This window comes from Stomoxys calcitrans, chromosome 2 (assembly GCF_963082655.1).
Source record: "Stomoxys calcitrans chromosome 2, idStoCalc2.1, whole genome shotgun sequence".
Taxonomy (NCBI): domain Eukaryota; kingdom Metazoa; phylum Arthropoda; class Insecta; order Diptera; family Muscidae; genus Stomoxys; species Stomoxys calcitrans.
Window position 1 is genome coordinate 192,157,283 of NC_081553.1, and position 57,758 is coordinate 192,215,040.

General features: G+C 40.1%; 6 protein-coding genes across 6 annotated transcripts; 2 read left to right on the plus strand and 4 right to left on the minus strand.

Moving 5' to 3' along the window:
- Positions 1-2,984: 2,984 nt before the first annotated feature.
- On the minus strand, positions 2,985-6,572 carry LOC106094240 (ATP-binding cassette sub-family D member 1). Its single transcript, XM_013261442.2, has 2 exons — positions 6,498-6,572; positions 2,985-6,423 (listed from the first exon to the last, which is right to left on the minus strand). Exon 2 carries the CDS (start codon positions 5,901-5,903, stop codon positions 3,756-3,758), a length of 2,148 nt encoding a protein of 715 aa, XP_013116896.1. The 5' UTR covers positions 5,904-6,423; positions 6,498-6,572; the 3' UTR covers positions 2,985-3,755.
- Positions 6,573-11,953: 5,381 nt separating this feature from the next.
- On the minus strand, positions 11,954-12,382 carry LOC106094238 (transcription elongation factor 1 homolog). Its single transcript, XM_013261440.2, has one exon. The coding sequence runs from the start codon at positions 12,274-12,276 to the stop codon at positions 12,028-12,030; it is 249 nt and encodes an 82-aa protein (XP_013116894.1). The 5' UTR covers positions 12,277-12,382; the 3' UTR covers positions 11,954-12,027.
- A 1,411-nt stretch (positions 12,383-13,793) lies between these two features.
- LOC106094236 (nucleolar complex protein 3 homolog) lies at positions 13,794-16,633 on the plus strand. Its single transcript, XM_013261438.2, has 4 exons — positions 13,794-13,931; positions 13,997-15,630; positions 15,691-16,314; positions 16,376-16,633. Exons 1-4 carry the CDS (start codon positions 13,923-13,925, stop codon positions 16,599-16,601), a joined length of 2,493 nt encoding a protein of 830 aa, XP_013116892.2. The 5' UTR covers positions 13,794-13,922; the 3' UTR covers positions 16,602-16,633.
- A 1,679-nt stretch (positions 16,634-18,312) lies between these two features.
- On the minus strand, positions 18,313-19,903 carry LOC106094237 (uncharacterized). Its single transcript, XM_013261439.2, has 2 exons — positions 19,245-19,903; positions 18,313-19,084 (listed from the first exon to the last, which is right to left on the minus strand). Exons 1-2 carry the CDS (start codon positions 19,851-19,853, stop codon positions 18,437-18,439), a joined length of 1,257 nt encoding a protein of 418 aa, XP_013116893.2. The 5' UTR covers positions 19,854-19,903; the 3' UTR covers positions 18,313-18,436.
- A 42-nt stretch (positions 19,904-19,945) lies between these two features.
- Positions 19,946-22,720, plus strand: LOC106091933 (polycystin-2-like protein 2). The gene is made up of 2 exons (XM_013258640.2): positions 19,946-19,985; positions 20,539-22,720. Exons 1-2 carry the CDS (start codon positions 19,946-19,948, stop codon positions 22,647-22,649), a joined length of 2,151 nt encoding a protein of 716 aa, XP_013114094.2. The 3' UTR covers positions 22,650-22,720.
- Positions 22,721-25,388: 2,668 nt separating this feature from the next.
- LOC106091932 (uncharacterized) lies at positions 25,389-35,498 on the minus strand. The gene is made up of 3 exons (XM_059361723.1): positions 35,432-35,498; positions 26,994-27,022; positions 25,389-26,923 (listed from the first exon to the last, which is right to left on the minus strand). Exons 1-3 carry the CDS (start codon positions 35,496-35,498, stop codon positions 25,730-25,732), a joined length of 1,290 nt encoding a protein of 429 aa, XP_059217706.1. The 3' UTR covers positions 25,389-25,729.
- Between the last annotated feature and the right edge of the window lie 22,260 nt (positions 35,499-57,758).

Sequence of the window (57,758 nt, forward strand, 5' to 3'; positions counted from 1 at the left end):
GGAAACTGAATTGAAAGTGCCACATTCAGGAGCGTACTGAGAAGGCTCACAGATGTTGGGCACTATGTACCCCGTCTGCATAGGCTCGAAATGGGGCCTGAATCCGAGGATAGTCCACTGGCTCTACAGGAGCGTGATAAGGCCAATACTTACTTACGCCTCAGTAGTTTGGTGGTGGCTGCTATAGAGAAAAAGTGCAACATAAGGACCATACAACAGGTTCAGAGAACATGTTGTCTTGGCATAGGCGGAACTATGAGGACCACGCCCACTAGGGCACTGGAGACTATTCTCGATATCAGACCCATTGACATACAGATTAGGTGTGAGGCAGCCACTGCGGCTATGAGACTTAAGGCGATGGGACAATGTATTGAGGATAGGAGCAGCTCATACCATCTCGGTATAATCGAGGTGACGATAGGAAACCTGGAAGGAAGGGGAAGAGGTTTCCGATCGGATACCTGAGATGAACCTTGCAGTCGAGTGCGAGGCACTGCTGCCATCGGCACAGTCTTGGGTTGACGGAACCCTAGTATTGTCATTTGGAAGATTTTGTTACACGGATGGATCAAAGCTAGAGGACAGAGTGTGCCTGGGGGTTTTCATTGAGAACCCAGGCACTGAGATCTGTTTTAGACTGCCTGACCATAATACGTTTCTGCAGGCGAAGATCCGGGCGATCACGGAATGCGTGGTGTGTGGTGTGGTGCTGACGCGAGGACGTCGAGTATGAACATCTTTACCGACAGTAAAATTGCCATAAGGGCAATAACAACCAGGACGGTAAGATCACGAACAGTCTTGGAGTGTAAGAAGGAGATTAACGACTTCTCTGAGGAAGGGAAAATCCGCATCGTTTGGGTGCCGGGCCATAACGGAGTATGGGGGAATGAAAAGGCATACGATTGGCGGTGAAGGCCAGCGGACTGCCGTCAATAAACTTGGTTAATCCGCATCCTTTCGGGTTGACGCAGTCAGAGTTAAGGGAGTGGGCGACGAATGTAACATTGTGGAACAGCGAAACGGTCGTTAGGACGCCGAAAATCCTATGGGGGGATCCAGATCGTGAGAAGACGAGGAAGCAAGAAGGAGGTCAGTATAGCTATTAGTATCATAACGGGACACATAGGACACGAGCTCACTTATGTAAAATCGGTGCGGCAAGTGATAGCATGTGTAGGGTATGCGGGGAAGATAATGAGACGTTGGGGCATTTCCTTTTGTCATTGCCCGGCTTTCGCGTCTAACAGATACCGGCACTTAGGTGAAGACACAATATCAGACATGATCTAACTTAGGGGAGTGGTATGGAAAACAGGATTAAGGATTTTGTAAGTAGCACGGAATTCCTAACTTAAAATTTTCTTTTTATACCCTCCACCATAAGATAGGGGGTATACTAATTTCGTCATTCTGTTTGTAACTACTCGAAATATTCGTCTGAGACCCCATAAAGTACATATATTCTTGATCGTCGTGACATTTTATGTCGATCTAGCCATGTCCGTCCGTCTGTCTGTCGAAAGCACGCTAACTTACGAAGGAGTAAAGCTAGCCGTTTGAAATTTTGCACAAATACTTCTTATTAGTGTAGGTCGGTTGGTATTGTAAATGGGCCATATCGGTCCATGTTTTGATATAGCTGTCATATAAACCGATCTTGGGTCTTGACTTCTTGAGCCTCTAGAGGGCGCAATTATTATCCGATTTGAATGAATTTTGGCACCACGTGTTTTGTTATGATATCCAACAACTGTACCAAGTATGGTGCAAATCGGTTCATAACCTGATATAGGTGCCATATAAACCGATCTGGGGTCTTGGCTACTTGAGCCTCTAGAATGTGCAATTCTTGTCCGATTGGAATGCACGGCGTATTTTGTTATAATATCCAACAGCTGTGCCAAGTATGGTTCAAATCGGTCCATAACCTGATATAGCTGCCATATAAACTGATCTTGGGTCTTTACTTCTTGAGCCTCTAGAGTGTGCAATTCTTATCCGATTGGAATGAAATTTCGCACGACGTGTTTTGTCATGATATCCAACATCTGGGCCAAGAATGGTTCAAATCGGTCTATAACCTGATATAGCTGTCATATAAACCGATCTTGGGTCTTGACTTCTTGAGCCCCTAGAGGGCGCAATTCTTGTCCGATTTGAATGAATTTTGGCACAACATGTTTTGTTATGATTTTCAACAACTGTGCTTAGTATGGTTCATATCGGTTCATAACCTGATATAGGTGTCATATAAACCGATCTGGGATCTTGATTTCTTGAGCCTGTAGAGGTCGCAATTATTATCCGATTTGCCTGAAATTTTGTATGACGGATTCTGTCATGACCATCAACATACGTGTTTATTATGGTCTAAATCGGTCTATAGCCCGATACAGCTCCCATATAAATCGATCTCTCTATTTTACTTCTTGAGTCCCCAAAGGGCGCAATTCTTATTCGAATTGGCTGACATTTTACACAGGTCTCCAACATATAATTTAATTGTGCTCCAAACCGGACCATATCTTGATATCGCTCTAATAGCAGAGCAAATCTTTTCTTATATCCTCTTTTGCCTAAGAAGAGATGCCGGGAAAAGAACCCGACAAATGCGATCCATGGTGGAGGGTATATAAGATTCGGCCCGGCCGAACTTAGCACGCTTTTACTTGTTAGAGGTTACTTTAGAGTTTATAGAGCGCACAACAAGCCGATTACTGGCTTAGGTAGGTGTATGTCCATAGTGGCATGGGGCGGATTAATATCTGCACCATCTTTTCAACCTAACCTATACTGTTGGTCAAGCGATATGCATGTACTATTTTCGTAGCATGATATTTCACTAAAAGCTCTTTAATTGTCGAAAATATATATTCAAAGGATAATTTTGTTCCAAATAAAGTAAAAGAAGATCCGGTGGAGCGGGCCCGGTTCAGCTTGTACACTATAAAAAATAAAAACAAACATTGGTGTATAGATTTAAGTAATACTAAATGTAAAATCAATTTTTATTTATCGTTATTTTCGTTTCTTATTTGTTTTTCGTTTTTCTTTTTTTTTTGAAAGGGGCAATTTAATTACAAAAACATGTGTTGTTGTTTTTTTTTTTTTTGAGGCTTAGAGCAAAATGAAACATATTCTTTGGTCAAAGTTTACAATCTTATCAATTCGTAATTTTTTTCCTTTTCTAATCATAATCGCAAATTTGGCGTGGATAGATTTGGGGGTTGGGTGGGAACTTAAACTAGTGCATGTGGAAATCTGCTGTTCGTCCACGATCAGCCTATTGCTATGGAGTACGCTTACTCTAAATATACAGCGATTAACCGCCGATTAGATTATATACCTTTATCTAAAAGTAAGTTTTTTTTTTATACAAGAAGGAAAATATGAATTGGTAGTGCATAAATATTCACACGTTTCCTTTCGTTTTTCTGTAAATAACAACAATCGAACCAAATAAAATCTTATCGTAGATACTTAGTATGTACATAAAACAACAAAAAAGAACAATGAATATTAAATTATAGTTATTTAAGGATAGTGTTGAAGCAATCGTTTCTTAAAAATCTTCTTTATGACGAGTCCCATTCTGTTAGACTGACTACATTGGTAAAAATAAATAGATGAATATATATATTAGTGTGGTGGTGGTGGTGGGGGGCTTTGGGTACAAATATCTCTTTGCTTGGGTATTGTTTTGGCAGGGGCCACAAAACAAACTGAAACATACTTATGTACATTGCTTTCTAGTCATACTTCTTTTGCTTCTCATCCGCTTCCATTTTGCGGAATGTCCAGGCGCCCAGACCATCAAATTCCAATATGTGAGTGTGGAATTTCCACAGTGTAGGACGATGTGTGATGGTCAGCAGTGTGATGCCCATAGCCTTGGCACTTTCGTACATATTACTCTCAACATCTATGGATACGGCACTGGTACATTCGTCTAGTAAAGCGTATTTGGGCTTGTGGTAGAACAGACGCGCTACAGCCATACGTTGCTTCTCTCCACCCGATAGGATGTCCTTCCAATCGCGCACCACGTCAAAGCCATCCCTTTCGACTATATGCTCCAGCGTTACCATTTTCATAATACTTCTCAGCTCGTTTTGGGTAATGCCCTTGCGAGCCATATCCTCTCGACTGTCGGGATAGATGATTTGATCACATAGACTGCCAATCGACATATACGGGCGCTGGGGAATGTAGAACATACAGGGTTTGTCCTCCACCGGTTTGGGTATGTGCAATTCTCCGGCATAGATGGGCCACAGGCCACTCAGTATGCGGAACAAACTGGATTTGCCACAACCATTGGGCCCTGTGATTAGCAAATGCATGCCGGGTTCAATTTCCAGGTTCAAGCAGGGCACCACAACGTCACAGTTGGGTGTAACAACGGGCACGGATCGCAATGAAATAGAGGTACTGTCCGGACTGGCGTATATAATACGGCCCTTGGCCACCGGCAAGCCATTTTGGAACTCAATTACACCTTCAGTTTCGTTACTCTTGGCCACGGTAGTCTTGCTGTAAATGCCTTGAGCAGTTTCTTCAAATACCTCAAACATGCCAGCCACTCGGCTGGTGTAGCCCGCCAGAGCCACTATTTCTTTATAGGAAGACATGAGGCGTTCAATAGCATCCGAGGCGGAGATGAGCAAATTACGTGCTGTTGTCAAATACTGGGTGCGCTCACTAACCATTGATTCGCTAGAAGAGGAAGATCCAGGTTTGGACGAGGAGCCTGCCGAACCCGTCAAAATGGGCAAAGACACCATTACCATGCCGGTGCCAGACCACACATATTTCATAAAGAATTGTTCTAGCATAACAAACCATAGTTTTTGGGTAAAGATGTTGTTCATTTGCTTGACAAGTCGATTATATGCCTGTCTCAGTTGTTGTAACTCCACTTTGTGACCACCGTAGAAGGCAATTTCCTCAGCATTGGTTATAATGCGCGAGTGTATATGTCTCAAATAGCCATAACGATTGGCTTCCTCCGACACCAGTTGACCGAACTTGGGCGAAAGCACTCGCATTATGTGAGCCGACAAAAGAATGACCGAGCCCGACAATAGGGGTCCCGAGAAAATGTTCGATTCCATTTTTTGAGATGAACGCATCAGCGACAAACCAATGAGCATAAGATCAAAGCAGGGCTTGGTCACACTACCGTACAGATGCGCTATGGAGGTGGCAAACACATTGATGTCCTCGGTAAGGCGATGATCGGCATTTTCAATACGCCCATCCAGATTGGAAACACGATAATAGTTTTGATTTTTGAAATACAAACGATAGGCATGACGCACCAAACGTGTCCTGAAGGCCAAGGCCAATTTGCTTTCCAGAAAACGAATCATCGAATTGACAAAAGTGGCAGGGATGGCAATGCCAAACCACTTCAGTAGAACCAAACAAAATTGTTTGACATCCTTGCGCACAATGTACTTGACAATGGTGCCCTCCAATTGAGCAACGTATATGCTGAGGAATGTACGCGATATAAGGCACAGTGTGTGAACACCCAACAGGCCCGTTTCGTAGCTGGCCAGCCGAGGAATCATAATCTTTATCATTTCTTTGAGTTGCTTGAAAAACTCTTTGTTCAAGCCTGGCTCTTTCGCTTTTTTGTTTTTCAAATTCTGAGCAACCAAAAGCTTCTCAGCTTCGGCCACTTTTGATTCTTCTTCATCGCTTACTTGGGTTTTTAGAATGCCATTGGAGGAGACTTTTTCATCCTTTTGTTTGCTGTTTTTGATTAAAATCGGCACGGCCACTTTGAGGGACCAGGCCATGATGGCAGCTCCCACCAGGGCATGGGCAATCAAGGGCTTGGGAACCCCCAGCTGGTCGATTTTGTCTGATAATTTCGAAAGCACCACCATTTTTGATTTTCGTAATTTCAATTTGGTTGTAGTTGTTGTTGTTGTTGTTGTTGCACTCAGTCGGAAATGTTGCAATGACTACAATTTTCCATCAACTTCCACACAAAGCAGACACAAAAACCAGTCTCAAGAAACATACGTTGTTCGTGTAGTCCTCGCTGGTTTATTGGTTGCGTCTTTTTTTTTTTTTTTTTTGCTCGTATTTTGTAATTCGTCTCTTTTTTTTTTGTCTTGCTTGATTGCTCGCTTCGGGTCTTTTGTTTTGTTTATGTTTTGATATTTTCAGCACTACGCACTACTTGACCCGTTCACCACCCACCACAAACTGAAATCAATTAGCAAATGCCCGCTGGATTTCCATGGATTGGATTTCAGAACTTTCATACGACAGTCACTTCCGAGAAAAAGAAAAACAACTTCTACAGCAGCAGCGCAAGTTTATTGCGCAAAAATTAGTTTAAAGATCGAACCAAAGGTTGAAACGAACGTATGTACGTACTCCACTGTACATCGTCTTTGTCTACATAAAAAAACAAAAAACAACAACGAGAATGTTTCATTCAGTCTTTATCGGTTACTACTGCTGCTGCTAACCTAAACTCTTTGAGTTAATTTGACATTATTTTTTAGCTTAGAGTTGAGAACCCGATTAAAAATAGTGAGCGACTAATAAGTAGCACAATTCACCCAAAGATTACAGCTTTTTTGTTATTATTGGCCATAATCTATATCTGAAGCGTTGAGAGCAATAATAGCCTAACCCACTCAAGTGTTATTGTATAGCGATAAGGTTGGGGATTTGCTGTCAAGCCTATTTTGTTCGCTTTGCTTGCTACTGTCCAAAGTTTAAAGTCGGTTAGTTATCCGATGGTGTTATCGCCAGACATGTTAATAAAGTTAGTTAAGGTTTAACAGAGAGTGCTGGTTTTAACCCGCCTCATGTCCCCGGGGACGCACATTAGTCACTAATGGTACTTGTGCGTTATAACCAATGGAAAAACTTCAAAAAAGTCCATACAAAGACATCTATGCTTTTCTCAAATGGGGACATAGAATAGAAACCAGTAAGAGCGTGCAAAGTTCGGCCGGGCCGAATCTTATATACCCACCACCACGCCGGTATCTCTTTTTAGGCAAACAAAAAATAATGTATAAGAATTGTTATGCTATTGGAGATATATTAAGTTATAGTCCGATTCGGACCATACGTGAATTGAATGTTGAAGACCATAGTAGACGTCATTGGGTAGTGTTTAAGTCCTTGAAAGGGCTCAAAAGCATAATCGAGAGATCGGTTTATATGGGAGCTGTATCAGACTATCGATCGATTCAGACCATATTAGACACGTATGTTGAAGGTTGTACAAAATTTCAGCAAAATCGGATAAAAATTGCGCCCTATAGAGGCTTAAGAAGTCAAGATCCCAGATCGGTTTATATGGCAGCTATATCAGGTACCGATTTGCCCCATATTTATCGCAGTTGTTGGAAGTCATAACAAACAACTTCATACAAAATTCCAGCCAAATCGCATGATAATTATGCCTTCTATTTGCTCAAGAAGTCAAGATACAAGATCGGTATATATGGCAGCTATATCAGGTTATAGACCTATTTATAGACCGATTTGAACCATACTTAACATAGGTGTTGGAACTAACATAACAAACAACTTCTTGCAAATTTCAGTCAAATGGGATGAGAATTATGCCTTTTTTTTGGCTAAAGAACTCAAGATCCAAGATCGGTAAATCTGGCAGCTATATCAGGTTATATACCTATTTATAGACCGATTTGAACCAAACTTAGCACAGTTGTTGGAAATCGTAACAAAACACTTCGTGCAAAATTTCAGCCCAATCGCCCTCTAGTGGATCAAGAAGTCAAGATCCAAGATCGGTTAATATGGCAGCTATACCAGGTTGTGAACCGATTTGAACCATGTTTAGTACAGTTAATAGTAGTGATACTAAAACACCACGTGTAAAATTTGCGCCCTCTAGATGCTGTAGAAGTCAAGACCCAAGATCGGTTTATATGCCAGCTATATCAAAACATGGACCGATTTGGCCTATTTACAATCTTAAATGACCTACACTAATAAGAAGTATTTGTGCAAAATTTCAAGAGTTTAGCTTTACTCCTTCGAAAGTTAGCGTGCTTTCTACAGACGGACGGTCGGACTTGGCTAGATCGACTTAAAATGTCATGACGATTAAGAGTATATATACTTTATGGGGTCGTAGACGCATATTTCAAGGTGTTACAAAAGGATTGCCAAAATTAGTATACCCCCCATTCTATGGTGAAGGGTATAAAAAGTTTAAGAATTATAATCCATTTTATGCCTAAGTCGGTACAAGTCTCATTGTACCCACCACCATACTAATCTAGTCATTCCGTTTGTAAAACCTCGAAATATTCGTCTAAGACCCCGTTTAGTATATATAATCTTGATCGACGCAACGTTCTAGCTATGTCCGTCCGTCTGTCGAAATCACGATAGCGGTCGAACGCGTAAAGCTAGCCCTTGAAAATTTGCAGATACTTAATATTGATGTAGGTCATTTGGAATTGGAAATGGGCCATATAGGTTCATATTTAGATATAGCTCCCATATAAATCTGCCGATTTGACTTCTTGGGCTCTTACAAGTCGCAATTTTTGTCCGATTTGGCAAGCGGTGTTAAGACTTCGTACTACTACGTCAATTACGGTCCGTCCAAATCAGTCTATAACCTGATATAGCTCTCCATATACACGGAAGTCATGGTAAAAATTCTCTTACACTGTTACCTAAGCCTAAACGTCTGCGTCATTTTTCATTTTATGCCCCTAAGTGGTTCAGATGTTGGAATCTGGGCATTGGCATAGAAATTGATCCAATGATTCCTCGCCCTTTACAAGGACTTCTGTTCTCATCACAATTGGGGGCATAGAATTGAAAACAGAATAAGGATTATAATCCTTTACCACTTTATTCCGATTCATGTCTGATGCTGAATTTTTCGTCAACTGTTGGGATCTATCGTTTCCTCGCTCTTCATATACTAGCAATGATCCATTTATTTATATAGTGCAAGTGCTTTAGAACCACTTTTTGTTCCGCTGTAAAGGTGAAATTCATGCTCAGTTTTCCCCATAGGATATTTTCTTCATTCCGATTGTGATTCGACGTCTCTAAATTGGATTACCACGTAAAGATCGTTGGCCCAGTTATTCAATCAAAAACCCCCAATTCCTCCCAAGCTATCGCAGTTATTCCGTTGTGGTGTGACCTACAACGACGCATGACCTTGAGCCTCATAGTTTTAGCGACTGCCTCAGATAAGAACATCTAAAATCTGCTTCAGTGCCCTTTTTGGTATAGTTCTAATCGCCCCACTTATGCTAACATACTAATACGTCTTAAGAACCGGTAAATGTTGTTGTAGCAGTGTGTTATACACTGAGGCGACAGCCCTTACCGATGAAGAACTCCATCGGGTCAATCCGGTACGTACAACCGGCTGCCATCGGATTGTGTAGATGGTGTTGTAGCAGTGTATTGTACACTGAGGCGGCAGCTCTTGCCGATAAAGGCAATCCGCTTCGAACACCCGGTTGCTAAGGCTTTATGTTGCACTTTACCTCCATTGTTGTCCACTATATAACTACCACGTAAGTTAGTATTGGTCCAAATACCCTTTTGAAGTGGGTCATTTTCTACATAATGGCCAACATATGTAAGTTGTACGTTTCAAAATGTGAGACTTTGATTTGAATTCAGTTTCAGCTCATACTGCACAAGTAACCTGAAGCAAGGAATTGTCCAATCTAAATCTTACTCCTGAACATGCAGTTTCTAGTTTTCTCAAATAAAATTCTTTATGTATATTTAATATATTTTTATAGTAAAAGTGTGAATAGAATTACCTTTGGCAGTAGCAGTTGTGAAACAAATACAATAAAAATCACAGATTTTACGTTGTGTGGTTAGTTCACTGCATATCTCAACGAGTCAATTCGCGGCCATATGTACTTGTTTTCGCAAACGATGGGTAATTAAAGAACATTAACATATGTAGTTAGTCCTTACGTAACGCATAAAACGAGCAAACGTAAACTAGGTTAACTAGACAACGGTTGTAGTGTTGCTTTCAAAAGTGAATTGTAATAAAAACGACATAAACGTGATAGAGGATATAAATGTGTAGGTTTGTTTCTAGTTCTGGCGGCGTTTGGAAACATTACAGTTATATATCGAAGGCTTTTGTTACGGTCAGCCACTTCACTCTCTTTAGGCTATCGCTAGCATGCCCATAGTGAAACTTTGGATTATGCACTTTTTTTGTGGTCGCCAGTCGCGTGTGAAAAAGGTCAAAGCCTTGTGGAATGGAAAGTTCACCAAAAATAGGGTGCTATGTCTTCATTGCAATCCATCCTGAAATCATTAAGATCGTATAATATGCAGACGATCGCGGAAGGCATCCAACCCTGTTTATGGCGTCTGCGATAGGGTAAACATCTACCTTACCGATGCTGCCAATATTTTGCTGTAAGGTAACTGAAAATATCCGCCACCGAATCTTCAGCCACATTGTTCTCCACATAGATAGCGGAAGTATGCACTCTAGTTTTCATGGTATATTGCGATTTGTTTATGGCAATCGATCCTAATTTGATTATAATTATTACTGAACTCAACTTTTAGGGGTGCTCTTTTGATCATTTTATGGATCTTAGTTGTATCTTTTTATTTATCTGTATTATAAAATTCAGCCTAGCCCAATATCTCTTTGATTCAATACTAGGAATACATCAGTACTTTTAGTTCAGTTCGTGTGGCCAAGTTATGGAACTCTTTGCTTCACTACCTCAAAACCTTCTCTGTAGATCCATGTACTTTCAGACGCAATTTATTACATTATTTCGCGTTGCTACAGCGAGCTGCTTCCAAATGCAAATTTTGCCCATAAACATTCAACTAAGGAACAGGGGCAAAGTTCTCACATATCAATAAGTGCAGTCCGATTCAAGTTTAAGCTCAATGATAAGGGGCCTCCTTTTTATAGCCGAGTCCGAGCGGCGTGCCGCAGTGCGACATCTCTTTGGAGAGAAGTTTTACATGACATAGTACTTCACAAATGTTGCCAGCATTTTCAAATTTAAATATGACCACATAATCTTCGACCTATCACAGTCCTTAATTCGTGGCCATCTGTCATTCGCTGTCCTTTCCACCTTTTCCCGTAAAACCGAGATGTCAGTCATTACAACGCAGATGCTGCTATGTCAAAGGGAAAGCTCTCTTATCTTCACAGCAGGTGTCGCAGGAATTTGACTGTGATGCAAAAACAAGCCATCCTCCAGCTGAGAATTGAACATAAGGTTGATTTTTTGCCATTCTGTTTCAGAGTTTCCGTGGACTTGCAATCTCCCTTATAGGATATGTATCTATCAATTTCAATAGGGTCATCATAAAGGATGGCGGACTAAAAAGACGGAAATCTTTTGTTTTTTTGTTTGTGGTGCGGTATTTCTACTATTGGAATGATAATTACCTTTGTGCCCCTCCAATCCACAAGTATATAAATATAACACAATACATCTACCTAAACCAAGGAGCCAGTGTATCCGACACTGCTTGTAGTACGGCCAGTGATACATTACCAGCTGATTTCCTAAGGAATTATTGACTCACATACAATTTTCTCAATAGTCCTCAACTAACACTTATCAGCGACCACTTCCGGTGTCACGTTGTTTGATGGGGTTCCCGTGAAATAGACATCCACTATTAGTTCGAGCTTTTCCACTAGACATTGTTCCCTCACTTCTGAACCTAAATGTACCCTTGCGGATTAGGTGAAGAGGACTTATATCACCCATAGCCTATAGGCCTTTACCTACAAGATTTGCCTCTGTACACAGACTGTCCATTTAGAGTAAAGGCATAAATGCAGGTGCCCCCAATGGTTTTCTGGAAATTACCTTTGTTTATCTAATATATCCACAAAATTGCATTTCTTCAGTGCTCTATCACACACATGAAACTAAAACAGCAAATGTATATTTATCTATAAATCATATATTTATGTTAAAAAATACTTATATTATCCCAAATGTTCATTGTTTAAACGAGTTAATTGGCATTCTCGCAAGCGTCTACCCAATCATTATATACATCCAGTGGTTCCGAGAGAAAATTAATGGAGGTTTGGTATTCTTCCAGGCATATTCGACATGAAATACGTGCCGTATTTCGGCCCTTGTCCATTTTCACCTCGCAGGAAAGTTCGTGATTACAAAATGGACAATTGAATTGAAGATCCAAGGGTTGTATATGTTTTCTTTTTGGTGGGGGCTTTCTTTTCGATTTGCGTCTTCCCATGCTGGTTAAATCCTTCTTATTATTGTGCTTTTCTTATAAAGCCGCTATTTTGCGTACACACTAAACTACTTTTTCTCAATATTTACCTTAGGCATCTAAAAGTCGATTTTTGACTAATCGATTAATCGACTTTTTGTGTAAATAAGTCGAAGTCGTCTTTTTGTGGCTAAAAAAGATCGAATAGTCGACTTCAAAGTAAAAAAAGGCATAGGACTTACCGGTTTCATTTGTATACGATAAAACCTGCCAATAAACAAAGGATTTAACATTTAAATCTTGAAAAGGTCATTAATAGAGATTTAGTGGCTTACCAAGGCGGGTTTAAAAAGGTGGTCTCACGCGAACTGCTGCTAATAGCCTGCCAGGTTTGACGGTATTAAAATGGCAGACTTTTGTTTGCATTCTTTTTGTTGTTATCTTCTTTCTCGCATATTTTCTGCAAACAAATTCCACAACGTATCGTAAGAAGTTCTTGCTAATTAAGATTCTAAAGGTCTAAACAAATTAAACGCGTTGAACTTTGGTTTGGCGTTGCAAAAACGCATCTACGCACATAAATTCCCAAAAGCAACGCGGAAAACTTAAAAATTTTCAATTTTGAAGCTTGAAAGCGAGCGTCATTCTGTGTTGCCCCACGTCAAGTAGTGTTTTTAGTCGACAAAGTTAAAAATTGTTTAATTTTTTTGAGATGCTTTTTTACCATTTGTTCGCAGAGTTGCATTTTTCAACGCGACGCCCATCAACGCACTCATTCTGTTTAGGCCGCTAATGTTGGAAATTTGATGCTAACATAAAACGTGTTTTATTAAAGAAAATAGAAGAATTTTGTAAGTTTTGACATTATTGTCGAATAAGATATTGACTTGTTCTTGCTGTAGCCATATTCTATATAAGGGTTGGTGCTCCGTTCGTTTTTTCACGTGACAGCTGTCAAAATCCATAAAAAAAATTAGAAATGAAAAATTTGTAGTAAAAATAAACTCTTTTAAACGTCTCTAAACACTCAGATACTTCTCCGGACACAAGACGGATTAAAAAGGTGGTCTCACGCTATGGCGAAACAATTAAAGGTGGTCTTTTGTACAACAACCATAAATCATATGATGCAATCCGCCATTTTGCCATTAAGCTGATCGACGTTTTGCCAACACATACAAGGAAATTTGTGTGCATGTGTGTATACGTTTGCGTACATGATCAGAGAAAATACGAGAAAGGAAATTACTGTGCTGTGCATCAGTGCCTCGCACTCGTGTTAGTAAAAAAAATTTCATGTAATTATGTTTAAAAAAATTGATATACTGTTAAAGCTTTTCGCAACAATTCCGAGAGCTGAATAGAACAATCTGCTTAAATGAATATATATTGACTATCAGCTGATCGCTTTGCATTACCTTCGGCATTCTGAACATTTAAATTTGACACAACCCATTATTCCGTGTAAACACCCCAGTAGGCAGAAGCTTGTGCAAGTCCTCATGTGAAACGCTTCTCGATTAGGTTTATTTGACTGTCACATTTCTACATGTGCGTTTGTTTTTTTTTTAATTTTTGTGGGTGATAGGTTTGGAGTTTATCGGTATTAATGAAAATAAGTTTTTTTACGGATATTCAGTGAGATAAAGCCATAAAAATTTATCAACAAAATGGGCACAGTAAGTGATATGATATTAGTTGCCTTTAAGATACCAGTTCTTCTAAAACGCCTTCAATTCTTTAGATAAAGGTGAAAATCTCATCTGTGAAACGTGCCGCACATTTGAAACAGAAAAGGACTCCTCTTACAAAGCAACAACAACATAAGTTGGCACAACAGAAGGCGGCCAAGGAAAAAGGTCAAAACATTTTCATACAAAAGGCTCGTAAGAAGGATGATGTTTTCCAGCGTAAGAAACAAAACAAGCGCGAGTCTTTGGGTATGCCACTTGGTGACCAAGGCGATGACATGGATGATGATGAGTTATTGGACAATGTGGCCGACATGTTGGATGGTGAGGATCTGGAATTTTTAGAAATGAAAAGAGGCAAATATCGCAAGCGCAAATATGCCGGAAATGAAGAAGCTGATGATGACGACCTAAGGCATGCGGTGGGCTTGGAAAAACGATTTGCAGAAGACACTGCTTTGGAAGATGCCACCAAGAAAATTAAGGTCGATCTGTTGCCTTTTAAAAGTAGGGATGGTGAAATTATAACTCGTACCACCGAGGTTGACTATAAGCCAAAGCCAAAGGTTAAAAAGGTAGAAGAGGAAGGCGAAGATGAAGCCCAAGAAACCGATCAGGAGGAGGGGGATTCACAAGAGGAATTTGAGGATAGCGATGATGATGTGGTAAACGATGAAGAAGGCAATGCCATTAAAACAGCGGCGGTACAAAAAATGGTCTCGACCACCGATTTGCTGATTGCCCGCCAACAGGAGATTGAAAGGCAAAAATACCGCATAGGCATTATTTGTTCGGGTATATTGGAAAAACCTGAAGACAAAATGCGCAACTTCAATGCATTGTTCGAGCTAATGGATGAAACCGATAAGGCGGGCGTGCCTAATCTATTGACGGTTCGCAAGGTGGCCATAGTGTCCTTGACGGAAATCTTCAAAGACATATTGCCCGAATACAGGGTGGGCCAAATCGATACAAAAATGCAAACTGTGCGCAAGGCCACTCTTGAAAGAGTTACCTTTGAAAATGCCTTACTGCAACATTTCAAGAAGTTTTTGCAAAAACTCGAAAAGCTTACGGCGGCTGTAAATCGCAAAGGCCATGGCCGCGTAACACCACAATCCGTAAAAATCGCTGAGGTGGCAGTGCAGGGCATGTGTGACCTCTTGATGTCACATCCCTATTTCAATTATGTAAAGAATATAGCCCAATTATTAGTTTATATGTTGAATAGCAATTATCCGAGAATGAGGGAGGCAGTTAATAACTGTTTCCGCTATGTCTTTGGCCATGACAAAAAGTTGGAAATGACATTGTTCATCATACGCCGCATCAATCATTTGATCAAGAGCAAAAACAATGTTGTCCATCTGGAGTGCATCAGTTGTTTAAAGGCCCTAAAAATTAAGAATGTTAATTTAGATGCTGAAAAAGAGAATGAGCTGAAGCAAAAGAAGTTGGAGGCACATCGTCAGAGGCTGTTGAATTTGTCCAAGAAGGAACGTAAACGCCGTAAGAAATTGACGGAATTGAATAAGGAACTGGATGAGACAAGAGCTGAGGAAAACAAACAGACAAAACACGCCAAATTGACGGAAATTGTGAAAATGTTGTTTACCATCTATTTTCGGGTGCTGAAAAACGATCCCACATCGCGAGTGCTAAGTGCCATACTTGAGGGGTTGGCTGAGTAAGTTTTTTTAATGGCAACTAATGAAATGGAAATAATCTTTTTTTCCTTTTCTTTAAGATTTGCCCATGTCATCAATTTGGATTTTTTCTCGGATTTAATTGAGGTGCTGAATAACATTCTGGAAACCCAAGAGGATTTGGGCTATCGCGAACAATTGCATTGCATCAAAACAATTTTCATTATACTCTCGGGCCAGGGTGAGGTGTTAAACATAGATCCCATACGTTTCTATCAGCATTTCTATAGAAATATGTTGGCCGTGCATGCTGGTAAAAATCATGAAGATTTTCTCATCATTCTACAGACTCTGGATGAAGTTTTGGTAAAGAGAAGGCGTAACATGAGTCAGCATCGTTTGATGGCTTTCATTAAACGTCTATTAACAGTCAGTTTGAATTTGCTGCATCATGGTACCTTGGCCACTTTGGGCACCATTAAGACCACTTTTCAATTGACCTCTGTATTGGATATTCTATTGGACACCGATGACAGCATAGGCTCTGGCAAATACGATCCAGAGCTGGAAGATCCCGAATACTGTAATGCTTCGTGTACCGCTTTATATGAGCTGACAATGTTGTCCAGACATTACCATCCCATAGTACGCAAAATGGCTACTCATATAGCCAATGGGGTGCCAGCTTCGGGTGAGGGTTCCCTACCTTCGGAAATAGGAAAATTGTAAGTCTTTGTATTTATGGAGATTTTGTGCCTAATTGACATTATTTCGGTTATCTTTTAGAACGGCCTTTGATTTGTTCGAGCAATACGATAGCACTCAAATGGCTTTTAATCCCACCATTCCTGTGCCCCGGCAAACTGAGCCCAAATTCAAAAAAGGTCCCCATAGCTATCTTAGCGAAGATTTTAAACCATTTTACAAGGCTATGCTTAAGGATAATATGCAAGCACCGAAAAGAAATAGTTGTCATATATTTGATTTTTATAAGGAGCTGAAGTGTAAATAAAAAAAATCGATTAGGAATTTTTAATATTAAAATCTGTGAATATTTTTAATTTGTTAATTTTATAAAAATTTTCCTAAACAAGCTCGTTTCGGTACAAAGTATCGATCGCCTCGGTAACATCGGGGCCATTGGTTATGTTAAATCCCCAATAACTCGCATTGCCATATCAAGCATCAAAGGAGGTGCCGCCTGGCTTCTCACTGAGAGAGTCTCCACTCGATACAGCTGATTGTCCGCGACTGGCGTTGCAGCTACTCCGTATGGATCATTACATTTTCCGCAACCTATGGACGCTAGCTAAGCTTCTCGTTGTGTTGTTGTCGTAGCCACATTGGCATGTGGAGGTGGCGATCCTCAAGCCACAAGCTCGTTCCGGTCCAAAGGTCCGATCGCGGCGAGAACAGGGTGGCCATTAGTTATTTAAAGGCGCCAATAACTCGACTTGTCATACCAAGCATAGTAGGCGCTAAGTATTTATGCAAGACCCGGCGCCGCTCGGCCTCTCACTAAGACTCTCTGCTCGTTACCACTGATTGGCCGCGACTGCCATAGCAAATACTCCGTTTGGAGCATTCCACTATCCGCAACCTGTGGAGGCGCCCGGTAGCTCGCACCTAAGCTTCTCGTGACAGCTATGAACACCACACAGGCACAATCCCAAGGTAGCCGGTAATACGCACCGGATTGACCCGATGGAATCTTTCATTGGCAAGGGCTGCCGCCTCAGTGTACGTGTTCGTCTTTTTTCGTCATGGGAGAGGCACATCCGGAGTGCTTTCTCCGAAGGCTTGTGGTTCATGCCGGGAGAGAAACCGAACAGAACCCCGTATCCTGGTTCTGTTAGGTTTGCCAGAACCGCCTCCATCATCGGTCGGTTTTTGTTGTAGCAGTGTGTTGTAGCTGAGGCGGCAGCCCTTGCCGATAAATGACTTCATCGGGTAAATCCGGTGTTACCGGTTCATGGAGTGGGTACATTTCCGATCTTGCTCTGGCCTTACATCACTACGACAGTATAGGTTCTGTGCAAACATTGCCATCAGTGGGTCACAAGCGTCCTAGTCATCGGATTATGTGACCACCCCGACCGCTCTCGTGCGGCAATATACGCAACAGCAGCATCCCAGCCCCAATATTGCCAGGCCAGTGCCGGAAAGTGTATCATTTTTGCAACTAAACTGCAACGGTCTCCGTGGCAAGATCGATGAGATTGTGGATTTTATGAGTCGGAAGAAAATATTGGTTGCAGCGATCCAGGAGACAAAGTTGACAAACACCTGCAGCTTGCACAGTTGTCACGTATGTAATGTGCTACCTAAGGATCGCTCAAGGAATGGAGGTAGGGGATTGGCCTTCGTGATACACCATTCCGTGCATTATAGACCCATCTCGCCTGTGCCTGGCGCTAGTGACCCCTACATGGAGTGCATGGCGATAGCAGTCATGTCCGGTACTGCCGAGATGTGGCTGGTAGCTGTGTCCCAATTAGTGGCCAAGCTTACAAACCCCACCATATGTGGGTTACTATCTGGCCATAATCGTTTGGTGCTAGAGGACTTTAATGCGCATCACATTTCATGGCATTCTCCCCTAGCTAACGACCAGAGTGGCATGGCTTTAGCAGAGTAGATTGAAGACTCCACGTTTTGCACGTTTTTGCAATTTGTGAAAAATTCTTTGACCTCTTATCCTTTCGAAATTTAATATTCTTTCATTGTGTTTGTGAAAAGCCAAGCTTTATTGATTTTCATGCGAAATATGAACCAGTCACTAGGCATTGATAATGGCTTTTGTACATCTAGTATGTACAGCACTTAACTTACAATTGGATATTAAGGTCAATTTATACATTCCTCAGTAACTAGACCACGATTACGCATTAGTAGATTTTGCATACAAATGCATAAGTTGGGACTGTATTGAAAATTGAGACATAGGGCCGATCGTTCATCGACCAAGAACATGAAATATGTTTTACCTTCCTCCGAGTAGACCTTATGTTCTATGACCATCCACAGTTCGGCATTAAGTAGGGGTTTGTGTTTCTTAATTTGAATCAAGAACATTTCGGGTTCACGTACTATTCCCTCATAGATGGCATCAAAACAGTACACACCCAAACCGATGGCTGGCTGAGGCTGGAGTGTTATTTGATTGAAGTCTTCCAGCTGTGCTATATCGTCTATACATTCAGCAAGGAAATTATAGGCATACTCATTGCCACAAACTATTGTTATGTAGTGTTTCTTGTGGACCATGGTGTGGAATATGGGTGTGGGCATGTCTTGCTTTTGATAGAGACCAATCCATCCCACCAGTTCGCTACGTATAAATTCGAAAGTATAATTGTCAATGATCTCGTTTTTGCCCATACGAATTCGGGCATCAATTAAATCGTTCTCCGCATGGGTGATATTACGGGAGGCTGAAGCTTCTAAACGCAGTTGCATTAGCTCAACCTCGGAGTAGTAGCTATTAAAGATGGTCTGAAAAACAGAAAACATTATTAATCAATGTTTCAAGCTTGGAGGAGCCAGGAAGGCTTAGGATGGTACTAAGGACAGATCAATGTTAACTTAAGGTGGGATTTGTAAAGACAAGTTTGCGTTTTCAAGTGCTTTGCAAATACTCGACACATTTTCTTACCTTCATAAATACTGGATCTCCACAACTATTGCTGGATATTAGATTTGCTAGTATACGTGGACTTTGCACTGCCGTTGCCTTCTCTTGTCCATTTGTTTTGACAATAGGTGGCGATGGCTCTGGGGCACGTATTGGTGAATGTTTCGTACGGCAAACTCTAGAGCTAGGAGTAGCCTCAGCCTTAGTTTGTTTTTGATCGGCTTTTAACAGTGGCTTCTGAGAAATTGATTTCGTTGAGTCCTTAATGACAGCCTGCTGCTTTGTGCTATTATTTGTAGGCAAATCCTTCTTTATTGCTCCCAAACCTTTGCGATCGTTTTTAACTTCTAGTGGTAACGGCAGTAATGTTCCATTGCCATCCTTACCCAAGCCCTGACCCACTTGATAACCCATTTTCTTAAGCAACTCAAAGCCTTTGTTGCCTTCCTCAAGTTTCGTTTCTAGTCCCTTTTTTAAGTTGGCCGCTTGCAGGGCACGACAGTTCTCCAATTCTTTACGGGTTTGTGTTTGTCTTGTTGAGGGGTAAACATTTGTATTTTGTAAATTCTTTTCTTTTACTTTGGCCCAATTTTTAGCCCAATGAGTCTTCATTCTTTCCTTTGGCGTCATTGTGGATGGTTTACAAAGTTTAATATACAAATGATATTAAAAAATGACACATATAGAATTGTAACGGTTTTTAACACTTGAGAGCGCTAGAAATGAGAGAATTGACACCAGAGATGGAAAATATGATACCAAGTACTTTTACGAAATGAGAGCATTTCATGGCTAGAGCTGCCATTACACGACCAGACATGTCATATGTAATCTCAAAAATAGCAACTCTGATAGTTGTACACATCGTGTGATACGTACGAAAAATCTAATATGACAAATGGATATTGGAAAAAATATGAGAATACATGCTGGTTAGAGTGCGCTCTGTCCGTATGGTACAATTCGCCATCTTGCCATCAAGCTGATCGACGTTTTGCCAACACACACAAAGAAATTTGTGTGCGTGTGTGTATACATGTGCGTACATGAGCAAGGAAAATGCGAGAAAGAAGATAACAAAAGAGAGAATGCAAACAAAAATCTGTCGTCTGAATACCGTTAAACCTGGCCGGCTGTTAACAGCTGTTTGAGTGAGACCACCTTTTTAAATCCGCCTTGATAACAAATATTTTTTAATGGACAATTGACTTTACTTGTTTTAGGGTACCCTGTAGTAAAGTGTCAACGACTTTAAATATTTGAAATTTTTGGTTTCTTATCGCCATGAAAACTTTAAGTAGTTCCTAAAGAAAAGCAATTATACTATGTATCTTCATAACTTGCCTATGCACAGCATGCATCATACAATTCTCTGGCTTTCGACATGAAGAAAAGAAGTTTAAACAAATCATGGTGGCAGTACTTATTGTAATATTTTCACGTTTCATTGTATGGGAACATTTGGAGTTTGCGCTCTTTGCCTTATACAAGAGTCGAAAAGGCAGGAATAAACCACCAGAGGTCCCAAAGGCACCAAAAACTAAGGAGCACATAAATTTTAGTACTTTGGACTATTTGAAGGTACGTTTGGAAAGTGCCAAAGAAAATTTGCAATTAGATGCCAAACATAAAGATGAGAATCTTAATATCGAATACCGCTTATTGACCAAAGACCTATGGCTTTTTGGTAAATATTTCCTGCTCGTTCTGTTGTTGATAGTTTATTCTCGCAATCCTTATGGTTATTACAATACGAAAATATGGAAAACTCTGCTCGAGGAGAATCGTCTCAGCCACTTTGGTTTGCCCCAAATGATGACAATCGAGGATTTGTATCAAGTCATAAATGGTAGCTTTACTCACTGCCTTAACCAGGGTTCCGGTTGTGATGGCTTACGATTAACCGAAAGTGGTTGGACTGATTTCGAAATGGCTAAACTTTTGGGAGTGGTACGTTTACAGCAAATTCGTTTGCTTACGAAGGAAAATGGTATGAAAACTCTGCAATATGACCATAAAGACTATATGCCAGAATGGAGAAGTAAAAATCGCACCCTTTACTATGTGGACAAATACTGGAGAATCTATTATCCCTGGCTGTGTAAAACTTACCAAGGTGTTCTCAATTGGCTTATGACTTTTAGCCACATGGGATCATTGTATTCCTATAAAGAAAATAAGGGCTATGTTACTCTATTGGCTAGAGATCAAGGGAATAGTGAAAAAATTGTAAAATTCTTGAAGGATCATAACTGGTTGGACTTAAGAACCGCAGCAGTTTTTATAGATTTTACTCTCTATAGTGTGGATGGCAATATGTTTACCCTAGTATCGATTTTGGTGGAACAAACGCCTTTTGGAAATCTGATATGGCAACTCAATTTGCAATCTGTGGTGCTGCTAACGAACTTGGATCAACTGACCTATGGACAATGGCTTTTGATTGTGATCTACACTCTGCAACTTTTGCAGTTTTGCAAAACTCTCGTTCTAAAATGGTGGTTCAATGTGAAATTTTTCCAAGTACCCTGGAATTATGTGGATCTTGGTATAATTTTTCTAAATTTGCTTATATTCAGTTTGCTAATTTTACGCGAAAACTCAGTGAGAGATGTATTGGCCACACTGGAATCATCCAACAAATTGAATGATATAGATTTTCGTTTGGCCAGCTGGTGGGATTACTGGGCCACCATCTCGATGGGATTTCTGGTGGCCCTAACCACTCTACGTCTGTGGAAAATTTTACAGTTCGCCAGCGTTTTTCGTCTATTCACCAGGACTTTGTATACCGCCGCAGGCAGTTTGGCAATCACCATTTTGTCCATTCACATATTTCTCTTTGCCATGGGTTTGGCTGCCCAAATTGTCAATGGCAGTCAAACGGAAATATTTTCACGTTATCTCAAAAGTTTGACCTCGATTATGAGTTTCTCATTTGGCTTTAATTCTCACACCAGGCCAGAGGATTTATCTCATGGAGGCAATGTTTTGGGGTTCATTCTCTATTTGGTGCTGATGTTTGTAGTTGCCATATTTTTGATAAATATGTTCATAACCTTAATTTGTGATAATTTTGCCGAAGCACGCAACGAAAGGGATAAACAAACTGGGGGTCGTTTAAGCTATTTGGAATTTTTGCAACAAGAATATGAATATCTATGGGATTATATAAAACCTATATTTGATTTAAGATTTCGAAGCAAATCGAAGGTTACCATTGACGAAAATTTGGCTGAAAATTATAAGATTAAAATCAAAGGCCAAAGAAATGATTTATCTGAGGTAGAACATTCATCAATTGAAGCTGATTTGATAAGGTCCAAGCGAATCGAGCAAGTTGTTGAAATTTTACATTTACAAATGGAGATTTTACGACGTCAAACTATGTTGGATTATTTAGAATATGAATCAGAGGACGAATGAGAATGTCAATTAAAGAATTTGAAAATGGTTATGAATAAAACATAAAAATTGCTTATTTTTATATTATACTAGCCGAACCGGGCCCGCTCCGCTGCGCCTTCTTTAAATCCCTAATATCTTTTAAGGGTGGGCACACTTCGCCCTGAATGCGGATATAGAGTTCGTGCCATGAAATTCACCAGTAATATCGCGAGTCGTGAAAAAATCCTTCCTGACAAATTTTGAGAGAATCGTTTAACAAAAGACAAATTTATTGCAATATTACTGCAAATCGGATGAACATATTTATGGGAGCTATATCTAAATCTGAACCGATTTTGACCAAACTCTATATATATTGCGGTAGTCATCGAGGAAAGCGTTGTGCAATATTTTGGCCAGATAGGTCTATAAGTATGCTTGCTGTGGCTCTAGCAGTGAAAATCGGGCGATATATATATATATGAGAGCTATATCTAAATCTGAACCGATTTCCATGAAATTCATCAGTAATGTCGAAAGTCGTAAAAAAATCATTCCTGCCATATTTCGAGAGAATCGGTTAACTAATGCCCATTTTATTGCAATATTACTGCAAATCGGACGAACATATATATGGGAGCTATATCTAAATCTAAACCGATTTTGAACAAACTCCGTGTATATTGCGGTAGTCGTCGAGGAAAGCGTTGTGCAATATTTTGGCAAGATTGGTCTATAAATATGCTTGCTGTGGCTCTAGGAGTGAAAATCGGGCGATATATATATATGAGAGCTATATCTAAATCTGAACCGATTTCCATGAAATTCACCAGTAATAATGAGAGTCAGGAGAAAATCCCTCCTGTCAAATTTCGAGAAAATCAGTTAACAAAAGACCATTTTATTGCAATATCACTGCAAATCGGACAAACATATATATGAGATCGATTCCTAAATTTGAACCGATTTCGAGAAAACTCCTCAGATACTGTGGCAGTCGTCGAGGAAAGCGTTGTGCAATATTTTGGCATGGTTGGTCTATAAATATGCGTGCTGTGGCTCTGGGAGTGAAAATCGGGCGGTATATATATATGAGAGCTATATCTAAATCTGAACCGATTTCCTTGAAATTCACCAGTAATATCGAGAGTCGTGAAAAAAATCCTTCCTGACAAATTTTGAGAGAATCGTTTAACAAATGACCATTTTATTGCATTATTACTGGAAATCGGACGAACATATATATGCTAGCTATATCTAAATCTGAACCGATTTTGACCCAACTCCGTGTATATTGCGGTAGTCGTCGAAGAAAGCGTTGTGCAATATTTTGGCAAGATTGGTCTATAAATATGCTTGCTGTGGCTCTAGGAGTGAAAATCGGGCGATATATATATATGAGAGCTATATTTAAATCTGAACCGATTTCCATGAAATTCACCAGTAATATCGAGAGTCGTAAAAAATCCTTCCTGCCAAATTTCGAGAGAATCCTTTAACAAAAGACCATTTTATTGCAATATTACTGGAAATCGGACGAACATATATATGAGATCGATACCTAAATCTGAACCGATTTCGAGCAAACTCCTCAGATACTGTGGCAGTCGTCGAGGAAAGCGTTTTGCAAATTTTTGGCAAGATGGGTCAATAAATGCGCTGGCTGTGACTCTAGAAGTTAAAATCGGGCGATATATATATATGAGAGCTATATCTAAATCTGAACCGATTTCCATGAAATTCACCAGTAATATCGAGAGTCGTGAAAAAATCCTTCCTGCCAAATTTCGAGAGAATCGTTTAACAAAAGACCATTTTATTGCAATATTACTGGAAATCGGACGAACATATATATGGGAGCTATATCTAAATCTGAACCGATTTTGACCAAACTCTATGTATATTGCGGTAGTCGTCGAGGAAGGCGTTGTGCAATATTTTGACAAGATTGGTCTATAAATATGCTTGCTGTGGCTCTAGGAGTGAAAATCGGGCGATATATATATATGAGAGCTATATCTAAATCTGAACCGATTTCCATGAAATTCATCAGTAATATCGAGTGTCGTGAAAAAATCCTTCCTGCCAAATTTCGAGAGAATCGTTTAACAAATGACCATTTTATTGCATTATTACTGGAAATCGGACGAACATATATATGTGAGCTATATCCAGATCTGATCCGATTTTCTTCCGATTTCAATAGGCTTTGTCTCTAGCCCGAAAAACATGCGTGTACCAAATTTGAAGACGATCGGATGAAAACTGCGATCTGTACTTTGTACACAAATTAACATGGACAGACGGACAGACAGACGGACGGACAGACGGATGGACAGACGGACGGACAGACAGACAGACGGACGGACAGACAGACAGACGGACATAGCTAAATCGTATCAGAAAGTGATTCTGAGTCGATCGGTATGCTTATCAATGAGTCTGTCTCTCTTCCTTTGGGTGTTACAAACAAATTCACTAAGTTCTAATACCCTGTACCACAGTAGTGGTGTAGGGTATATAAAGTAAAGTATCCCAGTAAAATCCTGTTTGCCTGTCTGAGAAGAGGAAAATCCTTTACACTTTGTTTTGCTTTCCAAAAATTTATTTATGCATGTATATATTTATTATATAATTTCTTTATATGCTATAAACAGAGAGTACATAATGCTCATATGGTACATACAAACATGAATGGATGAATGGTGGTTGGTGGTGGTGTCTGAATGAGGCGTTCGATACAATACAAAAATTAAACTAAAAAGATCTTAGAAAGGCATGCCCAAGAGAAGAAATTTTGGAATGAAGCTGATGGTTGTTATTATAGCTAACTAATAATTAAAAAAAAAAAAATAAATCGAAAAAAGTATATACGTATATATATTTTACTAAGCTAGAATTTTTTTTTTAGCCTAGGCGAAAGTTTACCCCTAAATCGGGGAGTTTTCGCTTTGGAGTAGAACTTTCGAGTTTCGTTTTCACATGTTTCCGGATGAGGAACATTTAAACCGGGTACAAAAGCCTAAAATCGTTATCGTGTCGGATGGGTCGGGGAATATCAACTCTACATGGTCTACGCCTACGTCTTCTCCTCCATGATCTGCTGCTACTCCAACAGCCTATTGTCGGCGAGAGGGAGGTGGCAAATATTCTCTATTTTTAGTTGTTGGATTAGCAATCGCAGCATTTCCAAACGCAGTTTCTCCAACGTTGGCATTGAAGTTACCTCCTCCTCCACCGGCGGAGGCGGGATTTGCAACGACTCCTCCTGCTGCCCCCGAACGTAGGACGGAGCCAAAGGGCGTGGGGGTGGCAGGAAATGTTTGTCCTCCTGTATTGCTGGCAGCAGGATTAAAGCGACCTGCACTGGTGGAGCCAGCATTAAAACCGCCTGTTGGCTGTACCGCCCCTATGGCTGAAGGTTGAACATTCACCCCACCACCTCCAGTCACCGAGGGTTGTAGACGTTGTTGATTGAATATATTGCTGGAACTCTGGCTACTTGGCCTGCCAGCATTTGCTGCCAATAAGCCCGATTGGCCTCTTCCTATTTGCCCTTGATTCGCGGACTGTTGATAGCCAGCATTTGTGGGAATTCTATCATTGCCATAATCATAAATGAAGGCATTATTGGCATACAGGCTAGGGGCCGAGGCACAATCGTATTGATTCCACCAAACACATACCAGCACTTCCTGACTGAATATGGTGCCATTGGGACAAAGGAAGGAGTAGGTGCGATTCAAGGCGCAAATATGAAAAACCTGACATTGGGCTTCAATGTCCGAGTAATAGCCCGGCAAAGGTTGTTGGGCACAATCGAAATTAGTTCTTGGCACTTGGCCATAAACAGGATAGTCCACTCCAGGCACTCCAGGTATAGCTGAATAATCTCCCTCATAATCGGCATCTAAGCCACTTGCCCCAGTACCACTGCCACCTCTGCCTGAGGCGGTATTACCAAATTGTGTTTGGCCATAAATACCGCCGGTGCCTGATGTTCCTGTTGAGCTGGGTCTTTGGGCAATATTGGGACGTTTTGGCAGATTGCTGGCGGCCCCTCCGAAAGCTGTGACCCCAGTAGGTGACAAGCCGCCTATGGGTCTTTGATTTTGACCTGAACCACCAAAACCTCCAAAGGGTCCAGTGGGTATAGTTGTTCCCGGGCCAAATGCGGTTGGTGCAGTGGGAAAGGCACCTGCTGCAGTCGAGGCGGCTGGAAATCCTCCAGTCAAAGGCCTTAGTGGTGAGGCCACAGTTGCGGGTACACCAGATGTTAGATCATTACGTCCATATTGGTAACCACTTTGAGCCTGGGAACAAGAAGAGAGGGCACATTGTTAATAAAATAATTTTTTTTTATTTAAAAAAAAAACAACTTACCCAACACATGGGACTGTACAGTAGGATACCTGAAAGAAGTAAGAATTAAATGGGTCCAGGTGAGAAGAATAGTCACTGATCGGTGTGTTTTAATAGTAAATATGAAAATTTGCCCATGAACATTCCATTAACGAACTGGGGCAAACTTCTTACATGTCAATGAGTGCTGTCCGATTCAATTTTAAGCTCAATGATAAGGGACCTCCTTTTTATTGCCGAGTTTGAATGGCGTGCCGCAGAGCGACACCTCTTTGGGGAGAGGTTATTACATGGCAAAGTTTCTCACAAATGTCGCCAGCATTTGGAGGGAATAGCCACCGCTGTAAAATTTTCTGATATTCCCGCCAGGATTCGAACCCAGGCGTTCAGCGTCATAGGCGGACATGCCAATCTCTGCGCTACGATGTGAACAATTTTTGGTATATTCTCATACCTTTCCGGTAGAAAATTGATAAAACAAATCTGCAGGAAAACCATGTGCGTTCTTAATCAACGATCACACGGTGCCGATTTGATCAAGCAGAGATTTCCCTGAATTCCACAGTGGTTGCAGTACAGCCCATCTATATTTGAAACTTTGCCACCAAGGCGCTTAGGGGGAGGAAACTTGGACAGAGGAGGGTCTAAAGGAGAGAGGAGGGTCTTAGACCACCTGGCATCGAGCAAAGATCTTCGAGATTAACTTTCCCGGGAGGGAGCAGTGGGAGGTGAGTGCTGTGTTTAAAGTGAATGAGACCTCGGTCTTCATAGATGACTCCAAGATGGAGTCAGGCACTGGATTGGGGGTTTAGTCCGAAACAATTTAGTTCGGTTTGTTGGTAAGATATATCGGAGTCGGTCAAAACGAGTGTGCGGGTTTTCCGGCTGAGATATGTGTCATGACGATAGCCGGCACGGAGTAATTATGAGCGTCACACAGGCTGGAACACGCAGCTCCAATCTGTGTGGTGTTCTTCGTTATCATGGGTAGCTTAGCTGGGAGCAACCGGGAGCGTCCAAGGGTTGCGGATGCTCAATACGGAGTTGCTGCAACTGGAGTCGCGGACAATCAGCGGTATCGAGTGAAGAGTCTCTGTGGCTGGCAGGGTGGCACCGGCTCATGCTTAAATACTGAGTGCCTATGATGCTCAATACGACAAGGCGAGATATTGGCACCTCTAAATAACCAAAGGCCATCATGTTTCCGCGGCAATCGATCGTATAAACCGTAAAGGAACTCCACCTCCACATACAAATGTGGCTACAACAACAATGATAGCCGCTAAAGAAATTCTTGGAAGGGATTTACCACCTTCGGAGGATAAGAGTTTTTGTGGATAAAATGGCGGTATTCAATGCTTTGGGTTCGAGGTTGGTAAGGTCGAAAAGCGTCAAGGGACTTACCACCTTCGGAGAATCAGGTTTTTTGTGGATAAAATTGCGGTATTCAATGATTTGGGTTCGAGGATGGTAAGGTCGAAAAGCGTCAGGGAATGGTGTATGAGTGTTTATAACCCCTGAAAAACATAATCCGGGCTGATGACATATGTAGCCCTGGCTTGGGTCCCGGAGACGATGGTATACAAAGGAGGATATGCGAGGACCTCAAGGTCCTGGGTTCGATGACAGTGAGATCGAAGTGCGTGGCAGAGTGTTTGGAGTCCCTCAATAGATTCCGGGCTCACGACATAGCAATGACATGAGTTTCTAGACAACATGGTATTTCGGGGAACAAGAATGAAGACGAATATGGCAGGAAAGGTTCCTCCACTGGAAGCGAACGATTGTCACTAGTCCAAATATTGAACATAGTAGAGGGGGTGTCCATTGCGAAGTCGGGAGTCTTCTCATGGATGCCGAGCTGCCAGGATTTTCGAATGACCGGAGGAGGACGAAGGATTTGCTAGCCTTTAAAAATAGGTCACTGAAAGCTATTACAGGCATTACAACCGGGCGCTGTGTTACAGGCCGTATGGAATCCCGCATAATTATAACTGCAGAAGTTGTCGTGATGAGAAGGAGGAGATGGAGACTATCGGCCATTTGCTCGGCTCATGTCCGGGCCTAAAGGAGTAAAAGCTTTCAATCTAAGGGAGCCCGTTTTTTTCTTTGACCTCGGCGATCTTGAAGATGTGTATCTGGGGGAAGTCTCCTCAGGTACATGGTACATGAATCAGCCAACGGTCTTGCCTAAGTGCCAATTGTCGAGCTACTGAATACAGTAGATGGGATGGCCAGGGGGGGGGGAGGGGGGGGGGGGTTACGTCGGAGGCGAGGTGGTACTTGCTAAATGGTTGACGGACTGCGAAGGCGCAATGGCCGTTCATCGACCGCAGTAGAACGAGGGAGTTGCTGGCGTTCGATAAGAGGTCGATGAGTACTTTGTAAGGGGTCATAACCGGACACTGTGTCATAGGCCGCATGGATATACCGCACAATGACTTCTGTAGAAGTTGCCTCGATGAGCATGAGGAGGAGATTTTTGAGCACGTTGGCTCTCCTTTCTGGGGAGCCGTTTCTTCTGTGACCTGGGTAAACTTGCAAACGTACCTCTGGTATGTCTCCTGAGGTTTGTTGAGGGAATAGGATGGTTCCGAGGGGTGATGCCACAAGCTCCGCCGTAGGTAGATCCAATCTTGTGTAGGGGCCGGCGGTTCTTCACCTCCTGCTCGGGTTCTCAGCTCCTCCTGTCCTTTTCTTTTTTTCGTGTATAACTTCTAGTACGAGGTCCCACATTTTCTTTGTCTTCACTTTCTCTCTCTAGGTTACTACAATGGGCCAAACTGGCCTCCGAGTGAACTCACCTTTGGTGGGCAACCCATTCAACCTAACCTAACCTACATGGATAAGACGGGAAATCCTACACACACGGTCATGTTTGGATAGACGGCAGGACCACTGGTTAGCAGTCACCAAAAAAACACTGAGATAAGCGTGGACCAATGCTCCAGAGATGCACATAAGTGAGGGTCGCCGATCTAGCAGATGTGTTTCTGGCAAGTCTCTTCGGGCACGTGGATAAGACGGGATATCTTACATACGCCGTCTTGTATACGTAGACGAGCGAAACCACTGGTTGGCACTCACCAAACAGAAACTCAGATGATCGTGGACCGATGTTCCAGGGATGCACATAAGTGAGGGTCGTCGACCTTGCAGATGAGTTTCTGGTAAGTCTCCTCAGGTACGTAGATTAGACGGGATGTCCTACATACGCCGTCTTGTAAACGTATGGGAATAGATAACAAACTTTTATTTAAGTTTTGTGTTCTTCTTTCAAGAGCCTTTCGTTAGAATCCCATATTGTCCCGATTGGCCTACATGTCCTTTAGGGAATGATTTTTGAAGTTTCGTATTCTATTTCCAAATGCCTGTCATTTCATATCCATATTGCCCTAATCGGTAAATATGTAACTTTTGGAGCGGTTTTTGGGGGGTGCATCATCCCCCCGACACGTCAGTTTCAATTCTTATATCAAGTTCGTACTCTACTCTTAAGTACCTATCATTTGATACCCATATTGTCCCAATCGGTACACATGTTCGTTTGGGTGGGTTTTGGGGTTGGGGGTCCCCCTGGTTATTTAACCCATACCGGTGGTTTTCCACTCCTAATGCTGGCAACATTTGTAAGGTACTATGCCATGTAAAACTTCTCTCCAAAGAGGTGTCGCACTGCGGCACGCCGTTCGGACTCGGGCCCCTTATCATTGAGATTAAACTTGAATCGGACTGCACTCATTGATATGTGAGAAGTTTGCCCCTGTTCCTTAATGGAATGTTCATGGGTAAAATTTGCAATTTTTTGCTTCCATGTAAATCGACCCCATATTGCCCTAATCGATAAATATGTAATTTTTGAGGCGGTTTTTGGGGGGTGAGGCGGGTCCCCCGACACGTAAGGTCGAATTGTTATATCAAGTTCGTACTCTACTCTTAAGTCCCTATCATTTGATACCCATATTGTCCCAATCGGTACATATGTCCGTTTGGGTGGGTTTTGGGGTTGGGTGTCCCCTCCCTCCCCCCCCCCCCCGGTAATTTGACACTACATTTTCATACCAATTTTATGTTTTTGTGTTGCAGCAAGGTGGCATACAAAATTTCACTTACATCGATGCATCCTTACCTGAGATCTGGCGTTTTTGAGTACTGTAGTTAGGGGGAGGGTCCGCCCCCACGCGGATATCACAAAATAAAGTACCCTAACCCAGGGTACTTTGTAACCTGATTGCACTTCTAGAGGGCTCAGTTTTTGTCTGATTTGGCTGAAACATTGGACAACAATTTCTCCTATGACCTTTAACATACGTGCTATATAAAGTCTGAATCGGTTCACAACCTAATATAGCTCCCATATGAACCGATCTCCCGAATTTACTTCTTGAGACACTATAGGGAGCAATTCTTATCCGATTCGGCTGAAATTTTGCACTATGACTTTCGGTCTCCAACATCAGAGACCAAGAATAGTCAGAGAAAGTTCATTTTGTTGTAGCCACATTTTCATGTAAAGACGGCGATCCTCGTCAAGCTCCTGTAGGTGAGCAAGCTCGTTTCGGTTCAAAGAACCGATCGCCGCTGAAACAAAGTGGCCATTTGTTATTTAAAGGTGCCAATAACTCGCCTTATTGTATCGAGCATCATGGGCACTCAGTATTTGTGAAAAGCACGGCCTCTCACTTAGACTCTCTGCTCGATACCGCTGATTGTCCGCAACTGTCATTGCAGCTACTACGTATGGAACAGTTCACTATCCGCAACCTGTGAGCTACTGGGCTCGCAGCTAAGCTTCTCGTGACAGCAATGAACATCACACAGATCGGACTTCAATGTTCCAGCCTGTGTGGTGCTCAAAACTATCTCGTGCCGGGCAGAGAAAGTTCATAACCTTATATAGCATCAGTAGCATAGCAATTCTTATTCATTATCCTTTATTTGCCTATAAAAAGATACCGACCAAAGAACTTGACAATCCATGGTGGAGGGTATATAATATTCGGCCTAGCTTAGAATGCTTCATCCCCAAGAGCGCCATCTCCAGAAGCGACCCAAATCAACTTGGGACTCAATAAAGACAATATGAGTGTGACATAAAAGGTATGCACTACATCATATCGAAATATGGGTCATGAAACTGAGGCTGCCCCATTTCCAAAAAAACTTCAAAACCGACATGTAGGTCGACCAGGCCAATATGGGACTCAAATACAAGGGCATTGGGAGTAGAGCACTTATCTGATATTCCAATAGGGAGTTAAAGAGTTTGGGGCAGTCCCAAGCCCAAAAAAAACTCAGCTTTTCATAGTGGGCTACCCAATCAACCTAAACCTGGGACAATATGTGTATCAATTGAAAGGAAGTCATAAAACTGGGGCCACCTCACTCCCAAAGGACTCCGAAAAACGGACATGTAGGTCGACCGGCCCAATATGGGACTCATATAAAAGATCTTAGGGAGTGGAGTACTTTTCTGATATCCCAATATGGGACAAAGTGTCTGGGGCAGTTCCAAGCTGAAAGAATCCCCAATCTGGCAGTTTGGCCGATAAGGACAATTTTGGACTCAAAAGAAGGATATCATTGTCCGTAAGCAACACGAAGGGGATGTCCCCTATATATGTAGAGCATTGCGTTGGTATTAGGAAAGTTAAACATTGGAGGGGAGAAAAGGGAGGAGGGTCTATTAATATTCATCTCAAATGTCTGAATGTCAATGTTGGTGGGAAAGACATAAGACGGATTTCTATTCCACACACCAATGATTTTCGTGGAAAAAGAATTTCGACCCAATGACTAACAAATTTGAACGACATTTGTTATGAATATGAAATCTGAAGATTTCATCCAAACTTTTTTATACCCAGCTCCATGGGGGTAAAATAATCCAGTCATTCCGTTTGTCGACATTCTAAGTCGATCTTGCCATGTCCGTCCGTCCGTCCGTCTATCGAAATCACGATAATGGCAGAACGCATAAAGCTAGCCACTCGAAATTTTGCACATAATCTTCTTATTGATGTAGGTCATTGGGGATGCCAAATGAGCCAAATCGGTTCAGATTTAGATATAGCTTTCATATAAACCGATCTTCCGAGTTGACTTCTTGAGCCCCTGGATGTCTCAATTTTCATCAGATTTGGTTGAAATTTTGCACATAGTGTTCTGTTATGATTTCCAATATCTAGTGTTAGGTATGGTCCGAATTGGTCTATAACCTGATATAGCTCCGGTGGGAGGCCACCGTAGCGCAGAGGTTAGCATGTCCGCCTATGACGCTGAACGCTTGGGTTCGAATCCTGGCGAGACCATCAGAAAAATTTTCACCGGTGGTTTTCCACTCCTAATGCTGGCAACATTTGTAAGGTACTATGCCATGTAAAACTTCTCTCCAAAGAGGTGTCGCACTGCGGCACGCCGTTCGGACTCGGGCCCCTTATCATTGAGATTAAACTTGAATCGGACTGCACTCATTGATATGTGAGAAGTTTGCCCCTGTTCCTTAATGGAATGTTCATGGGTAAAATTTGCAATTTTTTGCTTCCATGTAAATCGATCTTCCGATTTGACTTCTTAAGCCCCTGGAAGCCTTAATATTTATCCGATTTGGCTGAAAATTTCCACATGGTGTCCTGTTATGACTTCCAACAACTGTGATAAGTACGGTCCGAATCGGTTTATAACCTGATATAGCTCCCATATAAACCCTTTTCCCGATTTGACTTCTTTAGCCCCTGGAAGCCTTAATTTTCATCCGATTTAGCTGAAAATTTGCACATTATGTTCTGTTATGACTTCCAACAACTGTGTCAAGTACGGTTCGAATCGGTCTATAATCTGATATAGCTCCCATATAAACCGATCTTCCGATTTGACTTCTTTAGCGCCTGGAAGCCTTAATTTTTATCAGATTTGGTTGAAAATTTGCACACAGTGTTCTGTTATGATTTCCAATATCTGTGTTAAGTATGGTCCGAATCGGTCGATAATCTGATATAGCTCCCATATAAACCGTTTTCCCAATTTGACTTCTTAAGCCCCTGGAAGCCTTAATTTTCATCCGATTTAGCTGAAAATTTGCACATGGTGTTCTGTTATGACTTCCAACAACTGTGTCAAGTACGGTCCGAATCGGTTTATAATCTGATATAGCTCCCATAAAAACCGTATTCCCGATTTGACTTCTTGAGCCCCTGGAAGCCTTAATTTTCTTCCGATTTGAATTTTCCTCCGAAATTTTGCACATAGTGTTCTGTTATGATATCCAGCAACTGTGACAAGTACGGTCCGAATCGGTCTATAACCTGATATAGCTCCCATATAAACCGATCTCCCGATTTGACTCTTTGAGCTCTTACAAATCGCAATTTTTACCGAATTTGGCTGAAATTTTGCTTGCGATGTTCCGTTATGACTTCTGACAACTGTGCCAAATCAGTCTATAACCTGATATAGCTCCCTTGTAAACCGGTCTCTCAATCATCCTTGCTCGGTTCCCAAAAGCTTTGATTTTTGCTCGTTTGACAGAAGTTTGGTATGTAGAATAAAATTATGCCCTGGTTGTTTCCCAAGATTCGCAAGAACTTGTTTTAATACTCATTTTTTTTATTTAATATTTGAAATTGAAATATTTTTCTGCCTACGCTTCATTAATTGTTTTTCCTAAACACTGTGCCCTGAGATATTTTTAAGGCCAAGTACACATGTCTCCGGTCAGTGATAAAAATCTGTTTGCAAAAACAAATGAACTTTTTCAATTTTATTTATCATCGTTCTTTTAGTGCTTTGCAACTCTTCTCAAAACTCTTCTAATGCCACAAATGTGGACGAAAAAAAAAAACTCAAAAACGGCAGCAGAAACAGTTAAATTCAGCACAAAAACGTGAAAACGCCACACAAATTTATGCCATACGCCATTAGGCGGCAAAGAACCCGCCAAAAAAGGAAATATGAGCTGCTGCAAATTCTATTGCTCTCCATGGCGGTCAAGCGTGCAATGAGCAGCAGCCACTTAGCCACTTGGTGGTCACAGACATACATCACTTTAGGTTTATGGCTTTAAGAAGTTGGCTGCCAAAAAAAGCCTTGAATTGAGTTAAGGTTTTTTTGGTTGGATTTAAGTTAAAAAAAACTTTATTATTCTTACCTTTTAAAAGCAAAATTAAGATTTTGAAATCCATTTAAATTGTTTATAGAGGAAGATGGAGAGTTTTTTTTCGTTAAAAAAAAAATTATAACATAAACACAATTTTTTTAAATTTTTAAAAATTATTTTTTTTAGAAGAGTTTCACTTTTTGCTTTAATTTATTTTTTTTTGTATTTTCTGTTCTTTGATGCGATTTTCTCTTCTTTTTTAGATTATTTATATATTTTTTAAAATTAAAATTCTTTGTATTACATTCAGTCATCCACCAGAGAAGACTGCAAGTTGTTGCTCTAAAGTTCTAACATTTTATACCTGGATGCTTTTGCATGTTCCTCTGGCGCAAAAGCTTCTTCATCTTATGCTCACCAGTGGGCTGCATGGCGTCAATGGTGTTGGAAAATCATAACAAACCGACGACGCCTCATTCTCACTGACCCCACAATCAGCATCGTCCATGTGTGTTCTCAGTGTTTGCATTTAGAATTGTTTAGCGCTGCTACTGCTTCTGCTGTTTGCAGTTTGTAATGTCTCCCTTTAGAGCATCTTGTTGAAATTTACGATATGTGATGGTTTATCACTCTTTGCTACCCTACAAAGTATAATAGGTTATAGTAAATTCGCTAGGTGGCATAACAAAGTTTGTTGCTTAAGTCTTTTGTTTTAACATACCGGTGAAAATGGAAAACAATAAATTTAACTATAATAAAATAAAAAATACAATAAAAAATAAGCAAAATAATATGAAATAAAATAAAATAAAAAAATAGAATGAAATACAATAAAATATTTATTTTTTACTAAATAAAATTAGATAAAATAAAAACTTAAATAAAATAAAAAAAAATAAATCAAAATATAATAAAATAAACTAAAATAAAAAAACAAGTAAAAGCGTGCTAAGTTCGGCCGGGCCGAAGCTTATATACCCTCCACCATGGATCGCATTTGTCCAGTTCTTTTTCCGGCATCTCTTCTTAGGCAAACCAGGATATAAGAAAAGATTTGCTCTGCTATTAGACCGATATCAAGATATGGTCCGGTTTGGACCACAATTAAATTATATGTTGGAGACCTGTGCAAAATGTCAGCCAATTCGAATAAGAATTGCGCCCTTTGGGGGCTCAAGAAGTAAAATAGAGAGATCGATTTATATGGGAGCTGTATCGGGCTATAGACCGATTCAGACCATAATAAACACGAATGTTGATGGTCATGAGAGGATATGTCGTACAAAATTTCAGGCAAATCGGATAATAATTGCGACCTCTAGAGGCCCAAGCAGTCAAGATCCCAGATCGGTTTACATGGCAGCTATATCAGGTTATGAACCGAGTTGAACCTTATTTGACACAGTTGTTGAAAGTAAAAATAAAATACGTCATGCAAAATTTCAGTCAAATCGGATAATAATTGCGACCTCTAGAGGCTGAAGAAGTCAATATCCCTGATCGGTTTATATGACAGCTATATCAGGTTATACACCGAGTTGAACCTTATTTGACACAGTTGTTGAAAGAAAGAATAAAATACGTCATGCAAAATTTCATTCCAATCGGATAAGAATTGCGCACTCTAGAGGCTAAAGAAGTCAAGACCCGAGATCGGTTTATATGACAGCTATATCAGGTTATGGACCGATTTGAACCATAATTGGCACAGTTGTTGCATATTATAACAAAACACTTCATGCAAAAATTCATTCAAATCGGATAAGAATTGCGTCCTTTAGAGGCTCAAGAAGTCAAGACCCGAGATCGGTTAATATGACAGCTATATCAGGTTATGGACCGATTTGAACGATTCTCAGCACAGTTGTTGGATATAAAAACAAAACACGTCGTGCAAAATTTCATTCAAATCGGATAAGAATTGCGCACTCTAGAGGCTCAAGAAGTCAAGACCCAAGATCGGTTTATATGGCAGCTATATCAAAACATGGACCGATATGGCCCATTAACGGTACCAACCGACCTACACTAATAAGAAGTATTTGTGCAAAATTTCAAGCGGCTAGCTTTACTCCTTCGGAAGTTAGCGTGCTTTCGACAGACAGACAGACGGACGGACAGACGGACGGACATGGCTAGATCGACATAAAATGTCGCGGCGATTTAGAATATGTTTACTTTATGGGGTCTCAGACGAATATTTCGAGTAGTTACAAACAGAATGACTAAATTAGTATACCCTCCTATAGTGGAGGGTATAAAAATAGGGGGTCACGCCACCCCTCAAAAATGAACCGATTTTCCTAAAAGTCTCATCGATTGTTTACGCTTGTCTGAAAGGAAGGCTATAGGCTATATAATTTTTAGATATCGGGTGGAGGGGGACCCTCCCCTTTACCCCAAAAACACCACCCAAAATAAAAAGTTAACGGATCGGGACAATAAGGGTATCAAATGAAAGGTATTGGAGACCAGAAAACGAATATGGTATTAAAATTTGGGTCCAAGTACCCAGCGGTAAATTTTGGAGCCAAGTGTTTTGGAGTTCGCCCTAAAGCACCCCCTAAACTGAACTTCATTTCCTTTGGGAATAAAGAAAGAATTTGATATCTATTTTCAGTGTAAAGTGCCGGTGGCCTCCACAGGCTCAAAACACCCTCCAAACGGTGCATATTTACCGGTCATGGCAATATGGGGCTCAAATTAAAGGGATTTGGAAGTGCAGCGCGAATTTCATATCCTTATTTGAGTCAAAATATCTGAGGTGGCATCCCTCCCCTAAAAAGCACTTCTCATTATCCTAACTTTTAAAAACACCAGGAATCGAGCAGGGGCAAACTTCTCACATATTAATGAGTGCTTTCCGATAAAGTTCCAACTCAATGATAAGGAACCCTTTTTTATAGCCGAGTCCGAATGGCGTCCCGCAGTGCGACACCACTTTGGGGAAAATTTTTTAAATGACCATGCTTGGCATTGTACCTCGCAAATGTCGCCAACATTAAGAGAGGATAAACACCACTTTGTCCGATGTTCTCACCAGGATTCGAACGGGTTCAGTGTCATAGGCTACAATGGCACGAATTCGATATCCGCATTCAAGACGAAGTGTCCCCACCCTAAAAAGCTACAATATGAGAGAGTTAAAGAAGGCGAAGAGGCTGAACAGATCTTCTTGAAATTTTCACAGATGGTGCATAATAATCGCGTGATAAAAATAGGGTACTAAATTTTTTGATATCTGAAGGGGGAGCGGACCCTCCCCCTTACCCTAATTTTCAGAAACGAGGTCTCGGAGATGGGTGGTGCGATTTAAGCGAAATTTTGTGTGCTCTCTTATAGTAACCTACAAACAAATAATTTGGTATTCAAATTTCGGATATGGTACCTAGGGGGGGCGCCCCACCCTAAAACCTAGCAAATATATATATTCACCAACCACGACAATATGGGACTCAAATGAAAGGTATTTAAGATTAGGAAACGTATCTGATACCCAATTGTCGGACCAAGTGTTTGGGGGACCAACCTAACCCCCGAAACACCCCTAAATCGGACATATGTACCGACCATGGCAATATGGGACTAAAATGAAAAGTCTTTGGAAGTAAAGCACGAATCTGATATCCAAATTTCGGATCAAGGGTTTGGCTGGGTCGCCCCTCGACCAAAACAACCTTTAAAGAGGACAAATTTACCGACCATAGCAATACGGAGCTGATATCAACACTGGGGAAAAAGTGTCTATGGGGCCTCCTCAACCCCCAAAACACCCCCCAAATAGGGGGTATTTGAGAGTAGAACATGAATGTGATCAATATTTTCAGAGCCAAGACACTCAGTGGCCGCCCCATAAGTGTTTGGGGACGCCTCATCCCATAAACTCCCTTAAACCAATGGCAATATGAAGTTAAAATAAATGGAATTTGAGAGTAGAGCATGATGCTGAGAGTAGAGCATGATGCTGAGAGTAGAGCATGATGCTGACAGTAGAGCATGATGCTGAGAGTAGAGCATGAGGCTATGTGTCTGATGGCATACTGCCACTTACATCTAACCTAACATAGACCTAGACTTGAAACGGCTGTTGAGTTATAGAAGTCTTTGTGCAAATTTTTCAGCCAAATTAGAAGGAGTATAAACGGGAGATCTGTTAATAAACAAGGACCAATTTAACCCATTTGCAAACCTAACAGACCTACTTCAATTAAAAGAATCTGTGCAAGGTTTTAAGCAGCCAGCTTTATTCGTTCGAAAGATTGCGCGCTTTCGTAAGACGGACAGGCAGACCGACGAGCAGACGGACGAACATCGCTTTGCTGAAGTGATTCTGCATGAGCAGAGTCCGGATAGTTATAATTTAAACTTTAACCCTCAATGTTTCGCTTTACAGTTAAAACTGCTCGGCAAAAGGACACAAGAAGATGGCGTAAAATGTTACATAACTTTTGTGTAGATTATTGGAATAATTCATTAGTTTTAGTTAATTTTGAACTTAATGCTAACAATTATTTTTCTTAATTTTAATACTCAATATTTTCTTCTCTATTTTTTTTTTCAGGTAAGTTTTATAATTTTAAAACACAGCAAAAGACAACAAAGTATACGTAAGTGATACAATGCCAAAAAAAAAAAAATAAATAAATCCATATAAAACGTTCAAAATATGACCAAAAAATTTAAATTTATGATGTCACGTCTTCAAAATTCCACAATTTGAGCAGAAGCATTCCCTTCAGGAACAACAAACTATTTCCCACTTATCTGTGATAGCTGTTTGTTTAAAATTTCAAACTCACAGTGGAAAGGCAATACTTTTTACTATTATAAATCGCATAGAAGACAAATTTACGACCATAGCAATATGGGACTCAAATGAAAGGTTGTTGGAAGTAAAGTACGAATCTGATATCAATGTTTGGGAAAATTGAAAATGGGGCCACTCCACTCCTTGGTCCCAAATGTGGGACCAAGTTTCTGGGGGTCCACCCCTGCCCCAAAACACCTCCCAAACAGGACTTATTTACTGACCATGGCAATATGGGGCTGAAATAAGAGGTATTTGAGTGTAGAATACGAATCTGATATCCAGGTATGAGACCAAGTGTTTGGGGGGCCGCCCATCCCCGAGAACATACCCCAAAGAAGACAAATTTACGACCATAGCAATATGGAACTCAAATGAAAGGTCTTTGGAAGTAAAGTACGAATCTGATATCAATCTTCGGGAAAATTGACAATGGGGCCACCCCACCCCCATAACACCAGCCAAATATTAAGTATGCTGACCATTGCAGTATGAGGTTCAAATAAGAGGTAATTTAGAGTAGAACATGAATCTGATATATATTTTCAAGTCACTGAGTGGCCGCCCCATACCCCAAAACACCCCCAAACCGGTCATGTTTGCCGACTATGGAAAAATTGAGCTCAAATGGTATTTGGGAGCAGACCATGAATCTGACATCAACATGCGGGACCAACTGTCTATGGGACGTCCCACCACCATAACAACCCCCAAGTAGGACATATTTGGTCACTAAGACAATTTGGGTCTTGAAGACAGTGGAGATCGATATTCATAGTTTTCAGAGGTATTTTAGGGAAGAACACGAATCTGATATATATTTTCAAAGCCAAGTCACTGAGTGGCCGCCCTATGGAAAAATGGAGCTCAAATGAAGAGTTTTTGGGGGTAGACCATGAATCTGACATTAACATTTGGGACCAACTGTCTAGGGGACGTTCCACCACAATAACAACCCCCAAGTAGGACATATTTGCTCACCAAGAAAATTTGGGTCTTGAAGACAGTGGAGCTCGATATTCATAGTTTTTAGGGGCCATACCCCAAACCGGATTTGCAATAATGGGGTTTAAATGAATGGTATTTGAGATTAGAAAACCAATTGGATATCCAATTTTGGATGGGGGTTTAAATAAATGATATATAGATATATGAGAATAGAGCACGAAGGTGATACATTTGCTTTGTGTTTGGGGGACCACCCCACTCCCCAAAACACCCTTAAATCGGTCATATTTACCGACCATATCAATGTGGGGCTCAAATGAAAGGTATTAGGGGGTGGAGCACGAATTAATACCCACTTTCGGGACCAATTTTCTGGGGGTCAACCCCTTTCCCAAAATACCACAGAAAGTGCAATTATTTACTGACCATCGCAATATGGGACTCAATTAAAGGTATTTGGGAGTAGAATAGGAATCTGATATCCAAATCATGTATTTTCCCCAAAACACTCCCCAAAGTGGAGCAAGAAACTTAAACCTTCTAGGAACCGAACAAGGATGATCGAGAGATCGGTTTACATGGGAGCTATATCATGTTATAGATTGATTTGGACCGTATTTGGCACAGTGGTTGGAAGTCATAACAGAACACCACATGCAAAATTTCAGCCAAAACAGACAAAAATTGCAGCTTGTAAGGGCTCAAGAAGTCCAATCGGGAGTTCGGTTTATATGGGAGCTATATCTGGTTATAGACTGATATGAACCGTTTCTGGCTTTTGATACTGATCACCCTTATTGGAGCTATTGTCGGGCACAGTGCCATAGGCCTTATGGCGCTTTACATGGGAATCCCGCATAGTGATAATTGCATAAGTTGTCTTGGTGAGGATGAGTATGAATGTAACAACCACTCTAAAGTCTTTCTCAAACGATTACCGTAACTTCAAAGTCGAATTGGACTAGTTTTTGTTACATCAAACAAAATTGGCACTTCTATTATCATCAGCATCATACCAGCACCACCTTTGTCATACCAAACGTTTGCCAGTCCTCCAATGGATGGACCTATCATATTGTCTCAATGCAAAATTAGCTGCAAGCATGTAGGCTTTGCTTGACCGCTTGTGCCGAGGCGTTGAGACTGATGGCGTTAGCAGTGGTGGGTGGGTGGTTGTTATTGTTGTTGGTTGCAATACCAACACATTATCGCTTAACTCGATGGCAGGCAGTTTGCTGCTGCAAAATAAAATTGTTATTATGCACAAGTTGGGAGATTTATTACCAGGGATTATCCATTGTTTTTTTTTCTGCCTTTTCCAACAGTTTGATCTTTACAGTGGTGCAGTGTTTGATATTTCAGGGGGTAGTGGATTGGAAGGGAGCTTCAAACATCATTCACATGTGTGTTTGGGGAGGCAACTAATTTAGACTTAAAACTCCAGCCCATTCTTGGGATTAAATTTGCATTGTTGGTAGGCGTAAATAGTGTTGCCAGTGTGGGGAAATGCTTCCAAATAAAATAAAAATGAGAAAAATTGTAAAGTAACGCCTATGCCTCAACGTGACGCAGATGTCCGCCCATGACGCTGAATGTCTGGGTTTAAATCTCGACGTGAACATCAGAAACATTTTCAGCATTGGTTATCCCCTTACTAATGCTGGCTGCATTTGGCAGATATCTGCCATTTTAGAACTTCTCTATCAAGAGGTGGCGCTATGCAACACGCCGTTTGGATTCGGTATTGAAAAGGAGTTCCCATAACAGTGAGCTTAAACTTTAATTGGACTGCACTCCTTCACATTATAGAAGTATCCCCTGATCCTTAATGGAATGTTGGAATGGGAAATTTGGTATTAATAACGTCTTGTAAACCCCGACATGACCAAAGCAAGTGCTTGATCGTCTCCTCTTAAAACTGAGTAACACATCGACGTGTGTTGTCTTTTGGTCTAACGCTTAATGCCCGGTTATGACTTCTGCCATTGTCCTCAGTGTCCTCTTCCTCAAAGACAAAACCACCTTCCTTCTTCGGTCGACGGTAGTTCAGAGAACTCTCTGATCATCATCTCAGTTAGTTGATGTTTGATGATACTCACACAAACATAGTTTGGTCTCCAGAGAGCGAAAAGTCTTTTCCTATGACTTCGCGCATAGTCATGAGCCTGAAGTGTACTCAGGGATTCTAAACGTTTAGGTATGTATTTCCACCTCTTTGCCCTCGTATTCAAAGCCGTCCTACCGCTTGAGTTTAGCGTATCCCCTCCTAGGATTTCACTTGCGGATATCGCAATGGCACTCTCAGCGACATACCGATATCAATTGCATCGGAGTTTGGTATATAGAATAAAATTATGCCCAACTTAATTTGTTTTGTATAAATTTTTATCAGAATCCATGGTGTGGGGTCCCAAGATTCGGCCTGGCCGAACTTAGCACGCATTTACTTGTTTGTTATCATTCGCTCCCTAACCTTCAGGTCGAACAGTGATCATAGACAGATTTATGGGCGCATAATCCTTTGTCGTGGTATGGTTCATAATAACTGCCTTGGGGATGAATATTACCCTGACCTCCATGCCCTCCATGACCATCCGTTCCAGTCGTGATAGGGTAATTGTGAGGAATTTTTGCAACAGGGCCGATATGGTTTCTTACTATCATGCTTATTTAAATGGCTGGAAGTTGCAAACCACCCCCACTTTCATATCCTTGTCGATAGTATCATCCGTGGGGATGCCATGCCCTGAAAATAAGTCCTGGACATGTCAGGGTAGTTCTGAGGAATTTCTGCAGCAGTACCGGGATGATTTCGATTTAATGCGCTGAAAAGTTCGCCCACACTATCTTCTCTCCATCGACTATGTCACCAATGAGATTTTTATAGAAAATTTCATTAATTGAAAGTTCGCCCACACTATCTTCTCCCCATCGACAATGTCACCGATGAGATTTTTATAAAAAATTTCATTAATTTGCTTAAAAATGTTTCCTATTTTTTTTATTTATAAAAATATAGCTGACCCGGGCCGCACCGCTGCGCCTTCTTTAACAATATATGGACCCAATTATACTTTGAATACATAGTTTTGACAATTATTTGTGGATGGCGCGGCCCCATAAGCACTTGGTCCCGTATGTTGATATCAGATTCGTGCTCTGCTCCTAAATACCTTTCATAAGATCCCCACATTGCTATGGTCGGTAAATTTGTCTTCCTTTCGGGGTGGTTTGGGGAGGGGCGGCCCGCCCCAACACCTGGTCCCACATTTGGATATCATTACCTATTCTACTCTCAATTACCTTTTATATGAGTCCCATATTGCCATGGTCAGTAAGTAAGTCCTGTTTGGGAGGGTTTTATGGAAGGGGAGGACCCCCAGGAACTTGGTCCCACATTTGGATATCAGATTCGTATTCTACTCCCAAATACCTTTTATTTGAGCCCCATATTGCCATGGTCGGTAACTATGTCCGATTTAGGGGTGTTTTGGGTGTGGGCGGCTCCCCAAACATTTGAGTCCATATTTCAAAATCAGATTCGTTTCCCACTCTCAAGTACCTTTCATTTAAGCCCCCTATTGTCGTGATTGATCTATAAATATATTTGGTGGATTTTGGGGGGTGTAGCGGCCCCCCTAGGTTCCCCATTCGAAATTTGGATACCAAATTTTAGATTACTAGATTTAGGTTATTAGGTTTAGAGCACACAAAATTTCGCTTAAATCGCACCACTCATCGTAATGAAATCATTTTCCAAAAAAAATTTGATGATTTCGTATTCTCTGTATATAAACCTGACCTTCTGATCTCAAAAATCGGAACTTAGTTATATAAAGCCAATATATAGACCGATCTCCAGACTTAAAGTCTTGAGGCAATAAATTGGTAATTTTCCATCCGATTTCGATGAAATTGCACGGTGAGTTCTGGTAGACCCCTACCCATTTCTGTGAAGTGTGGTCCAGATCAGACCATATTTGGATATTGCTGCCCGATCTCCCGATATAGTGTACTAAGTCCATAAAGGATCAATTTATTACCCGATTAAGATGAAAATTGGCACACTGAGTTGTGGTAGGCACCTACTCATACCTGTCAAATGTGGTCGGTCTAACGCGTAGAGCTAGCCGCTTGAAATTTTTTACAGATACTTTATATTGATGTAGGTCGTTGAGGATTGCAAATGGGCCATATCGGTTCAAATTTGGATATAGCTCCCATATAAACCGATCTCCCGATTTGACTTCTTGAGCCCATGGAAGCCACAATTTGGCTGAAATTTTGCGTGTGGTGCTTTGTTGTAACTTCCAACAACTGTGCCAAGTACGGTTTAAATCGGCCAAGAACCTAATATAGTTCCCATTTAAACCAATCTCCCCATTTGACTTCTTGAGCCCCGGGAAGCCATAATTTTTGTCCGATTTGGCTGAAATTTTGCACATAGTATTCTGTTATGACTTCCAACAACCGAGCCAAATACGGTTCAAATCGGTCTATAACCTGACATAGCTCCCATATAAACCGATCTCCCGATTTGACTTCTTGAGCCCCGGGAAGCCAAAATTTTTGTCCGATTTGGCTGAAATTTTGCACATAATATTCTGTTATGAGTCGCAACAACCGAGCCAAGTACGGTCCAAATCGGTCTATAACCTGACATAGCTCCCATATAAACCGATCTCCCGATTTGACTTCCTGAGCCCCTGGAAACCGCAATTTTTGTCCGATTTAGGTAAAAATTTGCACATTGTATTCTAATATGACTCCCAACAACCGAGCCAAGTACGGTCCAAATCGCTCTATAACCTGACATAGCTCCCATATAAACCGATCTCCCGATTTGACTTCTTGAGCCCCAGGAAGCCACCATTTTTGTCCGATTTGGCTGAAATTTTGCACATAGTATTCTGTTATGAGTCCCAACAACCGAGCCAAGTACGGTCCAAATCGGTCTATAACCTGATATAGCTCCCATATAATCCGATCTCCCGATTTGACTTCTTGAGCCCCAGGAAACCGCAATTTTTGTCCGATTTTGGGTGAAAATTTGTACATAGTATTCTAATATGACTCCCAACAACGAAACCAAGTACGGTCCAAATCGGTCTATAATCTGATATAGCTCCCATATAAACCGATCTCCAGATTTGACTTCTTGAGCTCCTGGAAGCCGAAATTTTTTCCGATTTGGGTGAAATTTTGCACATAGTATTCTGTTATGACACCCAACAATCGAGCCAAGTACGGTCCAAATCGGTCTATAACCTGACATAGCTCCCATATAAACCGATCTCTCGATTTTACTTCCGGAGCCCCTGAAAGCCGCAATTTTTGTCCGATTTGGCTGAAATTTTGCACATAGTATTCTAATATGACTCCCAACAACGAAACCAAGTACGGTCCAAATCGGTCTATAACCTGATATAGCTCCCATTTAAACCGATCTCCCGATTTGACTTCTTGAGCCCCGGGAGGCCACAATTTTTGTCCGATTTGACTGAAAATTTGCACATAGTAGTCTGATATGACTCCCAACAACGAAACCAAGCACGGTCCAAATCGGTCTATAACCTGATATAGCTCCCATATAAACCGATCTCCCGATTTGACTTCTTAAGTCCTTACAAGCCGCGATTTTTACCCGATTTGGCTGAAATTTTGCAAGTACGGTCCAATTCGGCCTATAACTAGATTTAGCTCCCATATTTTTAGCAGAATCCATGGTGGTCAGCTCGGCCGAACTTTTACTTGTTATATATAAGATTTCCTTGTCGATTTTTATTTTTCCTTATTTTTTTTTCTTATATATTTTTTTGCTGCAAGCTGGCAACTTTGTCCACTAATATTGGACACCTTATACCAGTGGTTAAGGTCAGATGGTATCCTTCATTTTCAATTGTGTGTCCCATGAGGAGGTTCATAACGATTCGTTTGTTCATAGTTCTTCGATATGCTTTGAATTGTTTTGGGTTATTGAGGGCAACCTTCAAACTAAGAGCATGGTTTGTTGCCGCTAGTAACTGTTGCAACGGAGGAGCTTGTTAACCTATTTTGATAAGTTCTTTGGTGCCCAAAATGAACACAAAATAAAAAAGAAGGTATTTCTCTATTTGCATTTTGATTGAAAAAAGAAACATTTCAATTTAGTGACGTTGTGTGGTGGTTTGCGCATTGTTAAGTTGGGATTTTTTTTTGCATAAATTGTTGAGCTTTGTTAATTGTAATGACGTATGTATGTTGTTTGCATCTTGTCGTTTGTTTAATGGCTGTTTTCTTCATATTGATGAATTGATTCTCAATTTACCTGAATTAACGACCTTGATTAAAATATTCAATTGATGAATTTATTGAATGTCTTTTGAGTTATTCTCTTGAACGAGGTGTAGGAATTTATTCTACACAATGTGTTTGAAAGTGGGTGTGGGATAATGGGGCGTCTAATTAGTTTTTGCTATTGATCTATGCTTTAAGGATTCTTGGATGAGCTAAAAAATTTGTTATGCCAATTAGAAATGTTGTAGATTCTTGTTTGAACTTTTGAGTGGAGCGGACGTTTTGTTATTTCGCTCCGCAAGAATTTTTCTGTAACTTGTAATAGGTCATAAAGACCTCTAACTCTCTTTAGCGCAGTAAGAGAGAAGAAAGTCTTAATTTCCACTTATAGCAGTTTATTCGACCATAAGGTCCAGGGCAAAGACCATCGACCCTACATCTATGTTGTTAAATGCCCCCTCGATATTCCGAGAAGTAGACATGTCGTACTCCTTTAGTACGAGATTTCTTGTACCATGCACTTTGTGACTGACTGATGTTTTTATACCCTCCACCATGGGATGGGGGGTATACTAATTTCGTCATTCTGTTTGTAACTACTCGAAATATTCGTCTGAGACCCCATAAAGTATATATATTCTTGATTTTATGTCGATCTAGCCATGTCCGTCCGTCCGTCCGTCTGTCTGTCGAGAGCACGCTAACTTCCGAAGGAGTGAAGCTAGCCGCTTGAAATTTTGCACAAATACTTCTTATTAGTGTAGGTCGGTTGGTATTGAAAATGGGCCATATCGGTCCATGTTTTGATATAGCTGCCATATAAACCGATCTTTGGTCTTGACTTCTTGAGCCTCTAGGGTGCGCAATTCTTATCCGATTGAGATGAAATTTTGCACGACGTGTTTTTTTATGATATCCAACAACTGTGTCAAGTATGATTCAAATCGCTACATAACCTGATATAGCTGTCATATAAACCGATCTTGGGTCTTGACTTCTTGAGCCTCTAGAGAGCGCAATTCCTATCCGATTGGAATGAAATTTTGCACAACGTGTTTTGTTATGATATCCAATAACTGTGCCAAGTATGGTTCAAATCAGTCCATAACCTGATATAGCTGCCATATAAACCGATCTTGGGTCTTGACTTCTTGAGCCTCTAGAGTGCGCAATTCTTATTCGATTGGAATGAAATTTTGCACGAAGTGTTTTGTTATGATATCCAACAACTGTGCCAAGTATGGTTCAAATCGGTTCATAACCTGCTATAGCTGCCATATAAACCGATCTTGGGTCTTGACTTCTTGAGCCTCTAGAGTGCGCAATTCTTATCGGATTTGAATGAAATTTTGCACGACGTGTTTTTTTATAATATCCAATAACTGTGCCAAGTATGGTTCAAATCAGTCCATAACCTGATATAGCTGCCATATAAACCGATCTTGGGTCTTGACTTCTTGAGCCTCTAGAGTGCGCAATTCTTATCGGATTGGAATGAAATTTTGCACGAAGTGTTTTTTTTATGATATCTAACAACTGTGTCAAGTATGGTTGAAATCGGTCAATAGCTGTCATATAAACCAATCTGGGGTCTTGAGTTCTTGAGCCTCTAGAAGGCTCAATTCTTAACCGATTTGGCTGACATTTTTCACGAGATGTTTTGTTATGATTTTCAACAACTGTGCTTAGTATGGTTCATATCGGTTCATAACCTGATATAGCTGCCATATAAACCGATCTGGGATCTTGACTTCTTGAGCCTCTAGAGGTCGCAATTATTATCCGAAATTTTGTACAACGGATCCTCTCATGACCATCAACGTTCGTGTTTATTATGGTCTAAATCGGTCTATAGCCCGATACAGCTCCCATATAAATCGATCTCTCTATTTTACTTCTTGAGCCCCCAAAGGGCGCAATTCTTATTCGAATTGGCTGACATTTTACACAGGTCTCCAACATATAATTTAATTGTGGTCCAAACCGGACCATATCTTGATATCGCTCTAATAGCAGAGCAAATCTTTTCTTATATCCTTTTTTCGTCTAAGAAGAGATGCCGGGAAAAGAACTCGACAAATGCGATCCATTGTGGAGGGTATATAAGATTCGGCCCGGCCGAACTTAACACGCTTTTACTTATTCGTTATCATTCCTTCTCTTACCTATAGGTAATTCCAAAACATTGGAATGACTGAAATGACCACATACAGATTTATGGGCTTATAATAATAGGTCATTATTTTTGGAAGAAAAATGTAAGCCACTCAAGGATAGCTACGGTTGTGGTATCCATTAGGTAGTTGATGATCAGCGTCTGTTTCCAGTGGAGCGGCAGATTGGGAGTAAACTTAGAATGGACTCAAAAGACCCAACAGCTGCGGTGGTGGTATCAGGCCGTAGCAAGTTGTCTGCTTCTGAAACCACGACTGGTGGAGCGGCTGCTCCAGGCTCCATTAGCCGATAGACGACTGGTCAGCAGGGGCTTTTGACGAAAACACCTAGTTCGAGTCTTGAGGACAAGGCCGAACCTTATCTTTCTTCGCAAGCCTATAATTGGCCTAGGCCATTGGCCTTCCCCGGCAAACCAACACGCTCTTTAAGAGGTTGGAATAATAGAAGATGCATCGCTCTCAGGTTTATTGAGAGGCTTGATGCGAATGATCCTAATAGGCTTGATGCGAATGATCCTAATCGGGGATTTTGAGCACAGGCTACCCCAAATACTACACGCCTAGATTCGGAAACTGCATCGCAGTCAGCCAAAAGGCTGCGGTCACCTGGAGGTCATCTCATGCCTAAAAGAACTAGGGCGAACAACAGTAAGATGGGTCCAAGAACCTTTGCTAATGTCGCTAGGGACAGTTTGGTGATGGCAGTTGTCGACAAGGGAGAAGAACAGGACAGTATGCCTAGGAATAATTGGAGTGAGATAGTCAATGGACTGTCATCAGTATACTACGATGTTCTTGCGGAATTTCCTGGATCTCCTCCAGTTTGTGACGAAGCAGGCTGGTATCGAGGCCGATACAGACTAACTGCCTTCGGGGATCAACGCTCAATTGAAATGTATCGTTGTGCGCTAAGAAAGATTGGTGAGATCTGGCCAGGTGCAGCACTTGATTTAGTCAAGAGGGAAGATATTCCTTCTCGACCAATGGTGCATGTTTGGATACCAATGATTCCCTCAGATTCTGAATCGATACTTGGAAAACTAAGGGTCTATAGAGACGTTAGGGACAATCGAGATAGGAGGGGAAGGCATTGAAACGGGACCCTACAAGCCCTGTGTGAGAGGGTCATCCAGTTGGATGGGGCTCAAGGTATTCGCCAGCGGGGAAGCACGGAACTCTAAAAGTAATTCGTCAGCAGCAGCTAGTGGAGCATGTCGTGTGTCCTGAGGAAGAGTCGTTCCACAGCTTTCTCACCTGCCGCTGGATGCATACGGAAGCTCATTCCGACAAGATCTAACGAATCTTGTGAGGATGAACTCCTGGCGGAATCAGAAGACGAGGCTAAAACAACAGTGGTGGAAGTTCTGAATCCTGACTATGGTCCGGTTTCTACAAATAAATCTCCACCATTGTAAGGCCGCTTCGACGGCACTAAAGGTCCTCCTGATGGCAGGGGGATTTGACTTAGTTCTTAACCAAGAACCATGGGTTCGTGGACTACGTACTAAGGTTTTTGCTCTACACGAGGAAGTAAAAGCTTTTGGTCGTTAGTGAACAGGGTAAAGGGTAGTTCTTCATCTATCCCAACTCTTGTTAAAGATGATCAAACGTTCACTGACCTGGTTGATAAGGCTAACCTGTTGGCTGATATATTTGTAGGGAACTCTTCCCAGCCGCATAGCAATAAACCACTCCCCTTAATCGAAAATGTATCTGGCGTCATGCCCCAGATATATTTTCGAAAAGGGTTCTTGCAGATCTCGACGTAAATGAACCCCCGGGCCTAGATGGAATATCAACACTTGTCTTGCGCAAGTGTTCTTTGACGCTTACTCGTCCATTACGCAACCTTTTCAACCTTTTTTTTGGCTATCGTGCGGGTGTCTTCCCGACACGTTGGAAGATTGTGAACGTGCAGCCTATCCCTAAGAAGGGTGAGGCAACCAACCCTGCGAATTACCGGCCAATAGCGTTAAGCTCTGCGCTTTCCAAAGTTATGGAGAGCATGATCAATTACCATCTTGTGAGATATTTAGATTCCAATGGTCTTCTTGGTGACCGCAAATATGGGTTCCGCAGAAATCGCTCCACGGGTAACCTGATGGCATTCCTGTCTGAACGTTTGAGTCGCTCTATTCACCAGTTCGGTGAGAGTAAGGTCGTGGCTCTGGATATCTCCAAAGCATTTGATAGGGTCTGGCACGGAGCACTCCTTTCAAAGCTTGTCGCTTTTGGTGCCGGTAATGACTTCGCTCGATTTATATCGAGTTTTCTCAGAGATGGCACTGTAAGAGTTGTTGTAGATGGGTTCTCATCTGGCGAATATTAACCACAAGGCCATCTCTTTTTCTTGACGATCTACTGGGTCTGACTTCGAATCCGATCTACTTTTTCGCGGATGACAGCAACCTCTGGCATACATTTTCATTCGACCACAGGCCGGGTCTTCGAGAGATTGGGGACAAGAGGCGGGTGATAGACGATACACACTGCCAGAATTTGCGGACATTTCTGAGTGGAGTCGAATGAATCGAGTAGATTTTAATGCACTCAAAACGCAGTGCTGTTTGTTGTCCCACAAACGATTTACTGACACTTTACAATCGTTAATATCTATCGACGGTGTAGACATCAAACAGTCAGAGACTCTTGACGCTCTGGGCATGAAAATTCAATGTGTTGACCATTGGTCAAAACATGTATTCGAAGTGTCGAAAGAAGCATTCAAGTGCTTGGGCTTTCTTAACCGGTGTAAGAAATATTTCACTCCAGCTGATCTTCTTAATATCTGCACTAAGTACATCAGGCCAAAGATAGAGTCTAACTCGCATATAGGGGCCGGAGCTCCAAAATTATCCTTGGAGCTGCCTGACCGTGTCCAGAGGCGGGCACTGGTGTTGATTGGAGATGGTGGGGTATGCAACTCTATTTTTTCCCTTGAGCATCGTCGAAATGTGGGTTGTGTGGCACTGTTCTATCGATTCTTCCACGTTGTGTGTTCTTCGAAAATTAGTCTTCTGAATTCTGACTTGAGTTTGTTTGTCAGAAATACAAGATTTTCTAGAAGCGTGTGCGGGTTTGTAATCGATTGGCCATGCCCTATCGAGAGAATTCTTTTTTCGCAAGGACGGTTCGTATGTGGAATCGACTTCCGTCGGATGTTTTTCCCGCTACTTATGATATCCAGAAATTCAAAGCAAGTGTCAATAAACACTACTCCCTTTTTGCCCCCTCCTATCCTTAACTATCCTCATCAACGCAATGCACTGCATATATAGGAGACATCCCCTGCGTGTTGGTTGATTGAAAAAAAGTGCATTTCTGGACTCAAACACTTAAATCGGTTCGGTTGTTCATTGAAATCGGGGCAAAAATACGATTTTATGAACTCAAGGTTTTTATCGGGAGATCGGTATAAAGTGTGCTATATCAAGATATGGGCCATCTTTGAAAATTCTACAGCCTGATTTTCAAAGATGGCCTATATCTTGATATAACACACTTTATACCGATCTCCCGATAAAATCCTTGAGTTCATAAAGTCGTATTTTTGTCCCGATTTCTATGAACAACCGTACCGATTTGAATGTTTGACCGATTTCAACCAGTAGAGAGACGGACATGTCTTATATGAATAACACGATCCTGTACTTTGTATTCTTGAAAATGTATAATTTGATGTGTTCCAAATGGAATGCCAAATGGCCAACTCTATGAACATATTCCCCATTTTTTGTTTGTAGAACATTTGGTAGGTTTTGGTCGGGTTTGGCAGGATTTTTCTAAAATTATGGTAGGAAATATTTTTCTTGAGTGACAACACTGGTCATAACTACTCCCTGCTTTCGTTCCGTGTGCCACCCTATCGCTTGTTCTCATGCCATGAGAACCGCAATTTATCCAACTGTTCTTTAATACATGGTTTATTCACTCGACGTGTTGGTATATGCTCCGCTCTCTCCAAGGTTATGGAGAGCATTGTTAATCATCATCTTGTAAGGTTTTTAGAATCTAATGGCCTTCTTAGCGACCAACAGTATGGGTTCCTCATGGCATTTCCATCGGAACGTTGGAGTCGCTCAATCCATCAGTTTCGTGACAGTAAGGTTGTGGCTCTGGATATCCCAAGGCATTTGATAGGGTCTGGCACGGTGCACTACTATCAAAGCTGCGACAAACTTTGTGGTGCCGATGATGGCTTCGTTCGATTTATTTCGAGCTTTTTCAGAGATGGCACTTTACGAGTCGTTATAGATGGGTTCTCATCCAATGAGCATACATTGGCCGCAGGTGTACCCCAAGCTCTGTCCTTTCTATCCAACTGTTCTTTAACACATGGTTTATCCTCTCAACGTGTTTGGTGGTCACATTTTTAAAAGAGTATACATCTTGGTATCGAAGGATTCTTATATTCTATGAACAATTTCTCCATCAAGCGCCATTAATGTCAAAAGGCATTCTGCTTGTATCTTTGTACTTTCTACGTCCATAAGAATAAATATAACCATTTGTTTATTTTTTTTTATTATTTATTTATTTAAATATTTTTTATATATAAAAAAAAATCATACAAAATGTGGCAAGGGATCTAGTCATAAGTAAATAAAATATTATATAAAATAAATATTTACACAAAAATATCAGAAAAGTTAAGCACAATTTTGCACAAAGTAATATAAAACAAATAATACAGGCTAGGGAGCGGAATGCTGAAGAGGACCAGAGTTGTACCCCTTATTGTTTTTGGGGGAGTATAGAACAGTGGTACATAGCAGATAAACGTAAATGAGTATTTTTTTAATATTGCTTTTGTTTTTCTTGTTTTCTTGTTTTGTTTTTGTTTTTAACTAATACTTATTTGTGACAACATTTCAACATTTCTTTTCAACTTCTCGGTGACAATATTTACATGATTACGGCAGTATAACTTAATTATATATATTGTTGTTTTTTTTTTTCATTTTTATATATGTTTTGTATAAAATAAGCTAAAAACATATTAAATTATACCAAAACAAAAAAAAAAAATAGTAATGATAATTAAGTCTAAACAAAGTCAAAATTAAAAATTTAACATTCGGGAAAGCAGTAAGGAGATTGTTTTTCGGGGGAGTAAAGAAAATGCAAAAAATTTTGAACATGGAAAAAGACGGTAATAGCATATGGACAGATTTTTGTAGCCATGTTTTTAAGATTTATAAGACTCTGTTGACAGTTTCATGTGGCTTTAAATATTGACAAACATAATGCTGTAGACAGATCCAGCTGGAGATTGGTAGGGTACCTTATCACATGATAATAAAACTGTTTGGCCAGAAAATTGTATAAGAAGAAAATTATTTAAATTTTTTAGGTAACCTCAGAGAGTCTGAATGAATGAACTCAATTTTATAACCGTTTGCAGAGAGTAAATAGGAAAAAAAAATTGAAAAAGATCGTCGGGATTGATATCCAAGATATCCTAATGTGAAGATATCCATATATTTGTTTTAGCTAGATTGTACTGGCAGTCTTAGCATGGACTCACTTCGATAATTTTTGTTTCAGCAGCGATAGACCAATGCCTGCGGTGGCAAACGAACTCACGATTTTCGCTCTGATTAATCGTGCTACCAACTCAGCAATTGGGGGACTTTATCCAAATGTTATACAGGTTATATTAAGCTAAAGGCCATTGACTTGTACCTATGCCAGTAATCGGCTTGTTGTGCACTTTAAATACCTAAAAATAATCTCGAATTTCATGGAACTCGGTAATACCACACAGTCTATTTATGTGACGAGCTTATTTTGTGCTAAAGCAAAGTTGGATAAATGTTGTAACAATCTTAGTTTTTAAGGTATCTTTATTTATCTTATTTACTTTTACCTTTTTTATTTAATTTGATTTTTAAATTTATTTTATTTTTTTATGTAATTTTTTAATTTTATTTTTACTTTATTTTTTATTTTACGTATACATAATATAATTTTTATTTCATTTTGTATTAGTTTTTTATTCTTTAAAATTAATTTATTTTTATATTTTTTTTAATTTTTTTTTTATTTTAAACTTTTTTTATTTTTTTTTTATAATTTATTTAAGTATATTGTTTTTTGTATAATAAAAAAAAAACTTTTTAGAGTAAAAAATTAAATTCAAGTAATTAATATTTTTTTTATTTTATTTCTTTAATTTAAATTTAATATTTTTTTTAATTGATTTGTTAAATTTTATTTTATAGTGTTTTTTTTCAATTTATTTTGTATTTTTATTGCGTATAAAATAAAAAAAAATTAATTAATTAAATAAATTTAGTTTTTTCCTTTATACAATAAAAATACAACAAAATAAAATAAAGTCAAATAAAATAAAAGCAAAATAAATCAAAAAAAAAAAAAAAAAAATTGACAAATTTAAAAATATATAAAAAATTAAATATAAATTTTTTTAATTTGTCGATTTCATAGATTTCTTTTGCTTTTATTTTATTTTGTTGCCTTTTTTGTCTATTTTTTAGTATTTTATTTTACATTATTTTTAATTTTATTTATATATCTTTTTTCTTTCATTTTATGTATAAAATAAAAAAAAAAAATTTAGTGTAAACAATAAATTTATTTAATTTTTTTATTATTTTGTTTTGTTGTATTTTATTTTTTTTTATTTTAAGTGTTAAGTTTTATTTTATTTGATTTTATAGTGCTTCTTCTTTTTGTTTGTTTTTTTTTTATATTGTAACATAAAAATATTTTAAAGTAAAAAAAAAATAAATTATTTTAATTAATTCTTCTTTATCTTTTTTTAATTTAATTTTATTTTATTTCATTTCGTTTCATTCCCTTCCATTCCAATTTATTTTATTCCATTCTATTTTATTTTATATTTAAATTTTATGAAATCAAGTTTAAAAGGTCGAACAAAATAAAACAAACAATTATTTTATTTTGTTTAATTTTATTTTGTTTTACTTCACTTCATTCCATTTTTTTTATTTTATTTTATTTTATTTCATTTCATTTCATTTCATTTCATTTCATTTCATTTCATTTCATTTCATTTCATTTCATTTCATTTCATTTCATTTCATTTCATTTCATTTCATTTCATTTCATTTCATTTCATTTCATTTCATTTCATTTCATTTCATTTCATTTCATTTCATTTCATTTCATTTCATTTCATTTCATTTCATTTCATTTCATTTCATTTCATTTCATTTCATTTCATTTCATTTCATTTCATTTCATTTCATTTCATTTCATTTCATTTCATTTCATTTCATTTCATTTCATTTCATTTCATTTCATTTCATTTCATTTCATTTCATTTCATTTCATTTCATTTCATTTCATTTCATTTCATTTCATTTCATTTCATTTCATTTCATTTCATTTCATTTCATTTCATTCCATTTCATTTCGTTTCATTTGATTTCGTTTCATTGCATTTTATTTTAGTTTATTTTATTTTAGTTTATTTTATTTCATTTTGTTTTATTTTTTTTATTTCATTTTATTTTATTTTATTTTATTTTATATTATTTTATATTATTTCATTTTATTTTATTTTATTTATTTTTTATTTTATTTTATTTTATTTCATTTCATTTTGTTTCATTCCATTTTTTTTTTTTTAAATACTTAGTCGAACACCGAGGATGGTACTGATGGCGACACTATCTGACGGATAGTCTTACCCATCTTACTGCATTGTGATTTGACGATGCGAATTATACAGGAAATTGAACTCGCAAATCTACTTTTAGGAAAGAGCACAAAGACCATTCTTGCCCTATAAGCCTCCAAGACGGCTATGGGTAGTTTTTAGGAAATATGCAAATTTTTTGCAAATTTTGCCCATGAATATTGCACTAAGAAACAGGGGCAAACTTCTCACATACCAATGAGTGCAGTCCGAATCACGTTTAAGCTCAATGATAAGCGGCCTCCTTTTTATAGCCGAGTCTGAACGGCGTGTCGCAGTGTGACAACTCTTTGGAGAGAAGTTTTACATGGCATAGCACCTCACAAATGTTGGCAGCATTAGGAGGGGAAAACCATCGCTGAAAATTTTTTTTCTGATGGTCTCGTCAGGATTTGAACTCACGCGTTCAGCTCCATAGGCGGACATGCTAACCTCTGCGCTACGGTGGCCTCCCTTGTTAGGACGTTTAATGAAATTCTCCCATCTATGATGCTATATGGTGTTGTGATTAGGCGGACATAACTTCAAAATTCCTTGTACTCGAAAATACTTTGTCTAATGCTAACTATAGCTTGGTTGTGCATTACCGTCTCATTAAGGGCTGATTTTCTGTCTGGACCAGCAATGATTGCTATATAGATCTGTGGGTCTGTGCAGGTGTCCAATCTATAATGCCATAGGGTATAGGGGTTTGTTGGGTATGAAATATGACCGTCTGAAAAAGCTGAGAGTCTTAATGCTTCAAATTTTCTGCCGAAGCTGTGAGGACGTAGCCGCACTTGGAAGCTGAAGAGATGTG

What these genes read in the sequence shown, in the direction of transcription:
- LOC106094236 (XM_013261438.2), top strand. An exon ending in ATACTTGAGGGGTTGGCTGA is followed by an intron (nt 15,631 to 15,690) that starts GTAAGTTTTTTT and finishes CTTTTCTTTAAG; the next exon opens with ATTTGCCCATGTCATCAATT. An exon ending in CCTTCGGAAATAGGAAAATT is followed by an intron (nt 16,315 to 16,375) that starts GTAAGTCTTTGT and finishes GTTATCTTTTAG; the next exon opens with AACGGCCTTTGATTTGTTCG.
- LOC106091933 (XM_013258640.2), top strand. Translation starts at nt 19,946, where the DNA reads ATGAGAGAATTGACACCAGAGATGGAAAATATGATACCAA. An exon ending in GATGGAAAATATGATACCAA is followed by an intron (nt 19,986 to 20,538) that starts GTACTTTTACGA and finishes CCTAAAGAAAAG; the next exon opens with CAATTATACTATGTATCTTC.
- LOC106094237 (XM_013261439.2), bottom strand. Translation starts at nt 19,853, where the DNA reads ATGACGCCAAAGGAAAGAATGAAGACTCATTGGGCTAAAAATTGGGCC. An exon ending in GAGATCCAGTATTTATGAAG is followed by an intron (nt 19,085 to 19,244) that starts GTAAGAAAATGT and finishes TCTGTTTTTCAG; the next exon opens with ACCATCTTTAATAGCTACTA.
- LOC106094238 (XM_013261440.2), bottom strand. Translation starts at nt 12,276, where the DNA reads ATGGGAAGACGCAAATCGAAAAGAAAGCCCCCACCAAAAAGAAAACAT.
- LOC106094240 (XM_013261442.2), bottom strand. Translation starts at nt 5,903, where the DNA reads ATGGTGGTGCTTTCGAAATTATCAGACAAAATCGACCAGCTGGGGGTT.
- LOC106091932 (XM_059361723.1), bottom strand. Translation starts at nt 35,498, where the DNA reads ATGCAGCCCACTGGTGAGCATAAGATGAAGAAGCTTTTGCGCCAGAGG. An exon ending in GAACATGCAAAAGCATCCAG is followed by an intron (nt 27,023 to 35,431) that starts GTATAAAATGTT and finishes TACTTCTTTCAG; the next exon opens with GTATCCTACTGTACAGTCCC. An exon ending in TGTACAGTCCCATGTGTTGG is followed by an intron (nt 26,924 to 26,993) that starts GTAAGTTGTTTT and finishes TCTTGTTCCCAG; the next exon opens with GCTCAAAGTGGTTACCAATA.